Source organism: Salmo salar, unplaced genomic scaffold (genome assembly GCF_965601325.2).
Source record: "Salmo salar unplaced genomic scaffold, fSalSal1 ptg000177l, whole genome shotgun sequence".
NCBI lineage: Eukaryota > Metazoa > Chordata > Actinopteri > Salmoniformes > Salmonidae > Salmo > Salmo salar.
Window position 1 is genome coordinate 1101101 of NW_027675325.1, and position 72089 is coordinate 1173189.

Consider the following 72089-nt stretch of genomic DNA (forward strand, 5'->3'; position numbering starts at 1 on the left):
GTCAAATGATTTGTTCTGTTTGTCAATACAAGACAGGGTCTGTGGAGGCTTGGCCTATTAGTGTTAGATTTGGGGGAGAATTTGAGTTGGAATAGTGATAGATTTTTGGAAGGACCCTTGTCACTACAGCCAATCAGTGAGCAGCGTCCCTTCCCCCACACCGTAGGCAGTTCTGTTACTCACAACACTTCCCCTGCTTTCCTGAACAATGGAAAAACCCACTGAACTAAAGCCTTGCCATTTCAGATCTTTTTTTTAAATATTGGGGAATTTTTTACAATTAGGAAATAATATGTCATGTTTTACTCGTACCTCAGCCAGCATTGTGAATGGTTAGGAAATAATATGTCATGTTTTACTCGTACCTCAGCCAGCATTGTGAATGGTTAGGAAATAATATGTCATGTTTTACTCGTACCTCAGCCAGCATTGTGAATGGTTAGGAAATAATATGTCATGTTTTACTAGTACCTCAGCCAGCATTGTGAACGGTTAGGAAATAATATGTCATGTTTTACTAGTACCTCAGCCAGTATTGTGAATGGTTAGGAAATAATATGTCATGTTTTACTAGTACCTCAGCCAGCATTGTGAATGGTTAGGAAATAATATGTCATGTTTTACTCGTACCTCAGCCAGCATTGTGAATGGTTAGGAAATAATATGTCATGTTTTACTAGTACCTCAGCCAGCATTGTGAATGGTTAGGAAATAATATGTCATGTTTTACTCGTACCTCAGCCAGCATTGTGAATGGTTAGGAAATAATATGTCATGTTTTACTCGTACCTCAGCCAGCATTGTGAATGGTGTCTAATGCAGTGACATACTAGACCATGGCAGTAAATCTAATACTTAGGTGTTTTTAGTCAGGCATGAAAGGTCTGGGGTGGTTCTGTGGTTATAAGTTACTGACCTTGGAATACATTTCTGGCCATGCTGGCAGGGTCTGAATCAAACCCAATGTCCACCTGGTACACTAGCATGGTCTGAATCAAACCCAATGTCCACCTGGTACAATGACAGGGTCTGAATCAACCCAATGTCCACCTGGTACACTGGCAGGGTCTGAATCAACCCAATGTCCACCTGGTACACTGGCAGGGTCTGAATCAAACCCAATGTCCACCTGGTACACTGACAGGGTCTGAATCAAACCCAATGTCCACCTGGTACACTGACAGGGTCTGAATCAACCCAATGTCCAACTGGTACACTGACAGGGTCTGAATCAAACCCAATGTCCACCTGGTACACTGACAGGGTCTGAATCAAACCCAATGTCCACCTGGTACACTGGCAGGGTCTGAATCAAACCCAATGTCCACCTGGTACACTGACAGGGTCTGAATCAACCCAATGTCCACCTGGTACACTGACAGGGTCTGAATCAACCCAATGTCCACCTGGTACACTGACAGGGTCTGAATCAACCCAATGTCCACCTGGTACACTGACAGGGTCTGAATCAACCCAATGTCCACCTGGTACACTGACAGGGTCTGAATCAACCCAATGTCCACCTGGTACACTGGCAGGGTCTGAATCAACCCAATGTCCACCTGGTACACTGACAGGGTCTGAATCAACCCAATGTCCACCTGGTACACTGACAGGGTCTGAATCAACCCAATGTCCACCTGGTACACTGACAGGGTCTGAATCAACCCAATGTCCACCTGGTACACTGGCAGGGTCTGAATCAATCTACTGCCTGATTGTTATGCAACAACACTGTTTACAAAAGCTTTGTTAAATCAGCACAACAGTTTTCAGCTGTGCTAACATAATTCCAAAAGGGTTTTCTAATGATCAATTAGCCTTTTAAAATGATAAACTTGGATTAGCTAACACAACGTGGCATTGGAACACAGGAGTGATGGTTGCTGATAATGGGCCTCTGTACGCCTATGTAGATGTTCCATAAACAATCAGCTGTTTCCAGCTACAATAGTCATTTACAACATTAACAATGTCTACACTGTATTTCAGATCAATTTGATGTTATTTTAATGGACAAAAAAAGTGTTTTTCTTTCAAAAACAAGAACATTTCTAAGTGACTCCAACCTTTTGAACGGTAGTGTTAATCATTTTAGAATAAGGCTGTAATGTAACAAAATGTGGAAAAAGTGAAGGGGTCTGAATACTTTCCGAATGCACTGTATTGTTACACCATGTAGGAGCAGTATAGACCTAGTCTGTTCATTATATACATCTGCATGATGTATTGTTACACCATGTAGCAGCAGTATGGAGGTACAGTGGGGGACAAAATTGTTGACACCCTTGATATAGATGAGCAAAAACAACTCTATAAAATAAAGAATTCAAATACTTCTATGTAAAAAAAAGGGTGAATTATATTATTGTATGCTGAAACAATTGCTCAGAGAAAGAGATTTAGTTGAACATGTTATTCTCAAAAGGTAAGGGTCTGAATTACTGCCACCCATGTTTTCAATACTCCAGCACCCTCCCCTTGGGAGGAAAACGACACTGAAATGTTTTATGAGATTAGAGTACACATTGGGTGGGATCTTAGACCCTTCCTCCATACAGAATCTCTCCATGTCCTTGATTTATTTTGTCTGCGCTTGTGGACTGCCCTGTTCAATTCAAACCACAGGTTTTCAATGGAGTTCAAGTCCAAAGACTGAGATGGCCATTGAAAATGTTGATTTTTGTGCCCAATTAACCATTTCTTCGTGGATGTTGATGTGTCTTGCTGAAAGATCCTCTTATGGCCAAGTTTCAGCCTCCTAGCAGAGAGGTAACCAGGTTTTGGGCTAAAATATCCTGGTAGTGGGTAAAGTTTATTTATTTATTTCATACAGTAATTTTTGCTCATCATTATCAAGGGTACCAATAACTAGGTGCTTATTTTGATATCTAGTTATTTGACTGAATTAGAAATACAGATGTGGAGTAGATGTAGAGTTTGCTTTAAATTCTCATAAAAAATCTGAACTAATCAAACACTTGTTGCTCTTTGTACGTGTTGATATAATATTCATATTTAATGGAGAGGAAAAAAACGTTTCCCTAAACTGCTTTATAATATTATAATTCAATGAAGAATAAAAATAGTTTTCCCTCCTCAACTGCGTTTCCTCCCTCCAGACAGCAGATGGCGATATGTGTCTTTCAGGCGATGTTTCTAGTGTGACGTATAATCTAGTGGACGGAACACTTCTTCAACAACTGCAGCCACCTCGGTAGCTCGCTAGCCGACAAAGTCTGAACATTCAAGCTGTTTGGACAATTTCGTGGTTTAATTGCCACTGTGATTTAAACATACTTATGTGGAAACAACTAACTACCGCATTTAATTTAATATTTACGTTGTAAGTCAACTAGCTGGCTGGTTAAGTTAGCACTAGTCTAGTCGCTAATGCTAACTAGCTATTATCTCTAGCTAACATCTCCGACCATGAGTTCACTAAGCTACTCTCCTCCTGTTAAAGAAGCGGTCTGCTGGACGGAGAAAGAAACTCTGGTGAAAGAGGAGGAGGAGGAGGAAGAGGAGGCTGTTACAATACAAAAACAAGTAGAGGGTGAGGCTGTTACCGTGAAAGAAGAAGAAGAGAAAGACGTTTCAGTGAAAGAAGAGGAGGAAGATGCAGTTTTTGGAGTGGAGGATGAAGTGAAAGAAGATGAAGACGTTTTTGGAATGAAAGATGAAGAGGGGGAGATTACTGTCACATTAGAGGAGGACGAAGAAGAGAAGACTGGAGAACTGATTAACACCAGTAAATACAGTGAGTACTATCTTATAAAACAGGGACATTGATCTGATTAACACCAGTAAATACAGTGAGTACTATCTAATAAAACAGGGACATTGATCTGATTAACACCAGTAAATACAGTGAGTACTATCTAATAAAACAGGGACATTGATCTTTTATTTTATTTATTTTTTATTTCACCTTTATTTAACCAGGTAGGCAAGTTGAGAACAAGTCCTTTAATTAACCAGGTATGCTAGTTGAGTAGAAGTCCTTTATTTAACCCGGTAGGCTAGTTGAGAACAAGTCCTTTATTAAACCAGGTAGGCTAGTTGAGAACAAGTCATTTATTTAACCAGGTAGGCTAGTTGAGAACAAGTCATTTATTTAACCAGGTAGACTAGTTGAGAACAAGTCCTTTATTTTAACCAGGTAGGCAAGTTGAGAACAAGTTCTCATTTACAATTGCGACCTGGCCAAGATAAAGCAAAGCAGTTCGACAACATACAACAACACAGAGTTACACATGGAGTAAAACAAACATACTGTAGAAAAAGAAGTCTAAATACAATGTGAGCAAATGAGGTGAGATAAGGGAGGTAAGGCAAAAAATGCCATGGTGGTGAAGTAAATACAATATAGCAAGTAAAAAACTGGAATGGTAGATTTGTAGTGGAAGAAAGTGCAAAGTAGAAATAGAAATAATGGGGTGCAAAGGAGCAAAATAAATAAATTAATACAGTAGGGGAAGCGGTAGTTGTTTGGGCTAAATTATAGATGGGCTATGTACAGGTGCAGTGATCTGTGAGCTGCTCTGACAGCTGGTGCTTAACCTGTTGGGGATAGGGGGCAGTATTTGCACGGCCGGATAAAAAACGTACCCGATTTAATCTGGTTACTACTCCTGCCTAGTAACTAGAATATGCATATAATTGTTTAATTTGGATAGAAAACACCCTAAAGTTTCTAAAACTGTTTGAATGGTGTCTGTGAGTATAACAGAACTCATTTGGCAGGCCAAAACCTGAGAAGATTCTGTACAGGAAGTACCCTGTCTGATCATTTCTTGGCCTTCTTGATCATCTCTATCCAAAACAGGGGATCTCTGCTGTTACGTGACACTTCCTACGGCTCCCATAGGCACTCAGAAGGCGGCAAAAAGCTGAATGGTGGCTTTGCAGGCCCTGGCTGTAAAACATTAGCGCATTTTGATAGTGGTCGATCAGAGAACAGAGACTGGAGGCGCGTGCACGAGGCGACCCCATGTTTTTATTATTTCGTCTTTGAACGAAAACAACGACTCCCGGTCGGAATATTATCGCTTTTTTACGAGAAAAATAGCATAAAAATTGATTTTAAACAGCGGTTGACATGCTTCGAAGTACGGTAATGGAATATTTAGAATTTTTTTGTCACGAAACGCGTCGGGCGTGTAACCCTTCGTCACCCTTGGATAGTGTCTTGAACGCACGAACAAAACGCCGCTATTTGGATATAACTATGGATTATTTTGAACCAAACCAACATTTGTTATTGAAGTAGAAGTCCTGGTAGTGCATTCTGACGAAGAACAGCAAAGGTAATCACATTTTTCTAATAGTAAATCTGAGTTTGGTGAGGGCCAAACTTGGTGGGTGTCAAAATAGCTAGCCCGTGGCGGCGAGCTATCTACTCAGAATATTGCAAAATGTGCTTTCACCGAAAAGCTATTTTAAAATCGGACATATCGAGTGCATAAAGGAGTTTTGTATCTATAATTCTTAAAATAATTGTTATGTTTTTTGTGAACGTTTATCGTGAGTAATTTAGTAAATTCACCGGAAGTTTGCGGTGGGTATGCTAGTTCTGAACGTCACATGCTAATGTAAAAAGCTGGTTTTTGATATAAATATGAACTTGATTGAAGAAAACATGCATGTATTGTATAACATCATGTCCTAGGAGTGTCACCTGATGAAGATCATCAAAGGTTAGTGCTGCATTTAGCTGTGGTTTGGGTTTATGTGACATTATATGCTAGCTTGAAAAATGGGTGTCTAATTATTTCTGGCTGGGTACTCTGCTGACATAATCTAATGTTTTGCTTTCGTTGTAAAGCCTTTTTGAAATCGGACAGTGTGGTTAGATTAACGAGAGTCTTGTCTTTAAATTGGTGTAAAATAGTCATATGTTTGAGAAATTGAAGTAATAGCATTTCTAAGGTATTTGAATAACGCGCCACGGGATTCCACTGGCTGTTGAGTAGGTGGGACGATTTCGTCCCACATACCCTAGAGAGGTTAACGGGATTGGTTGGACAACAACCAGTGAGATAGCACGGCGCGAAATTCCCCCCCAAAAATTCTCAAAATTTTCATTCAAGTATTATACGGCATTTTAAAGATACTCTACTCGTTAATCCAACCACATTGTCCGATTTCAAAAAGGCTTTACGGTGAAAGCAAAACATTAGATTATTGTAGGATAGCACCTTAGCAACAAAAAAAAGCCATTTTCCAAGCACGGATAGCCATCACAAAACCAGATATACAGCTAAAATTAAGCACTAACCTTTGACAATCTTCATCAGATGACACTCCTAGGACATCATGTTACACAATACATGCATTTTTTGTTCGATCAAGTTCATATTTATATCCAAAAACCCAATTTTTACATTTGCGCATGACGTTCAGAAAATGTTTTCTCCCCATAACTATCGGTGAATGGGCACATTAATTTACAGAAGAACTCATAAACGTTGACAAAATGTATAACAATTTTGTGGGGGTGCTTTGCTGCAGGAGGGACTGGTGCACTTCACAAAATAGATGGCATCATGAGGGAGGAAAATCATGTGGATATATTGAAGCAACATCTCAAGACATCAGTCAGGAAGTTAAATCTTGGTCGAAAATGATTCATCCAGATGGACAATGACCCCAAGCATACTTCCAAAGTTGAGGCAAAATGGCTTAAGGACAACAAAGTCAAGGTATTGGAGTGACCATCACAAAGTCCTGACCTCAACCCTATAGAAAATTTGTGGGCAGAACTGAAAAAGTGTATGCGAGCTATAAGGCCTACATTCTGACTCAGTTACACCAGCTCTGTCAGGAGGAATGGGCCAAAATTCACCCAACTTATTGTGGGAAGCTTGTGGAAGGCTACCCAAAACGTTTGACCCAAGTTAAACAATTTAAAGGCAATGCTACCAAATACTAATTGAATGTATTTCCTACTTCTCACCCACTGGGAATGTGATGAAAGAAATAAAACCTGAAATAAATAATTCTCTACTATTATTCTGACATTACACATTCTTAAAATAAAGTGGTGAACCTAACTGAGCTAAGACAGGGAATATTTACTAGGATTAAATGTCAGGAATTGTGAAAGATGTAGTTTAAATGTATTTGGCTAAGGTTTATGAAAACTTCCGACTTCAAATGTATATTGCAATATATTTCAATCTCTTTTTCCATTTTTAAATTAAATATTACTTCTGGCAACCCGCCTCACCCAATGTGATACGGATCTGCTATTTTTTTAGACCTTATAGCTAGAACCTCCATCAGAAGCTAGCCATCAGAAGCTAACCAGCTAATTAGCTACTAGCTATTTAGTCCTTGTTAGCCACTGCTAGCGGACCATTACACCGGATAATCGCAGCTAGCTAGCTGCTACCGAGTGGCCCAGCCCATCTCCCGGCCTGCTCAGTGGACTCTATGATCACTCGGCTACACAGCTGATGCCTCCTGGACTCTTCACTAACACAACTAGAAGCCACTACATCACCGGATTCCTGCCGTAAGCTCTGGACCTTTGCACCGGAGTGGCTATAGTGGCTAACACCCTTGTCCCGAAGCTATCACCAGTTAGCCTTGAGCCAGGTGCATCTCCCGGCTAGCAAACAAAATTACTCCAGCTACAATACCTCTTTTGCCAATTGGCCTGGACCCTTTGTTGACATGGAGCCCCGACGATCCATCACGACTGGTCTGCCAACGTAATTCCGTCCGATGTGCCCTCAACTGGCCTTTGCCAGACGTCGGTGTCCCGAAGCTAGCACCAGTTAGCCTCAAGCCAGGCGCGTCTCCCGGCTAGCATAGTAACGACTACCTAACGGCTTCCCTGGTTCATATATTGCTGTTCACTGGACCCTATGATCACTTGGCTACATAGCTGATCCCTGCTGGACTGTTCATTAATCACGGTACTCTGTTTTGTTTATCTGTCGGCCCCAGCCTCGAACTCAGGCCCTGTGTGTAGTTAACTGACCCTCTCTGCCCATTCATCGACACTTTACCTGTTGTTGTTGTCTTAGCTGATTAACTGTTGTCTTACCCGTTGTTGTCTTAGCTAGCTATCCCAATCAACACCTGTGATTGCTTTATGCCTTGCTTTGTCTCTCTAATGTCAATATGCCTTGTATACTGTTGTTTAGGGTAGTTATCATTGTTTTATTTTACTGCGGAGCCCCTAGTCCCACTCAACATGCCTCAGAGAGCTCTTTTGTCCGACCTCCCACACATGCGGTGACCTCACCTAGCGTAACTGGTGCCTCCAGAGATGCAACCTCTCTTATCATCACTCAACGCCTAGGTTTACCTCCACTGTACCCGCACCCTACCATACCCCTGTCTGTACATTATGCCTTGAATCTATCCTACCACGCCCAGAATTCTGCTCCTTTTATTCTCTGTTCACAACGCATTAGACGACCAGTTCAGATAGCCTTTAGCCGTACCCTCATCCTACTCCTCTGTTCCTCGGGTGATGAAGAGGTTAACCCAGGCCCTGTGTGCCCCCAGGCGCTCTCATTTGTTGACTTCTGTAACCGTAGAAGCCTTGTTTTCATGCATGTTAACATAAGAAGCCTCCTTCCTAAGTTTGTTTTACTCACTGCTTTAGCACACTCCACCAACCTTGATGTCTTTGCCGTGTCTGAATCCTGGCTTTGGAAGGCCACCAAAAATTCTGAAATTTCCATCCCCAGCTACAACATTTTCCGTCAAGATAGAACTGCCAAAGGGGGAGGAGTTGCAATCTACTGCAGAGATGGCCTGCAGAGTTCTATCATACTTTCCAGGTCTATGCCCAAACAGTTCGAGCTTCTAATTAAAAAAAATTAGCTCCCAGCTGTACCCAGCTGTACCCTGGACACCATATGTGAATTGATTGCCCCCCATCTATCTTCAGCATTCGTTCTGTTAGGTGACCTAAACTGGCATATCCTTAACACCCCTGGCCATCCTACAATCCAAGCTAGATGCCCTCAATCTCACACAGATAATCAAAGAACCTACCAGGTACAACCCTAAATCCATAAACATGGGCACCCTCATAGATATTATCCTGACGAACTTCCCTCCAAATACACCTCTGCTGTTTTCAGTCAGGATCTCAGCGATTACTGCCTCATTGGCTGCATCCGTTATGGGTTTGCAGTCAAACGACCACCCCTCATCACTGTCAAACGCTCCCTAAAACACTTCTGCAAGCAGGCCTTCCTAATCAACCTGGCCCTGGTCTCCTGGAAGGATATTGACCTCATCCCGTCAGTAGAGGATGCCTGCTTGTTCTTTAATTATAATTTCCTCACCACCTTAAATAAGCATGCCCCTTTCAAAAAATGTAGAACTAAGAACAGATATAGCCCTTGGTTCACTCCAGACCTGACTGCCACTCGACCAGCACAAAAACATCCTGTGGCGTACTGCACTAACAGCTCCCCACCCACCGCAGCTACTTCCCCAAGCCTCCCCAGCTTCTCCTTCACCGAAATTCAGATAGCTGATGTTCTGAAAGAGTTGCAAAACTTGGACCCGTACAAATCAGCTGGGCTTGATAATCTGGACCCTCTCTTTCTAAAATTATCCGCCGCCATTGTGGCAACCCCTATTACTAGTCTTTTCAACCTCTCTTTCGTATCGTCCGAGATTCCTAAAGATTGGAACGCTTCCGCGGTCGTCCCCCTCTTCAAAGGGGGTGACACTCTAGACCCAAACTGTTACTGACCTATATCCATCCTGCCCTGCCTTTCTAAAGTCTTCGAAAGTCAAGTTAACCTCTTACATCTAGACGTTCCGCTAGCGGAACACCTGCTCCAATATCCAATGATGGGCGTGGCGCGAAATACAAATTCCTCTAAAATCCGAAAACTTCCATTTTTCAAACATATGACTATTTTACACCTTTTTAAAGACAAGACTCTCGTTAATCTAACCACACTGTCCGATTTCAAAAAGGCTTTACAGCGAAAGCAAAACATTAGATTATGTCAGCAGAGTACCCAGCCAGAAATAATCAGACACCCATTTTTCAAGCTAGCATATAATGTCACAAAAACCCAGAAGACAGCTAAATGCAGCACTAACCTTTGATGATCTTCATCAGATGACACACCTAGGACATTATGTTATACAATACATGCATGTTTTGTTCAATCAAGTTCATATTTATATCAAAAACCAGCTTTTTACATTAGCATGTGACGTTCAGAACTAGCAAACTAGCAAACTTCCGGGGAATTTACTAACAATTTACTAAATTACTCACAATAAACGTTCACAAAAAGCATTACAATTATTTTAAGAATTATAGATACAGAACTCCTCTATGCACTCGATATGTCCGATTTTAAAATAGCTTTTTGGTGAAAGCACATTTTGCAATATTCTAAGTACATAGCCCGGCCATCACAGGGCTAGCTATTTAGACACCCGGCAAGTTTAGCCTTCACCAAAATCAGATTTACTATAATAAAAATGGTCTTACCTTTCCTGTTCTTCGTCAGAATGCACTCCCAGGACTTCTACTTCAATAACAAATGTTGGTTTGGTCCCAAATAATCCATCGGTATGTCCAACAGCGGCGTTTTGTTCGTGCGTTCTAGACACTATCCGAATGGTAAATCAGGGTCGCGCGCATGGCGCATTTCGTGACAAAAGAATTCTAAATATTCCATTACCGTACTTCGAAGCATGTCAACCGCTGTTTAAAATCAATTTTTATGCAATTTATCTCATAGAAAAGCGATAATATTCCGACCGGGAATCTGCGTGACTGTAAACGGAGGGAAAAACAGAAAGGCGGGGGCGGCCAGTGCTCGCGCCTAAGCCCTTTGTCCTCTGATAGACCACTTAGCAAAAGCGCTCGTGTGTTTCAGCCAGGGCTTTGAATTACGTCATTCAGCTTTTTGCCGCCTTCTGAGAGACCATGTGAGCCGTAGGAAGTGTCACGTTAGAGCAGAGATCATTTGTAATGGATAGAGATGGCAAACAAGTTCAAGAAATGGTCAGACAGGGTACTTCCTGTACAGAATCTTCTCACGTTTTGGCCTGCCAAATGAGTTCTGTTATACTCACAGACACCATTCAAACAGTTTTAGAAACTTTGGAGTGTTTTCTATCCAAAGCTAATAATTATACGCATATTCTAGTTTCTGGGCAGGACTAATAATCAGATTAAATCGGGTACGTTTTTTATCCAGCCGTGAAAATACTGCCCCCTAGCCATAAGAGGTTAACAAACAGATCACTGACCATTTTGAATCCCATCGTACCTTCTCCGCTGTGCAATCCAGTTTCCGAGCTAGTCACAGGTGCACCTCAGCCACGCTCAAGGTACTAAATGATATCATAACCGCCATCGATAAAAGACAGTACTGTGCAGCCGTCTTCATCAACCTGGCCAAGGCTTTCGACTCTGTCAATCACCGTATTCTTATCGGCAGACTCAATAGCCTTGGTTTCTCAAATGACTGACTCCCCTGGTTCACCAGCTACTTCTCAGACAGAGTTCAGTGTGTCAAATCGGAGGGCCTGTTGTCCGGACCTCTGGCAGTCTCTATGGGAGTACCACAGGGTTCAATTCTCGGACCGACTCTTTTCTCTGTATATACCAATGATGTTGCTCTTGCTGCGGGTGATTCTTTGATCAACCTCTACGCAGAAGACACCATTCTGTTTACATCTGGCCCATTCTGTTTACACTGTGTTTGCAAACCTCCAAACGAGCTTCAATGCCATACAACACTCCTTCCATGGCCTCCAACTGCTCTTAAACGCTAGTAGAACTAAATGTATGCTCTTCAACCGATCGCTGCCTGCACCCGCCCATCCAGCATCACTACTCTGGACGTTTCTGACTTAGAATATGTGGACAACTATAAATACCTAGTTGTCTTGCTAGACTGTAAACTCTCCTTCCAGGCTAATATTAAGCATTTCCAATCCAAAATGTAATCTAGAATCGGCTTCCTATTTCGCAACAAAGCCTCTTTCACTCACGCTGCCAAACATACCCTCGTAAAACTGACTATCCTACCGATCCTTGACTTTGGCGATGTCATTTTCAAAATAGCCTCCAACACTCTACTCAGCAAACTGGATGCAGTCTATCACAGTGCCATCCGTTTTGTCACCAAAGCCCCATATACCACCCACCACTGGGACCTGTATGCTCTCGTCGGCTGGCCCTCGCTACATATTCTCGCCAAACCCACTGGCTCCAGGTCATCTATAAGTCTTTGCTAGGCCGCCTTAACTCAGCTCACTGGTCACCATAGCAACACCCACCCATAGCACGCGGTCCAGCAGGTATATCTCACTGGTCATCCCCAAAGCCAACACCTACTTTGGACACATTTCTTTCCAGTTCTCTGCTGCCAATCACTGGAACGAATTGCAAAAATTTCTGAAGTTGGAGACTTATATCTCCCTCACTAACTTTAAGCATCAGCTATCTGAGCAGCTTACCGATCGCTGCAGCTGTACACAGCCCATCTGTAAATAGCCCATCCAACTGCCTACCTCATCCCCATGTTTTTATTTACTTTCTCTGCTCTTTTGCACACCAGTATTTCTACTTGCACATCATCATCTGCACATCCATCACTTCAGTGTTAAATTGTAATTACTTCGCTACTATGGCCTATTTATTGCTTTTCCTCCGTACTCCAGATTTTTCTATTGTGTTATTGACTGTTCGTTTGTTTATCCCATGTGTAACTCTGTTGTGTTTTTGTCGCACTGCTTTGCTTTATCTTGGCCAGGTCGCAGTTGTAAATGAGAACTTGTTCTCGACTGGCCTACCTGGTTAAATAAAAAATAAAATCTGAACTTTATTGACAACACCCAAATGGATACTGTCATTAACACGGTTCTTTAATAATTACACATAATTCATAATACTGTAGCAAATATTATATTAAACATTACATTCAAACGAGCCTTACAATTATAATCCAAAGTAGTGTGAAATGTACTCATAAGCAACCTGGAAATGGAGGTTACTCCCCTGAGTCTCCCCCATTCACATTCAGAATACATTGTGAAAAACTAAAATCTTTGCTCACCATTTTTGCTCCTGGCAGATATAGTACATCCATAACTATCGGTTTCTTCATTAGCAGGGAGGAGTTTCTGCAATCAAATTGCCCTCGTGCTGCAATTTTAGCAAACACAGAAAGGGGCCTATATTGGAGACCAATTAGTCGTCTGGCACACTGCTTAGAGGTTCAACAACATGAATAACTTATTTCTAGCCTACAATCATCTATGTTACTACGAATGTGAAAACAAGACAAAATATGACTATTCTTGCTCATTTTAAGACAATTGTCAAATAATTTTAACATTCATGACAGACGTCAATTGTTGTATAACATCATGGCTACGATGTTGGCATCACCTTTTACAGTGGATTACCGCTGTTGTGGGCCTTTAATCATCTGTCTGACTTTGTTGTTCACACAGGAGAGAAACTTCACTATCGTGGATCCTCTGGGGAGCCTCAACAACCTCATGATGCTGAAGAGGCAGAGAAGAGTCTCTCCAGATCAGAACACCTCAATAAACACCTGCAAAGACCCACAGGGAAGAGAACTCACTGCTGCTCTGATTGTGGGAAGAGATTCACCTCATCAGGCATTAAAATTCATCAGAGAACACACACAGGAGAGAAACCTTACAGCTGTGATCAATGTGGGAAGAGTTTTACTACATATGGCTCTCTGAATCTACACCAGAGAACACACACGGAGAGAAATCTTATATCTGTGATCAATGTGGGAAGAGTTTTGGTCGATCTTGCCATCTGACTCAACACCAGAGAATACACACAGGAGAGAAACCTTACAGCTGTGATCAGTGTGGGAATAGTTTTACTACATCTAGCCAGCTGACTTTACACCAGAGAATACACACAGGAGAGAAACCTTATATCTGTGGTCAATGTGGGAAGAGTTTTGGTCAATCTAGCCAGCTGACATTACACCGGAGAACACACACAGGAGAGAAACCTTATAGCTGTGGTCAATGTGGGAAGAGTTTTTGTCAATCTGGCAGTGCACCAGAGAACACACACAGGGGAGTAATCTTATAGCTGTGATCAATGTGGGAAGAGTTTTTGTCAATCTGGCAATCTGACAGTGCACCAGAGAACACACACAGGGGAGTAATCTTATAGCTGTGATCAATGTGGGAAGAGTTTTGGTCAATCTAGCCAGCTGACATTACACCAGAGAACACACTGTATTGTGTATATATACAATAAATGTATTGGAGATGAGTTTTGTTTGGGCTCGTTCCAAGGGGACGAGAGTTCTAGAAGCTAAGGAAGGATTGTATAGAACGAAAGATGAAGGAGAAAAGATACTGTATATTATTTAGACATTTTTTCTTAGAGAGTTCTAGAAGCTAGTGAGTTTTAGGAAGAGGAGAGTTCTAGAAGCTAGTGAGTTTTAGGATTCTATAGAAAGAAAAAGGAGAAACAAATAATCCTATTGTATATTATTATTTAGAAATACGTGTTTTTTCTTGTTTTTAATTGTTGACAGCCAGTAGACACCATGTTTATATTGGTGAAGGTGAAGCATTGTAGATGATTATGTGAAATGGAAGTTGTAGAGATACTCTGAATGATCGGCTATGAAAAGCCAACTGACATTTACTCCTGAGGTGCTGACCTGTTGCACCCTCGACAACCACTGTGATTATTATTATTTGACCCTGCTGGTCATCTATGAACATTTGAACATCTTGGCCATGTTCAGTTATAATCTCCATCCGGCACAGCCAGAAGAGGACTGGCCACCCCTCATAGCCTGGTTTCTTCCTTGGTTTTGGCCTTTCTAGGGAGTTTTTCCTAGCCACCGTGCTTAGACGCCTGCATTGCTTGCTGTTTGGGGTTTTAGGCTGGGTTTCTGTACAGCACTTTGAGATATCAGCTGATGTAAGAAGGGCTTTATATAGACCTACTGTAGGACCCATAACAACAACATAGACCTACTGTAGGACCCATAACATCACCTAACAACAACATAGACCTACTGTAGGACCCATAACTTCACCTAACAACAACATAGACCTACTGTAGGACCCATAACTTCACCTAACAACAACATAGACCTACTGTAGGACCCATAACTTCACCTAACAATAACATAGACCTACTGTAGGACCCATAACTTCACCTAATAACATAAACCTACTGTAGGACCCATAACTTCACCTAACAACAACATAGAATCCCACTAGGCTACTCTGTAATGTGTTGTCATTCTAAATGTCCTGAATAAAGGAAAATAGCTCTGTGTGTTGTACAGTAGCCTATCCATCAAGGAACAGTTCTCTACACATTATGAGGTAAGTATCTCTGTGTCAAACAGACTAACGAGACCCTACTGGAAATCAAGCAGACAATAACACTTTATAAACATCAATTTGTTAGGGATGTTGGATCCAATGTGGAGCACGGCATAACTGTCTTTACCAGAGTAATGAATGAAAAAGCACTTTGGTTGTTGTTGCATGCCGTGTGTCCCGTGTGGCTCAGATGGTAGAGCATGGTGTTTGCAACGCCAGGGTTGTGGGTTCGATTCCCACGGGGGACCAGTACGGAAGAAAAAAAAAATGTATGAAATGTATGCATTCACTACTGTAAGTCGCTCTGGATAAGAGCGTCTGCTAAATGACTAAAATGTAAATGCGATGTTTGTCATGTGACTGTCATTCAGAAAATGATTTCCTGTATCAGCTGATGATAGTTTAACATGTGACTGTAACTAAACAGCTACAGTATTAAGTATTATGTGTAATTATTGAAGAACCGCGTTAATGACAGTATCCATTTGGGTGTTGTCAATAAAGTTACGTTGTTTTCATTTATTATTATATCACTTTTCAACGGGAAAAGTTTTTTACAAAATCACTGGAGGACGTCATGGACAATTCATACAGTACAAAAACATATTCAAGTGTAGAATGCTCTTTTAAAAATCACACATTAGTTCAACAACTGCAGAGTTTGTGTCCCTGTTTTATTAGATAGTACTCACTGTATTTACTGGTGTTAATCAGATCAATGTCCCTGTTTTATTAGATAGTACTCACTGTATTTACTGGTGTTAATCAGATCAATGTCCCTGTTTTATTAGATAGTACTCACTGTATTTACTGGTGTTAATCAGATCAATGTCCCTGTTTTATTAGATAGTACTCACTGTATTTACTGGTGTTAATCAGATCAATGTCCCTGTTTTATAAGATAGTACTCACTGTATTTACTGGTGTTAATCAGATCAATGTCCCTGTTTTATTAGATAGTACTCACTGTATTTACTGGTGTTAATCAGATCAATGTCCCTGTTTTATTAGATAGTACTCACTGTATTTACTGGTGTTAATCAGATCAATGTCCCTGTTTTATTAGATAGTACTCACTGTATTTACTGGTGTTAATCAGATCAATGTCCATGTTTTATAAGATAGTACTCACTGTATTTACTGGTGTTAATCAGATCAATGTCCCTGTTTTATTAGATAGTACTCACTGTATTTACTGGTGTTAATCAGTTCTCCAGTCTTCTCTTCTTCGTCCTCCTCTAATGTGACAGTCATCTCCCCCTCTTCATCCTCCACTCCAAAGACTGCATCTTCCTACTCTTCTTTAACTGTAACATCCTCCTCCTCTTTCACTCTGAACGCGTCTTCCTCTTCTTTAACTGAAACGTCTTTCTCTTCTTCTTTCACGGTAACAGCTTCACCCTGTACTTGTCTTTGTAGTGTGACATCCTCCTCTTCCTCTTTCACGACAACGTTCAGCCACAGTCCTTCTTTCTCCGTCCAGCAGACCTCATCTTTAGCAGGAGAAGAGTAGCTTAGTGAACTCATGGTCGGGGATAACAGCTAGTTAGCATTAGCGACTAGACTAGTGCTAACTTAACCAGCCAGCTAGTTGACTTACAGCGTAAATATTAAATTAAATGGGGTAGCTGGTTGTTTCCACATAAGTATGTTTAAATCATAGTAGCAAATAAACCACGAAATTGTCTAAAGAACTTGAATGTTCCGACTTTGTTGGCTAGCGAGCTACCGAGGTGGCTGCAGTTGTTGAAGAAGCGTTCCGTCCACTAGATTATACGTCACACTAGAAACATCGCCTGAAAGACACATATCGCCATCTGCTGTCTGGAGGGAGGAAACGCAGTTGAGGAGGGAAAACTATTTTTATTCTTCATTGAATTATAATATTATAAAGCAGTTTAGGGAAACGTTTTTTTCCTCTCCATTAAATATTAATATTATATCAACACGTACAAAGAGCAACAAGTGTTGTTTGATTAGTTCATTTTTTTTATGAGAATTTAAAACAAACTACATCTACTCCACATCTGTATTTCTGATTCAGTCAAATAACTAGATATCAAAATAAGCACCTAGTTATTGGTACCCTTGATAATGATGAGCAAAAATGACTGTATGAAATAAATAAATAAACTTTACCCACTACCAGGATATTTTAGCCCAAAACCTGGTTACCTCTCTGCTAGGAGGCTGAAACTTGGCCATAAGTGGATCTTCCAGCAAGACACATCAACATCCACAAAGAAATGGTTAATTGAGCACAAAAATCAACATTTTCAATGGCCATCTCAGTCTTCGGACTTGAACTCCATTGAAAATCTGTGGTTTGAATTGAACAGGGCAGTCCATAAGACAGACTAAATAAATCAAAGACCTGGAGAGATTCTGTATGGAGGAATGGTCTAAGGTCCCACCCAATGTGTTCTCTAATCTCATTAAACATTTCAGTGTCGTTATCCTCCCAAGGGGAGGGTGCTGGAGTACTGAAAACATGGGTGGCAATAATTCAGACCCCAACCTTTTGAGAATTACATTTTAAACTAAATCTCTTTCTCTGAGCAATTGTATTAGTATAAAATAATATAATTTCCTTTTTTTGTGTTGGTGTAACAATACATCATGTAGATGTATATAATGAACAGACTAGGTCTATACTGCTCCTACATGGTGTAACAATACATCATGTAGATGTATATAATGAACAGACTAGGTCTATACTGCTCCTACATGGTGTAACAATACATCATGTAGATGTATATAATGAACAGACTTGGTCTATACTGCTCCTACATGGTGTAACAATACATCATGTAGAAGTATATAATGAACAGACTAGGTTCTATCCTATTCTACTGTATCTGTCTATGTATTACTCATCTCATATGTATATACTGTATTCTATCCTATTCTACTGTATCTGTCTATGTATTACTCATCTCATATGTATATACTGTATTCTATACTATTCTACTGTATTTTAGTCTATGCCACTCTGACATTGCTCGTCCAAATATTTATATATTCTTAATTCCATTCCTTTACTTTAGATGTGTGTATTTGTTGTGAAGTTGTTACATATTATTGCACTGTTGTCCTTGAGTGGTCCAGCCAGAGCCCGGACTTGAACCCGATCAAACATCTCTGGAGAGACCTGAAAATAGTTGTGCAGCGATGCTCCCCATCCAACCTGACAGAGCTTGAGAGGATCTGCAGAGAAGAATGGGAGAAACTCCCCAAATACAGTTGTGCCAAGCTTCTAGCGTCATACCCAAGAAGACTCAAGGCTGTAATCGCTGCCAAAGGTGTTTCAACAAAGTACTGAGTTAAGGGTCTGAACACTTATGTAAATGTAGGATTGGGCCGTTGTCATCAAACTTCCATGATTAGTAAGAATTAGGGTAGATTTATAGGACTATTGTTTTTATGATTCATACATACTTTCCTAACCCTAAAATGTACCTAAATAATCTACAAGATCAGAGTATTTTTAAATCTACCAGTTGGTGTTGAAACAGAGACGAATGATGACTTTCTTGAATTGATCCCTAGTTTCTGACTCCGTGTATTCTATTGAGTCCGTCAACAAAATGAGAATTAAAAGGTATTTAAAGGTACAACATTCTAATTAAAGGTATTACCGTATTTAAAAGAATGGCTTAAGATGAAATGTACTCTAAACCCTATTGAATGAAAACTCCATGACAAAATCTGTTGGCCAACAACTGTGAGGGTTTTCAGCCAGGTATCAACACATGCAGAGTGTGAGTAAGCAAGACATACATTCCTAAATGGGGATCGGCCCCAGTCTCCTGGTAAAACACCAGAACCCTCCCCCTACAGCATTTATGTTCATTTTGAGAAAGTAGCACTACAGTCTCCAGGTAAAAAACTACTTTTGGGTAAAAATAGACGCGACACCTGTCTATGAATTTGAGAGGTTACATTGATGCTCCAGATACTCAACTAGTCTAAAGCAGACCCGTTTTATTGCTTCTTTAATCATAACAACAGTTTTCAGCTGTGCTAACATAATTGCAAAAGGGTTTTCTAATGATCAATTAGCCTTTTAAAATGATAAACTTGGATTAACTAACACAACGTGCCATAGGAACACAGGAGTGATGGTTGCTGATAATGGGCCTCTGTACGCCTATGTAGATATTCCATTAATAATCATCTGTTTCCAGCTACAATAGTCATTTACAACATTAACAATGTCTACACTGTATTTCAGATCAATTTGATGTTATTTTAATGGACAAAAAATGGCTTTCTTTTAAAAACAAGGTTATTTCTAAGTGACCCCAAACTGTTGAACGGTAGTGTACATCTACATCCTCCCATGTTGCTGAACCACTGATCAATAACTCCCTATTACAGGAAAAAACACTATTTCCATTGGTTGTTAGTACTGTACTGACCTCTCGTCCTCTGTCTCTCTCGTACTCTGCCTTGTGTATTTATCTTCAAAATATTCTTATAGTCCCAACATAGAACCAAATAGACTTCCCAAAAATAATATGGCATTTACTTTATTTCACATTTATTTAATCAGATATGTCAATTGAGAACCAATACGCATTTACAATGACAATCTGAATGAAGAAATACTAATATCAATATATTTAATAATTAACATGTTTGAAATATCCCAATGATATAGTGAACAACATTTAGGGGTTTACACTTGCATTCAATCAATCTTAAGTTCATAATCAAAACATTTTTTTTTACTCTTTTAATCCGATTTTCGACATGATCATGTCTTGAGCTGGGAAAAACATGTAGACCTATTTTTCAGTATGATTTCATTCATACAATATTATTTAATGTAGAATGAACAAAAACACAATTTCTCAATCAAAAACATAAGTCAGAACACAGCCTCTCTATTCTCTCATGTGATTTCAGGTCCTCTGACTGGGAAAATGTCTTTTCACAATGAGAGCAGTGGTATGTCTTCTCCTCCTGTGTATTAGTATGTTGGAAAGGCTTTTCTCCTGTGTGTGTTCTCTCATGCTTTTTCAAGCTCCCTAACCGGGTAAAACTCTTTTCACATCGGGAACATTTGTAAGGCTTTTCTCCTGAGTGTATTCTCTCATGCGCTTTCAGGCTCCCTCGATGGGTAAAACTATTTTCACTATTGGAACAGTGGTAAGGCTTTTCTCCTGTGTGTATTCTCTCATGCTCCTTCAGGCTCGCATACCACCTAAAATTCCTTCCACAGTGGGAACAGTGATAAGGCTTCTCTCCACTGTGTCCCCTCTCATGTGGTTTCAGGCTCCCTAACTGAGTAAAACTCTTTACACCGTGGGAACAGTGGTACGGCTTCTCTCCAGAGTAGGGAAAGGGGGATACCTAGTCAACTGAATGGATTCAACTGAAATGTGTGTCCCGTATTTAACCCAACCCCTCTGAATCAGAGAGGTGTGGGGGGCTGCCTTAATAGACATCCACGTCATCGGCAGCCAGGGAACAGTGGGTTAACTTCCTTGCTCAGGGGCAGAATGACAGCGTTTTTACCTTGTCAGCTCGGGGATTTCGGTTACTGGCTCCTACCTGCCAGGCTACATAATGTCGTATTTTAGGCTGAGCAGAGCTCTATAATAATAGATAATGTCATGTTTATAGGCTGAGCAGAGCTGTATAATAATAGATCATGTTTATAGGCTGAGCAGAGCTGTATAATAATAGATAATGTCATGTCTATAGGCTGAGCAGAGCTCTATAATAATAGATAATGTCATGTTTATAGGCTGAACAGAGCTCTATAATAATAAATAATGTCATGTTTACAGGCTGAGCACAGCTCTATAATAATAGATAATGTCATGTTTACAGGCTGAGCAGAGCTCTATAATAATAGATAATGTCATGTTTATAGGCTGAGCAGAGCTCTATAATAATAGATCATGTTTATAGGCTGAGCAGAGCTCTATAATAATAGATCATGTTTATAGGCTGAGCACAGCGCTATAATAATAGATAATGTCATGTTTATAGGCTGAACAGAGCTCTATAATAATAGATAATGTTTATAGGCTGATCAGAGCTCTATAATAATAGATAATGTCATGTTTATAGGCTGAACAGAGCTCTATAATAATAGATAATGTCATGTTTATAGGCTGAGCAGAGCTCTATAATAATAGATAATGTCATGTTTATAGGCTGAACAGAGCTCTATAATAATAGATAATGTCATGTTTATAGGCTGATCAGAGCTCTATAATAATAGATAATGTCATGTCTTCAGGCTGATCAGAGCTCTATAATAATAGATAATGTCATGTTTATAGGCTGAGCAGAGCTCTATAATAATAGATAATGTCATGTTTATAGGCTGATCAGAGCTCTATAATAATAGATAATGTCAAGTTTATAGGCTGATCAGAGCTCTATAATAATAGATAATGTCATGTTTGTAGGCTGATCAGAGCTCTATAATAATAGATAATGTCATGTTTATAGGCTGATCAGAGCTCTATAATAATAGATCATGTTTATAGGCTGATCAGAGCTCTATAATAATAGATAATGTCATGTTTGTAGGCTGATCAGAGCTCTATAATAATAGATAATGTCATGTTTATAGGCTGATCAGAGCTCTATAATAATAGATCATGTTTATAGGCTGAGCAGAGCTCTATAATAATAGATAATGTCATGTTTATAGGCTGATCAGAGCTCTATAATAATAGATAATGTCATGTTTATAGGCTGAGCAGAACTCTATAATAATAGATAATGTCATGTTTATAGGCTGATCAGAGCTCTATAATAATAGATAATGTCATGTTATAGGCTGAACAGAGCTCTTTAATAATAGATAATGTCATGTTATAGGCTGAACAGAGCTCTATAATAATAGATAATATCATGTTATAGGCTGAACAGAGCTCTATAATAATAGATAATGTCATGTTATAGGCTGAACAGAGCTCTTTAATAATAGATAATGTCATGTTTATAGGCTGAACAGAGCTCTATAATAATAGATAATGTCATGTTATAGGCTGAACAGAGCTCTATAATAATAGATAATGTCATGTTATAGGCTGAACAGAGCTCTTTAATAATAGATAATGTCATGTTTATAGGCTGAACAGAGCTCTATAATAATAGATAATGTCATGTTTACAGGCTGATCAGAGCTCTATAATAATAGATAATGTCATGTTATAGGCTGAACAGAGCTCTTTAATAATAGATAATGTCATGTTATAGGCTGAGCAGAGCTCTATAATAATAGATCATGTTTATAGGCTGAGCAGAGCTCTATAATAATAGATCATGTTTATAGGCTGATCAGAGCTCTATAATAATAGATAATGTCATGTTTATAGGCTGATCAGAGCTCTATAATAATAGATAATGTCATGTTATAGGCTGATCAGAGCTCTATAATAATAGATAATGTCATGTTATAGGCTGATCAGAGCTCTATAATAATAGATAATGTCATGTTATAGGCTGATCAGAGCTCTATAATAATAGATAATGTCATGTTTATAGGCTGAGCAGAGCTCTATAATAATAGATAATGTCATGTTTATAGGCTGATCAGAGCTCTATAATAATAGATAATGTCATGTTATAGGCTGATCAGAGCTCTATAATAATAGATAATGTCATGTTATAGACTGAGCAGAGCTCTATAATAATAGATAATGTCATGTTTATAGGCTGAACAGAGCTCTATAATAATAGATAATGTCATGTTTATAGGCTGAGCAGAGCTCTATAATAATAGATAATGTCATGTTTATAGGCTGATCAGAGCTCTATAATAATAGATAATGTTATAGGCTGATCAGAGCTCTATAATAATAGATAATGTCATGTTACAGGCTGAGCAGAGCTCTATAATAATAGATAATGTCATGTTTATAGGCTGATCAGAGCTCTTTAATAATAGATAATGTCATGTTATAGGCTGATCAGAGCTCTATAATAATAGATAATGTCATGTTATAGGCTGAACAGAGCTCTATAATAATAGATAATGTCATGTTTATAGGCTGATCAGAGCTCTTTAATAATAGATAATGTCATGTTATAGGCTGATCAGAGCTCTATAATAATAGATAATGTCATGTTATAGGCTGAACAGAGCTCTATAATAATAGATAATGTCATGTTTATAGGCTGATCAGAGCTCTATAATAATAGATCATGTGTATAGGCTGAACAGAGCTCTATAATAATAGATAATGTCATGTTTATAGGCTGATCAGAGCTCTATAATAATAGATAATGTCATGTTATAGGCTGATCAGAGCTCTATAATAATAGATAATGTCATGTTATAGGCTGATCAGAGCTCTATAATAATAGATAATGTCATGTTATAGGCTGAACAGAGCTCTATAATAATAGATAATGTCATGTTATAGGCTGAACAGAGCTCTATAATAATAGATAATGTCATGTTTATAGGCTGATCAGAGCTCTATAATAATAGATCATGTGTATAGGCTGAACAGAGCTCTATAATAATAGATAATGTCATGTTTATAGGCTGATCAGAGCTCTATAATAATAGATAATGTCATGTTATAGGCTGATCAGAGCTCTATAATAATAGATAATGTCATGTTATAGGCTGATCAGAGCTCTATAATAATAGATAATGTCATGTTATAGGCTGAACAGAGCTCTATAATAATAGATAATGTCATGTTATAGGCTGATCAGAGCTCTATAATAATAGATAATGTCATGTTATAGGCTGAACAGAGCTCTATAATAATAGATAATGTCATGTTATAGGCTGATCAGAGCTCTATAATAATAGATAATGTCATGTTATAGGCTGATCAGAGCTCTATAATAATAGATAATGTCATGTTATAGGCTGATCAGAGCTCTATAATAATAGATAATGTCATGTTATAGGCTGATCAGAGCTCTATAATAATAGATAATGTCATGTTATAGGCTGTATTTGATCCAATGTAAATAACATTTTGTTGGTGTCCCACTTCATCTCTAAAGTAATAATTACCATACTTTCTAAATGATAATTCTTTAGTTCAGCCTTTCCTTGAAATGGCTATTTTATTTTATGTTTTTTTGTAGACTTACAAACGTTTGCTAATATGTTCAGTCTCCCCAAAACGCTTGTCCTTTTGCTAATATGTTCAGTCTCCCCATAACACATGTCCATTTCATGTCAATAATGCATCTTATTTTATGTATTTCTCCAACATTATTTAGAAATCTGCTTTTTGTTGGTATACACACTCTACGCAAGGCCTACGATAGATACACGTCAAAAGTTTCATTTATAACTTGTTTGCCATTCTGTGAGACAATTAAGTTGTGATTTTGTGGTGGGAGGGACTCTGATGGTATACACATGTTACAGTTAAGCAATAAGACCAGAGGAAGTGTGGTATATGGCCAATATAGCACGGTTAAAGACTGTCCTTATGCACGACGCAACACAGAGTACCTGGATACAGCCCTTAGCCGTGGTATATTGGCCATCTATCACTGAGGTGTCTTATTGCTATTATAAACTGGTTACCAACGTAATCAGAACAGTAAAAATACATGTTGTCATACCCATGGTATACGGCCTGATATACCACGGCTGTCAGCCAATCAGCATTCAGGGATTTAATCACCCATTTTAAAATGTAGCTTCAACATTATATTATAACATAAATTCCTAGAGTACAGAACAACATTTTCAAGTATAGAATTTCAGTAGCATGCTGCTTTAAAACAACACATTCGTTCAAAACCTTTGCAGTTAGAGCTCGTTTTTAAGACAGTACTTACTGGTGGTAATCAGATCTCCTGACTCCTCTGTCAATATGACCGTAATCTCTCCCTCTTTCTCCTCCTTCACTCCAAAAACAGCATCCTCCTCTTCTTTTACAGTAACATCCTCCTCCTCTTTCACTCTGAACGCATCTTCCTCTTCTTTCACTGAAACGTCTTTCTCTTCATCTTTCACTGTAACACCCTCACCATCTACTTCTTGTTTTACTGTAACATCCTCCTCTTCCTTCTCCTCTTTCACGACAATGTTCAGCCCCAGAGCTTCTTTCTCCGTCCAGCAGACCTCCTCTTCTTTAACAGGAGGGGAGTAGTTTAGGGAGCTCATGTTCGGGGATGTTAGCTAGCTAGCTAGTTAGCATGAGCGACTAGTTTAGTGCTAGGCTAATTTATCAAGCCAGCTAGTTGACTAACAATGTACCTATAACATTTAAATGGGGGAAATTAACTAGATGTCAGAAGTATATTTAAAAAACAGAGGCAAATATGCACAGAAACAGTCTAAATGTTTCGGCTGTTGGCTACCGAGGTGGCTGACTAGATGTTGTTGAAGAAGTGTTCCGTCCACTAGATTTTACGTCACGCTGCAGCATCGCCTGAAAGACGCACATCGCCGTCTGCTGACTGGAGGGAAACGCAGTTGTTGTTGCACACAAATGTATTTTTCATTCCTTTCATTAAATAATAATATTATATTGAGACGTTCAAAAAGAGCAGTGCATATTTTGAGTGAGAATTTAAAACATACTGTCCTTCACATCTGTATTTAAGGCAGTTTCATATTCATTCATTTAAAGAAACCCACTGGTCACACTGGTTGAATTATCTGTCAAACTAGGAACTCTGCAGCCTAGTTGAACAGTGATCTATGTTCTATGAACGCTGCTGGGAGCAAACTGGAGAGTAGCTAGAGGAAAACAAACCTAACTGCATGTCCAGGCCCTGGTATATCACCAGACTGTACAAACCTAACTACATCCCCAGTCCCTGGTATATCACCAGACTGCATACAAACCTAACTGCATCCCCAGTCCCTGGTATATCACCAGACTGTACAAACCTAACTGCATCCCCAGGCCCTGGTATATCACCAGACTGTACAAACCTAACTGCATCCCCAGTCCCTGGTATATCACCAGACTACATACAAACCTAACTACATCCCCAGTCCCTGGTATATCATCAGACTGTACAAACCTAACTGCATCCCCAGTCCCTGGTATATCACCAGACTGTACAAACCTAACTGCATCCCCAGTCCCTGGTATATCATCAGACTGTACAAACCTAACTACATCCCCAGTCCCTGGTATATCACCAGACTGTACAAACCTAACTACATCCCCAGTCCCTGGTATATCATCAGACTGTATACAAACCTAACTACATCCCCAGTCCCTGGTATATCATCAGACTGTATACAAACCTAACTACATCCCCAGGCCCTGGTATATCATCAGACTACATACAAACCTAACTACATCCCCAGTCCCTGGTATATCACCAGACTGTACAAACCTAACTACATCCCCAGTCCCTGGTATATCACCAGACTGTACAAACCTAACTACATCCCCAGTCCCTGGTATATCATCAGACTGTACAAACCTAACTGCATCCCCAGGCCCTGGTATATCATCAGACTACATACAAACCTAACTACATCCCCAGTCCCTGGTATATCACCAGACTGTACAAACCTAACTACATCCCCAGTCCCTGGTATATCACCAGACTGTACAAACCTAACTACATCCCCAGTCCCTGGTATATCATCAGACTGTACAAACCTAACTACATCCCCAGTCCCTGGTATATCATCAGACTGTATACAAACCTAACTACATCCCCAGTCCCTGGTATATCACCAGACTGTACAAACCTAACTGCATCCCCAGTCCCTGGTATATCACCAGACTGTACAAACCTAACTACATCCCCAGTCCCTGGTATATCACCAGACTGTACAAAACCTAACTGCATCCCCAGTCCCTGGTATATCACCAGACTGCATACAAACCTAACTGCATCCCCAGTCCCTGGTATATCACCAGACTGTACAAACCTAACTACATCCCCAGTCCCTGGTATATCACCAGACTCTACAAACCTAACTACATCCCCAGTCCCTGGTATATCACCAGACTGCATACAAACCTAACTGCATCCCCAGTCCCTGGTATATCATCAGACTGTACAAACCTAACTGCATCCCCAGTCCCTGGTATATCACCAGACTATACAAACCTAACTGCATCCCCAGTCCCTGGTATATCATCAGACTGTATACAAACCTAACTACATCCCCAGTCCCTGGTATATCACCAGACTGTACAAACCTAACTACATCCCCAGTCCCTGGTATATCATCAGACTGTACAAACCTAACTGCATCCCCAGTCCCTGGTATATCATCAGACTGTACAAACCTAACTACATCCCCAGTCCCTGGTATATCACCAGACTGTACAAACCTAACTGCATCCCCAGTCCCTGGTATATCATCAGACTGTACAAACCTAACTGCATCCCCAGGCCCTGGTATATCATCAGACTGTACAAACCTAACTGCATCCCCAGTCCCTGGTATATCACCAGACTGTACAAACCTAACTGCATCCCCAGTCCCTGGTATATCATCAGACTGTACAAACCTAACTGCATCCCCAGTCCCTGGTATATCACCAGACTATACAAACCTAACTACATCCCCAGTCCCTGGTATATCACCAGACTGTACAAACCTAACTACATCCCCAGTCCCTGGTATATCACCAGACTGCATACAAACCTAACTGCATCCCCAGTCCCTGGTATATCATCAGACTGTACAAACCTAACTGCATCCCCAGTCCCTGGTATATCACCAGACTGCATACAAACCTAACTGCATCCCCAGTCCCTGGTATATCATCAGACTGTACAAACCTAACTGCATCCCCAGTCCCTGGTATATCATCAATCTGTATACAAACCTAACTACATCCCCAGTCCCTGGTATATCACCAGACTGCATACAAACCTAACTGCATCCCCAGTCCCTGGTATATCATCAGACTGTACAAACCTAACTGCATCCCCAGTCCCTGGTATATCATCAGACTGTATACAAACCTAACTACATCCCCAGTCCCTGGTATATCATCAGACTGTATACAAACCTAACTACATCCCCAGTCCCTGGTATATCACCAGACTGTATACAAACCTAACTACATCCCCAGTCCCTGGTATATCATCAGACTGTACAAACCTAACTGCATCCCCAGTCCCTGGTATATCACCAGACTGTACAAACCTAACTACATCCCCAGTCCCTGGTATATCACCAGACTGTACAAACCTAACTGCATCCCCAGTCCCTGGTATATCACCAGACTGTATACAAACCTAACTACATCCCCAGTCCCTGGTATATCATCAGACTGTATACAAACCTAACTACATCCCCAGTCCCTGGTATATCATCAGACTGTATACAAACCTAACTACATCCCCAGTCCCTGGTATATCATCAGACTGTATCCAAACCTAACTACATCCCCAGTCCCTGGTATATCATCAGACTGTATACAAACCTAACTACATCCCCAGTCCCTGGTATATCATCAGACTGTACAAACCTAACTACATCCCCAGTCCCTGGTATATCATCAGACTGTACAAACCTAACTGCATCCCCAGTCCCTGGTATATCACCAGACTGTACAAACCTAACTACATCCCCAGTCCCTGGTATATCATCAGACTGTACAAACCTAACTGCATCCCCAGTCCCTGGTATATCAACAGACTGTACAAACCTAACTGCATCCCCAGTCCCTGGTATATCACCAGATTGTACAAACCTAACTGCATCCCCAGTCCCTGGTATATCACCAGACTGTACAAACCTAACTACATCCCCAGTCCCTGGTATATCATCAGACTGTATACAAACCTAACTGCATCCCCAGTCCCTGGTATATCACCAGACTATACAAACCTAACTGCATCCCCAGTCCCTGGTATATCACCATACTGCATACAAACCTAACTACATCCCCAGTCCCTGGTATATCATCAGACTGTATACAAACCTAACTACATCCCCAGTCCCTGGTATATCATCAGACTGTACAAACCTAACTACATCCCCAGTCCCTGGTATATCATCAGACTGTACAAACCTAACTACATCCCCAGTCCCTGGTATATCATCAGACTGTACAAACCTAACTACATCCCCAGTCCCTGGTATATCATCAGACTGTACAAACCTAACTGCATCCCCAGTCCCTGGTATATCACCAGACTATACAAACCTAACTACATCCCCAGTCCCTGGTATATCATCAGACTGCATACAAACCTAACTGCATCCCCAGTCCCTGGTATATCACCAGACTGCATACAAACCTAACTGCATCCCCAGGCCCTGGTATATCATCAGACTGCATACAAACCTAACTGCATCCCCAGTCCCTGGTATATCACCAGACTGTACAAACCTAACTGCATCCCCAGTCCCTGGTATATCATCAGACTGTATACAAACCTAACTGCATCCCCAGTCCCTGGTATATCACCAGACTGTATACAAACCTAACTGCATCCCCAGTCCCTGGTATATCATCAGACTGCATACAAACCTAACTGCATCCCCAGTCCCTGGTATATCATCAGACTGTATACAAACCTAACTGCATCCCCAGTCCCTGGTATATCATCAGACTGTATACAAACCTAACTGCATCCCCAGTCCCTGGTATATCATCAGACTGTATACAAACCTAACTGCATCCCCAGTCCCTGGTATATCACCAGACTGTATACAAACCTAACTACATCCCCAGACCCTGGTATATCACCAGACTGTACAAACCTAACTACATCCCCAGACCCTGGTATATCACCAGACTGTACAAACCTAACTACATCCCCAGTCCCTGGTATATCACCAGACTGTACAAACCTAACTACATCCCCAGTCCCTGGTATATCACCAGACTGTACAAACCTAACTACATCCCCAGTCCCTGGTATATCATCAGACTGTACAAACCTAACTACATCCCCAGTCCCTGGTATATCATCAGACTGTACAAACCTAACTACATCCCCAGTCCCTGGTATATCACCAGACTGTACAAACCTAACTACATCCCCAGTCCCTGGTATATCACCAGACTGTACAAACCTAACTACATCCCCAGTCCCTGGTATATCACCAGACTGTACAAACCTAACTACATCCCCAGTCCCTGGTATATCACCAGACTGTACAAACCTAACTACATCCCCAGTCCCTGGTATATCACCAGACTGTACAAACCTAACTACATCCCCAGTCCCTGGTATATCACCAGACTGTACAAACCTAACTACATCCCCAGTCCCTGGTATATCATCAGACTGTATACAAACCTAACTGCATCCCCAGTCCCTGGTATATCACCAGACTGTACAAACCTAACTACATCCCCAGGAGGCCGGGAGGGTCGTCAGTGAAATGGGACACACCTGGGCTGGGTGTGTCCCAGGATAAATGCACCTCTTCCCCGTTCATTGAGGAGACTCTCTCCATGCAGACACAGACAGATTTTGGTTGTTTGCGTTGGAACCTTTCAACACCCCTCATTATCACATGTATACACGCGACCACTCACTTACACTACTGACTAAACACACACCATTGTTCATTGTATTTACTTTACTTAAGTTAATAAATATATTTAGTTATTCTTTATCTCCACGTTGTCTCACTTTTTGTTACGGTCTTCGAGCCGGTTCGTGACACTATGGTCAGTGAGCTGGAGCTATTAGCCTAACCAGCGCAGCCAATCAGCACGGCTATGGTCAGCGAGCTGGAGCCCAACTAATGGAGACCAGTTAGAACCCAACTAACAAAACCCAACTAAAACATGACTGCAGATCAGAAGAGACATACAGAATGATGGCTGGGAAAATCACAGCATTTAGAACAGACACATTTTATACGTAGCAGCATAGCCTTTATGTCATTATTATAGATGGTATCCCACACCGTAGCAGCATAGCCTTTATGTCATTATTATAGATGGTATCCCACACCGTAGCAGCATAGCCTTTATGTCATTATTATAGATGACATCCCACACCGTAGCAGCATAGCCTTTATGTCATTATTATAGATGGTATCCCACACCGTAGCAGCATAGCCTTTATGTCATTATTATAGATGGTATCCCACACCGTAGCAGCATAGCCTTTATGTCATTATTATAGATGACATCCCACACCGTAGCAGCATAGCCTTTATGTCATTATTATAGATGACATCCCACACCGTAGCAGCATAGCCTTTATGTCATTATTATAGATGGTGTCCCACACCGTAGCAGCATAGCCTTTATGTCATTATTATAGATGACATCCCACACCGTAGCAGCATAGCCTTTATGTCATTATTATAGATGGTATCCCACACCGTAGCAGCATAGCCTTTATGTCATTATTATAGATGACATCCCACACCGTAGCAGCATAGCCTTTATGTCATTATTATAGATGGTATCCCACACCGTAGCAGCATAGCCTTTATGTCATTATTATAGATGGTATCCCACACCGTAGCAGCATAGCCTTTATGTCATTATTATAGATGACATCCCACACCGTAGCAGCATAGCCTTTATGTCATTATTATAGATGGTATCCCACACCGTAGCAGCATAGCCTTTATGTCATTATTATAGATGGTATCCCACACCGTAGCAGCATAGCCTTTATGTCATTATTATAGATGGTATCCCACACCGTAGCAGCATAGCCTTTATGTCATTATTATAGATGGTATCCCACACCGTAGCAGCACAGCCTTTATGTCATTATTATAGATGGTATCCCCCACCGTAGCAGCATAGCCTTTATGTCATTATTATAGATGACATCCCACACCGTAGCAGCATAGCCTTTATGTCATTATTATAGATGGTATCCCACACCGTAGCAGCATAGCCTTTATGTCATTATTATAGATGACATCCCACACCGTAGCAGCATAGCCTTTATGTCATTATTATAGATGACATCCCACACCGTAGCAGCATAGCCTTTATGTCATTATTATAGATGGTATCCCACACCGTAGCAGCATAGCCTTTATGTCATTATTATAGATGGTATCACACACCGTAGCAGCATAGCCTTTATGTCATTATTATAGATGACATCCCACACCGTAGCAGCATAGCCTTTATGTCATTATTATAGATGGTATCCCACACCGTAGCAGCATAGCCTTTATGTCATTATTATAGATGACATCCCACACCGTAGCAGCATAGCCTTTATGTCATTATTATAGATGGTATCCCACACCGTAGCAGCATAGCCTTTATGTCATTATTATAGATGACATCCCACACCGTAGCAGCATAGCCTTTATGTCATTATTATAGATGACATCCCACACCGTAGCAGCATAGCCTTTATGTCATTATTATAGATGGTATCCCACACCGTAGCAGCATAGCCTTTATGTCATTATTATAGATGACATCCCACACCGTAGCAGCATAGCCTTTATGTCATTATTATAGATGGTATCCCACACCGTAGCAGCACAGCCTTTATGTCATTATTATAGATGGTATCCCACACCGTAGCAGCATAGCCTTTATGTCATTATTATAGATGGTATCCCACACCGTAGCAGCATAGCCTTTATGTCATTATTATAGATGGTATCCCACACCGTAGCAGCATAGCCTTTATGTCATTATTATAGATGGTATCCCACACCGTAGCAGCATAGCCTTTATGTCATTATTATAGATGGTATCCCACACCGTAGCAGCATAGCCTTTATGTCATTATTATAGATGACATCCCACACCGTAGCAGCATAGCCTTTATGTCATTATTATAGATGACATCCCACACCGTAGCAGCATAGCCTTTATGTCATTATTATAGATGGTATCCCACACCGTAGCAGCATAGCCTTTATGTCATTATTATAGATGGTATCCCACACCGTAGCAGCATAGCCTTTATGTCATTATTATAGATGACATCCCACACCGTAGCAGCATAGCCTTTATGTCATTATTATAGATGACATCCCACACCGTAGCAGCATAGCCTTTATGTCATTATTATAGATGGTGTCCCACACCGTAGCAGCATAGCCTTTATGTCATTATTATAGATGACATCCCACACCGTAGCAGCATAGCCTTTATGTCATTATTATAGATGGTATCCCACACCGTAGCAGCATAGCCTTTATGTCATTATTATAGATGACATCCCACACCGTAGCAGCATAGCCTTTATGTCATTATTATAGATGACATCCCACACCGTAGCAGCATAGCCTTTATGTCATTATTATAGATGGTATCCCACACCGTAGCAGCATAGCCTTTATGTCATTATTATAGATGGTATCCCACACCGTAGCAGCATAGCCTTTATGTCATTATTATAGATGACATCCCACACCGTAGCAGCATAGCCTTTATGTCATTATTATAGATGACATCCCACACCGTAGCAGCATAGCCTTTATGTCATTATTATAGATGGTATCCCACACCGTAGCAGCATAGCCTTTATGTCATTATTATAGATGGTATCCCACACCGTAGCAGCATAGCCTTTATGTCATTATTATAGATGGTATCCCACACCGTAGCAGCATAGCCTTTATGTCATTATTATAGATGGTATCCCACATCGTAGCAGCATAGCCTTTATGTCATTATTATAGATGACATCCCACACCGTAGCAGCATAGCCTTTATGTCATTATTATAGATGGTATCCCACACCGTAGCAGCATAGCCTTTATGTCATTATTATAGATGACGTCCCACACCGTAGCAGCATAGCCTTTATGTCATTATTATAGATGGTATCCCACACCGTAGCAGCACAGCCTTTATGTCATTATTATAGATGGTATCCCACACCGTAGCAGCATAGCCTTTATGTCATTATTATAGATGGTATCCCACACCGTAGCAGCACAGCCTTTATGTCATTATTATAGATGGTATACCACACCGTAGCAGCATAGCCTTTATGTCATTATTATAGATGGTATCCCACACCGTAGCAGCATAGCCTTTATGTCATTATTATAGATGATGTCCCACACCGTAGCAGCATAGCCTTTATGTCATTATTATAGATGGTATCCCACACCGTAGCAGCATAGCCTTTATGTCATTATTATAGATGGTATCCCACACCGTAGCAGCATAGCCTTTATGTCATTATTATAGATGACATCCCACACCGTAGCAGCATAGCCTTTATGTCATTATTATAGATGGTATCCCACACCGTAGCAGCATAGCCTTTATATCATTATTATAGATGGTATCCCACACCGTAGCAGCATAGCCTTTATGTCATTATTATAGATGACATCCCACACCGTAGCAGCATAGCCTTTATGTCATTATTATAGATGGTATCCCACACCGTAGCAGCATAGCCTTTATGTCATTATTATAGATGACGTCCCACACCGTAGCAGCATAGCCTTTATGTCATTATTATAGATGACATCCCACACCGTAGCAGCATAGCCTTTATGTCATTATTATAGATGACATCCCACACCGTAGCAGCATAGCCTTTATGTCATTATTATAGATGGTATCCCACACCGTAGCAGCATAGCCTTTATGTCATTATTATAGATGACATCCCACACCGTAGCAGCATAGCCTTTATGTCATTATTATAGATGACATCCCACACCGTAGCAGCATAGCCTTTATGTCATTATTATAGATGGTATCCCACACCGTAGCAGCATAGCCTTTATGTCATTATTATAGATGACATCCCACACCGTAGCAGCATAGCCTTTATGTCATTATTATAGATGGTATCCCACACCGTAGCAGCATAGCCTTTATGTCATTATTATAGATGGTATCCCACACCGTAGCAGCATAGCCTTTATGTCATTATTATAGATGGTATCCCCCACCGTAGCAGCATAGCCTTTATGTCATTATTATAGATGGTATCCCACACCGTAGCAGCATAGCCTTTATGTCATTATTATAGATGACATCCCACACCGTAGCAGCATAGCCTTTATGTCATTATTATAGATGGTATCCCACACCGTAGCAGCATAGCCTTTATGTCATTATTATAGATGGTATCCCACACCGTAGCAGCATAGCCTTTATGTCATTATTATAGATGGTATCCCACACCGTAGCAGCATAGCCTTTATGTCATTATTATAGATGACGTCCCACACCGTAGCAGCATAGCCTTTATGTCATTATTATAGATGGTATCCCACACCGTAGCAGCATAGCCTTTATGTCATTATTATAGATGACGTCCCACACCGTAGCAGCATAGCCTTTATGTCATTATTATAGATGACATCCCACACCGTAGCAGCATAGCCTTTATGTCATTATTATAGATGGTATCCCACACCGTAGCAGCATAGCCTTTATGTCATTATTATAGATGACATCCCACACCGTAGCAGCATAGCCTTTATGTCATTATTATAGATGGTATCCCACACCGTAGCAGCATAGCCTTTATGTCATTATTATAGATGGTATCCCACACCGTAGCAGCATAGCCTTTATGTCATTATTATAGATGGTATCCCACACCGTAGCAGCATAGCCTTTATGTCATTATTATAGATGGTATCCCACACCGTAGCAGCATAGCCTTTATGTCATTATTATAGATGACATCCCACACCGTAGCAGCATAGCCTTTATGTCATTATTATAGATGGTATCCCACACCGTAGCAGCATAGCCTTTATGTCATTATTATAGATGACATCCCACACCGTAGCAGCATAGCCTTTATGTCATTATTATAGATGGTATCCCACACCGTAGCAGCATAGCCTTTATGTCATTATTATAGATGACATCCCACACCGTAGCAGCATAGCCTTTATGTCATTATTATAGATGGTATCCCACACCGTAGCAGCATAGCCTTTATGTCATTATTATAGATGGTATCCCACACCGTAGCAGCATAGCCTTTATGTCATTATTATAGATGGTATCCCACACCGTAGCAGCATAGCCTTTATGTCATTATTATAGATGGTATCCCACACCGTAGCAGCATAGCCTTTATGTCATTATTATAGATGACATCCCACACCGTAGCAGCATAGCCTTTATGTCATTATTATAGATGACATCCCACATCGTAGCAGCATAGCCTTTATGTCATTATTATAGATGACATCCCACATCGTAGCAGCATAGCCTTTATGTCATTATTATAGATGGTATCCCACACCGTAGCAGCATAGCCTTTATGTCATTATTATAGATGGTATCCTACACCGTAGCAGCATAGCCTTTATGTCATTATTATAGATGGTATCCCACACCGTAGCAGCATAGCCTTTATGTCATTATTATAGATGGTATCCCACACCGTAGCAGCATAGCCTTTATGTCATTATTATAGATGGTATCCCACACCGTAGCAGCATAGCCTTTATGTCATTATTATAGATGGTATCCCACACCGTAGCAGCATAGCCTTTATGTCATTATTATAGATGGTATCCCACACCGTAGCAGCACAGCCTTTATGTCATTATTATAGATGGTATCCCACACCGTAGCAGCATAGCCTTTATGTCATTATTATAGATGGTATCCCACACCGTAGCAGCATAGCCTTTATGTCATTATTATAGATGACATCCCACACCGTAGCAGCATAGCCTTTATGTCATTATTATAGATGACATCCCACACCGTAGCAGCATAGCCTTTATGTCATTATTATAGATGGTATCCCACACCGTAGCAGCATAGCCTTTATGTCATTATTATAGATGGTATCCCACACCGTAGCAGCATAGCCTTTATGTCATTATTATAGATGGTATCCCACACCGTAGCAGCATAGCCTTTATGTCATTATTATAGATGACATCCCACACCGTAGCAGCATAGCCTTTATGTCATTATTATAGATGACATCCCACACCGTAGCAGCATAGCCTTTATGTCATTATTATAGATGACATCCCACACCGTAGCAGCACAGCCTTTATGTCATTATTATAGATGACATCCCACACCGTAGCCTTTATGTCATCTACTAAACCACTGGCCGTGTTCGAGAGCATGAAATCCATGCTGAATTGTGGGTAAATGGACTGGCTGACTGATTTATAAATAATAATGAGTAGTTATTTATGATGTATAGTGATTTGTAGATCAGTCAGTCTGCAGTCGCCTGCAATGTCGAACAAGCCCAATACCAAACCAATCAGGTGGTTGCTTGATCAAATGAAGCTTCAGACGTCATTGATGACGTGCTGCTGATAAAGTGATACAGGCATCGATACACTGCTTTGAAGTTTACTGCTTAGCGATTTGGACGCAGGCCTCGTAGCTCCGGTATCAAACATAACATCCCTAATGAAAAGTTGACAAAACAAAAAGTAGCAAGCAGGTTGATTTCCTCTGTCGATTTGAGCCCACAGCAAGAAGGCACCAGAGCCTACCGTGCTAACGGCTTCCCTCTAGATAACACAACCACACAGTACATGAAAGGTATGAGGTGAAGCTTGAGCTAGATATCGACCTTCCTGTTCCCGTCCCTCAAGTCAGTGAGTCAACACAGGAAGGAGCAATGAATGGATAGTTCATTTATTTCCAAAGCTGCAATGATGGGACACACACAGTATGGATGAATGATCAGTAGTGACGGGATATAAATAGCACTCCGATAGTAATTCTCAACAAATCTGCCGTATAATATACTAACTTTGTTGTTGTTGAAATGTCTATCAAAGTTTTTGTGATCGCATGGTGGATTTAACAATTCCTACTAATTCCTAATGTACTCTAATAAAATAAATACAACATCAGAATAAACTGTCATCCAATTTAGTATCAAAATATATCAAATTAACCTGGAATATTACTCAACGTCCCCCTCTGGTGGTGAAGAAGTATAATCCACCTAAACTAACAGAACCGGGCTGATAAACTGGCTGGTGTTCATGAGTTTATAAAACACATACTTTATACATGTCATAAATTACCTGCATTGATGAGACACACAGTGTGGATGAATGATCAGGATATAAATAGCACTCCTAAAGAAGATGCAGTGTGGATGAATGATCAGGATATAAATAGCACTCCTAAAGAAGATGCAGTGTGGATGAATGATCAGGATATAAATAGCACTCCTAAAGAAGATGCAGTGTGGATGAATGATCAGGATATAAATAGCACTCCTAAAGAAGATGCAGTGTGGATGAATGATCAGGATATAAATAGCACTCCTAAAGAAGATGCAGTGTGGATGAATGATCAGGATATATATAGCACTCCTAAAGAAGATGCAGTGTGGATGAATGATCAGGATATAAATAGCACTCCTAAAGAAGATGCAGTGTGGATGAATGATCAGTAGTGACAGGATATAAATAGCTCTCCTAAAGAAGATGCAGTGAGGATGAATGATCAGGATATAAATAGCACTCCTAAAGAAGATGCAGTGTGGATGAATGATCAGGATATAAATAGCACTCCTAAAGAAGATGCAGTGTGGATGAATGATCAGGATATAAATAGCACTCCTAAAGAAGATGCAGTGTGGATGAATGATCAGGATATAAATAGCACTCCTAAAGAAGATGCAGTGTGGATGAATGATCAGGATATAAATAGCACTCCTAAAGAAGATGCAGTGTGGATGAATGATCAGAATATAAATAGCACTCCTATAGAAGATGCAGTGTGGATGAATGATCAGGATATAAATAGCACTCCTAAAGAAGATGCAGTGTGGATGAATGATCAGGATATAAATAGCACTCCTAAAGAAGATGCAGTGTGGATGAATGATCAGGATATAAATAGCACTCCTAAAGAAGATGCAGTGAGGATGAATGATCAGGATATAAATAGCACTCCTAAAGAAGATGCAGTGTGGATGAATGATCAGGATATAAATAGCACTCCTAAAGAAGATGCAGTGTGGATGAATGATCAGGATATAAATAGCACTGCTAAAGAAGATGCAGTGTGGATGAATGATCAGTAGTGACAGGATATAAATAGCACTCCTAAAGAAGATGCAGTGAGGATGAATGATCAGGATATAAATAGCACTCCTAAAGAAGATGCAGTGTGGATGAATGATCAGGATATAAATAGCACTCCTAAAGAAGATGCAGTGTGGATGAATGATCAGGATATAAATAGCACTGCTAAAGAAGATGCAGTGTGGATGAATGATCAGTAGTGACAGGATATAAATAGCACTCCTAAAGAAGATGCAGTGTGGATGAATGATCAGGATATAAATAGCACTCCTAAAGAAGATGCAGTGTGGATGAATGATCAGGATATAAATAGCACTCCTAAAGAAGATGCAGTGTGGATGAATGATCAGGATATAAATAGCAATCCTAAAGAAGATGCAGTGTGGATGAATGATCAGTAGTGACAGGATATAAATAGCACTCCTAAAGAAGATGCAGTGTGGATGAATGATCAGAATATAAATAGCACTCCTAAAGAAGATGCAGTGTGGATGAATGATCAGGATATAAATAGCACTCCTAAAGAAGATGCAGTGTGGATGAATGATCAGGATATAAATAGCACTCCTAAAGAAGATGCAGTGAGGATGAATGATCAGGATATAAATAGCACTCCTAAAGAAGATGCAGTGTGGATGAATGATCAGGATATAAATAGCACTCCTATAGAAGATGCAGTGTGGATGAATCATCAGGATATAAATAGCACTCCTAAAGAAGATGCAGTGTGGATGAATGATCAGGATATAAATAGCACTCCTAAAGAAGATGCAGTGTGGATGAATGATCAGGATATAAATAGCACTCCTATAGAAGATGCAGTGTGGATGAATGATCAGGATATACATAGCACTCCTAAAGAAGATGCAGTGTGGATGAATGATCAGGATATAAATAGCACTCCTAAAGAAGATGCAGTGTGGATGAATGATCAGGATATAAATAGCACTCCTATAGAAGATGCAGTGTGGATGAATGATCAGGATATAAATAGCACTCCTAAAGAAGATGCAGTGTGGATGAATGATCAGTAGTGACAGGATATAAATAGCACTCCTAAAGAAGATGCAGTGTGGATGAATGATCAGGATATAAATAGCACTCCTAAAGAAGATGCAGTGTGGATGAATGATCAGGATATAAATAGCACTCCTAAAGAAGATGCAGTGTGGATGAATGATCAGGATATAAATAGCACTCCTAAAGAAGATGCAGTGTGGATGAATGATCAGGATATAAATAGCACTCCTAAAGAAGATGCAGTGTGGATGAATGATCAGTAGTGACAGGATATAAATAGCACTCCTATAGAAGATGCAGTGTGGATGAATGATCAGGATATAAATAGCACTCCTAAAGAAGATGCAGTGTGGATGAATGATCAGGATATAAATAACACTCCTAAAGAAGATGCAGTGTGGATGAATGATCAGGATATAAATAGCAATCCTATAGAAGATGCAGTGTGGATGAATGATCAGGATATAAATAGCACTCCTATAGATGAGGCATTTTCCAGTTTGCTACCAACTTGATAGAGGGAACTTCAGCATAAAACCCACATGGAAAACTGAGATTCGGCAAATAACATATAAAGAGAGGCCAAACCAACAACAGAAGTTACTAAAACATAAATTGCTAATTTATGATTTAAAAGGTGGATTTTATGATCTAATGTCAACTTTATACATTTCTATCCCAGGACCACCCAATTTTCAAATTCTCCATAAATCTGCTGTGGATTACCCAGAATCCCATACCTTTATCACTGAATGTAATGTAAACACACGAGCAGCAGTCTAAGGTCCTGCATCTCAGTGGTAGAGGCATCACTACAGACCCGGGATCAAAACTACAGACACGGGTCCGTTATTGTAAATAAGAATTTGTCCTTAGCTGGTTTGCCTTGTTAAATAAAGGTTAAATAAATGTTTTAAATGTAACTTCATTACACCGTTACACTGGCATACAAACCCGGTAGCATAGAGTTGATAATACATATGACGTTGGAAAATAGTGCATTGTGGGTAGTTTAGAAGATTTCCCTAAATAAGTTAATACTGTAACGACCCTGGGTTTATAAGCACGGATATTGACTCTGCCGTTCGAGCTTTTGCGGCACAGTCGATAGCGCGCTGGACTTCGGGCTTGAAGGTCGAGGGTTCGAGACCTGCTCCCTGCTGTTTCATTACAATACATTTGTAATAACGCAAAAAACATAACTGTTTGTCCTTATAGGGAACCAGATCGTGACTACAACTAGCTTACTAAGTCTTTAACCACACTGTGTTGTTACACTGGTGAGTAAAAAAATCTTACTACAATCAAACTTGTCTGAAAATAAAATATACGTTTTACTCAACTGCGTTACCCACTCCAGTCAGCAGATGGCGGTCTGGGAATTTAAGGTAATGCTGTTGGTGTGACGTATAATCTAGTGGACGGAACGCTTTTTTCAACAGCAACAACAGTTATTCAGCCACCTCGGTAGCTTGCTAGACAAAATAGCCGAACCAATAAAGCTCTTTAGATGCTTTAGTGTATATTAGCCACTGTGTTTTAAACCCACTTCTGTCGTCTAGTTAGTTATCCGTTTTAATTTCATATTTACGGTGTTTTTGTTATTGATCAGCTAGCGGGCTGGTTAAGTTAGCATTAGCTTAGCTAACATCCCCGACCATGAGCTCACCAAGCTACTCTCCTCCTGCTAAAGAAGAGGTCTGCTGGACGGAGAAAGAGGGACTGGGGCTGAACGTTTTCGTGAAAGAGGAGAAGGAAGAGGAGGCTGTTTCAATACAAAAACAAGTAGAGGGTGAGGCTGTAACTGTGAAAGAAGAAGAGAAAGACGTTTCAGTGAAAGAAGAGGAAGACCCGTTCAGAGTGAAAGAGGAGGAGGATGTTACAGTAAAAGAAGAGGAGGAAGAGGAAGAGGAGGATGCAGTTTATGGGGTGAAAGAGGAGGAGGGGGAGATGACTGTCACATTGGAAGAAGATGAAGAGGAGGAAACTGGACATCTGGGCCCGGTTTCCCAAACGCATCTTAAGGCGTCCAATGGTTCTAACGGTGAACTTAGCCATAAGATGGTTTTGAGAAACCGTTCCCTGATTAACACTAGTAAGTACTGTCTTAAAAACAGAGGCACAAACTCTGCAGTTGTTGAACTGATGTTTGGTGTTAAAGGGGAAATATGCAATAGCTACATCCATATTTAGACTTTTTAATGATTTTTTTATAGCCATGTATTCTTGAAGAATATAACACACGTCTCATGAGCTTAGTTCAACTGTTGTACCCCATCAGAACCCCAAATAAGCTTTTTTTACTCCAATGTTTAGAAACAATGTAAACCAACACTGTATAGCCTCAACATGGTTAAAACTATAATGTTGATATCATGGATGGTCAGTCCTTGCATCCGCAGGTCTGTCTATGAATTTGAGATTAGTTACATTTCTCCAGCCCCATAATCATCTTATTACCAAAACAGTGGTGGAATGACAGCTTTGTTGTTGTATGAACGGCAGATTGCTGGGTTGTGTGAGTTTTTTCAACAGTAACAAAATGGCTGCCCAGAGGCTTGGTTTGGTAAACAGCTGAGGGATGGGGGAAGGAGGAGTGTAACCACTCAAATTTATTCATCCAGGATGTCATAATGATAGTTTAACCAGGTTTCTAGGATATATAGTATATTCTAGAATTCATCCATGATGTCATAATGATAGTTTAACCGGTGCGGGCAGTGATCGATTGAATAGCATGCATTTAGTTTTACCTGCGTTTAAGAGCAGTTGGAGGCCACGGAAGGAGAGTTGTATGTCATTGAAGCTCGTTTGGAGGTTAGTTAACTTCTCTAGGGCCAGTGGGACGATTTCGTCCCACCTACGTAACAGCCAGTGGCGCGTTATTCAAATACCTTAGAAATGCTATTACTTCAATTTCTCAAACATATGACTATTTTACACCATTTTAAAGACAAGACTCTCGTTAATCTAACCACACTGTCCGATTTCAAAAAGGCTTTACAACGAAAGCAAAACATTAGATTATGTCAGCAGAGTACCCAGCCAGAAATAATCAGACACCCATTTTTCAAGCTAGCATATAATGTCACATAAACCCAAAAGACAGCTAAATGCAGCACTAACCTTTGATGATCTTCATCAGATGACAACCCTAGGACATTATGTTATACAATACATGCATGTTTTGTTCAATCAAGTTCATATTTATATCAAAAACCAGCTTTTTACATTAGCATGTGACGTTCAGAACTAGCATACCCCCCGCAAACTTCCGGTGAATTTACTAAAAATGTACTAAATTACTCACGATAAACGTTCACAAAAAGCATAACAATTATTTTAAGAATTATAGATACAGAACTCCTCTATGCACTCGATATGTCCGATTTTAAAATAGCTTTTCGGTGAAAGCACATTTTGCAATATTCTAAGTAGATAGCCCGGCATCACAGGGCTAGCTATTTAGACACCCAGCAAGTTTAGCACTCACCAAACTCAGATTTACTATAAGAAAAATGTTATTACCTTTGCTGTTCTTCGTCAGAATGCACTCCCAGGACTTCTACTTCAATAACAAATGTTGGTTTGGTCCCAAATAATCCATAGTTATATCCAAATAGCGGCGTTTTGTTCGTGCGTTCAAGACACTATCTGAAAGGGTAAATAAGGGTTACGCGCCCGACGCGTTTTGTGACAAAAAAATTCTAAATATTCCATTACCGTACTTCGAAGCATGTCAACCGCTGTTTAAAATCAATTTTTATGCAATTTTTCTCGTAAAAAAGCGATAATATTCCGACAGGGAAAGCGTGTTTACGTTCAAAGAGAGAGAAAGTAAAAGCATGGGATCCCCTCGTGCACGAGCCTCAGTCTGATGGCCCTCTGATCGACTTCCATCCAAACGCGCTAAAGTTTTTCAGCCAGCGGCTGGAATTACATCATTCAGCTTTTTCCCGGGTTCTGAGAGCCTATGGGAGCCGTAGGAAGTGTCACGTTACAGCAAATATCCTAAATTTTCTTTAAACAGAGCCAAGAAGCCCAAGGAATGGTCAGAGAGGGTACTTCCTGTTTGGAATCTTCTCAGGTTTTTGCCTGCTATATGAGTTCTGTTATACTCACAGACACCATTCAAACAGTTTTAGAAACTGTAGGGTGTTTTCTATCCAAAGCCAATAATTATATGCATATTCTAGTTTCTGGGCAGTAGTAATAACCAGATTAAATCGGGTACGTTTTTTATCCGGCCGTGTAAATACTGCCCCCTAGCCCTAACAGGTTAATACAGTGTCCAAAGAGGGGCCAGAAGTATACAGAATGGTGTCATCTGCGTAGAGGTGGATCAGAGACTCACCAGCAGCAAGAGCGACATCATTGATGTATACAGAGAAGAGAGTCGGCCTGAGAATTGAACCCTGTGGCACCCCCATAGACTGCCAGAGGCCCGGACAACAGGCCCTCCGATTTGACACACTGAACTCTATCAGAGAAGTAGTAGGTAAACCAGGCGAGGCAATCATTTGAGAAACCAAGGCTGTCGAGTTTGCCAATAAGAATGTGGTGATTGACAGAGTCGAAAGCCTTGGCCAGGTCGATGAATACGGCTGCACAGTAATGTCTCTTATCGATGGCGGTTATGATGTCGTTGATGTAGTTAGTATGCCAAAAGTTCCCGGATGTCGTACTAAATTCGCCAAAATATGACGTATACACGCAGTACTTTAGGGCCCATAATGCAATTCTTCAGGAAATGGACGTAGCTTCACATCATTTTCAGATTTGAAGAAAATGGCGGAAAATATGCAGCCGAAGTCCAACGAGAGCCGATACAAATTCATTGCTTTAACTAATTATGACAAATGTTAAGAACATGTTAAGCAATGTAATAAAGACATTTCTTTTCAAGTAAGTTACCTTACACGATATTTTGGCTGACAATTTGCTTGCATGTTATTACAGCAGTATGTACCGGCATGTTAAAACCTCTCTGGGGTAGGTGGGACGCTACCGTCACACCTCGCCAACAGCCATTGAAATAGCAGGGCGCCAAATTCAAAACAACAAAAATCTCATAATTCAAATTTCTCACACATACAAGTATTATACACCATTGTAAAGGTACACTTCTCATTAATCCAACCACAGTGTCCGATTTCAAAAACACTTTACGGCGAAAGATTATGTTAGGACACCACCTAGACAAGAAAAACCACACAGCCATTTTCCAAGCAAGGAGAGGCGTCACAAAAACCAGAAATATAGCTAAAATTAATCACTAACCTTTGATGATCTTCATCAGGTGGCACTCATAGGACTTCATGTTACACAATATATGTATGTTTTGCTCGATAAAGTTCATATTTATATCCAAAAACCCCATTTTACATTGGTATGTAATGTTCAGAAATGTTTTGCCTCCAAAACCCCCGATGAATGAGCACATCAATTTACAGAAATACTCATCATAAACGTTGATAAAATATACAACTGTTATGCATAGAATTAAAGATATACTTCTCCTTAATGCAACCGCTGTGTCAGATTTCAAAAAACTTTACGGCGAAAGCACACTTTGCAATAATCTGAGTACAGCGCTCAGACACCAAAACAAGCCATACAGATACCCGCCATGTTGTGGAGTCAACAGAAGTCAGAAATACCATTATAAATATTCACTTACCTTTGATGATTTTCATCGGAATGCACTCCCAGGAATCCCAGTTCCACAATACATGTACGTTTTGTTCGATAAAGTTCATGTTTATGTCCAAATACCTCCATTTTGTTCGCGCGTTAGGTTCACTATTCCAAATGCAGAAGGCGCGCGCACTAAAGTCCAGACGAAAAGTCAAAAAAGTTATATTACAGTTTGTAGAAACACGTCAAACGATGTGTAGAATCAATCTTTAGGATGTTTTTATCATAAATCTTCAAAAATATTCCAACCGGATAATTCCTTTGTCTTCATAAAGGAAAGAGAACTGAGCTTGTGCTCATGGCTGCGTGCGTAACTAAAATAATGGCTGACGGCCAGACACCTGACTCAATCAGCTCTTATTCTCTCCCCATTCACAGTAGAAGCCTGAAACAACATTCTAAAGACTGTTGACATCTAGTGGAAGCCTTAGGAAGTGCAATATGACCCCATAGACACTGTATATTGGATGTATATTGTGTGTTAGATAGGCAATCACTTGAAAAACTACAAACCTCAGATTTCCACACTTCCTGGTTGGATTTTTCTAAGGTTTTGCCTGACATATGAGTTCTGTTATACTCACAGACATTATTCAAACCGTTTTAGACACTTCAGTGTTTTCTATCCAAATCTACTAATTATATGCATATTCTAGCTTTTGGGCCTGAGTAGCAGGCAGTTTACTCTGGGCATGCTTTTCATCCGGACATGAAAATACTGCCCCCTACCCCGATGAAGTTAAGCATTTCCAATCCAAAATGAAATCTAGAATCAGCTTCATATTTCGCAACAAAGCCTCCTTCACTCACGCTGCCAAACATACCCTCGTTAAACTGACTTTCTTGCCGATCCTTGACTTCGGCGATGTCATTTTCAAAATAGCCTCCAACACTCTACTCAGCAAACTGGATGCAGTCTATCACAGTGCCATCCGTTTTGTCACCAAATCCCCATATACCACCCACCACTGCGACCTGTATGCTCTCGTTGGCTGGCCTTCTCTACATATTCGTCGCCAAACCCACTGGCTCCAGGTCATCTATAGGTCTTTGCTAGGCCACCTTCACTCAGCTCACAGGTCACCATAGCAACACCCACCCATAGCACGCACTCAAAGAGGTATATCTCACTGGTCATCACCAAAGCCAACACCTACTTTGGACACATTTCTTTCCAGTTCTCTGCTGCCAATGACTTGAACGAATTGCAAAAATCGCTGAAGTTGGAGACATATATCTCCCTCACTAACTTTAAGCATCAGCTATCTGAGCAGCTTACCGATCGCTGCAGCTGTACACAGTCCATCTGTAAATAGTCCATCCAACTGCCTACCTCATCCCCATGTTTTTATTTACTTTTTTGCTCTTTTGCACACCAGTATTTCTACTTGCACATCATCATCTGCACATCTATCACTCCAGTGTTCATTTGTTAAATTGTAATTACTTCGCTACTATGGCCTATTTATTGCCTTACCTCCGTACTCCATTTGCACACACTGTATATAGATATTTGCACACACTGTATATAGATTTTTCTATTGTGTTATTGACTGTACGTTTGTTTATTCCATGTGTAACTCTGTGTTGTTTGTGTCGCACTGCTTTGCTTTATCTTGGCCAGGTCGCAGTTGTAAATGAGAACTTGTTCTCAACTGGCCTACCTGCTTAAATAAAGGTGAAAAACAAAATGTAATTAAAAATACATTTAAAAAATCATAACTTTATTGACAACACCCAAATGGATACGGTCATTAACTCGGTTCTTAATACTGTAGCAAACATTATATTAAGCAGGACATTCAAGCGAGCTTTACAATTATAATCCAAAGTAGCGTGAAATGCACTCATAAGCAACCTGGAAATGGAAGTTACTTCCCTGAGTTTTTCCCCGTTCACATTCAGAATACATTGTGAAAAACTAAAATCTTTGCTCACCATTTTTGCTCCAGGCAGATATACTACATCCATAACTATCGGTTTCCTCATTAGCAGATATACTACATCCATAACTAGTGGTTTCCTCATTAGCAGATACACTACATCCATAACTATCGGTTTCCTCATTAGCAGGGAGGAGTTTCTACAACCAAATTGCATGTGCATCGCCCTCGTGCCGCAATTTTAGCAAACACAGAAAGGGGCCTATATTGGAGACCAAAAGTCGTCTGGCACACTGCTTAGAGTTTCAACAACATGAATAACTTATTTCTAGCCTACAATCATCTATGTTACTACTAATGTGAAAACAAGACAAAATATGACTGTTCTTGCTCATTTTAAGACAATTGTTAAATCATTTTAACATTCATTACAGACGTCAATTGTTGTATAACATCATGGCTACGCTGTTGGCATCACCTTTTACAGTGGATTTCTGCTGTTGTGGGCCTTTAATCATCTGTCTGACTTTGTTGTTCACACAGGAGAGAGACGTGACTATCGTGGATCCTTTGGGGAGCCTCAACAACATCATGATGCTGACGAGGCAGAGAAGAGTCTCTCCAGATCAGAACACCTCAAGAAACACCTGCAGAGATCCACAGGGAAGAGAACTCACTGCTGCTCTGACTGTGGGAAGAGATTCACCTCATCAGGCATTAAAATTCATCAGAGAATCCACACAGGAGAGACATCTTATAGCTGTGGTCAATGTGGGAAGAGTTTTGTTCAATCTGGCCAGCTGACATTACACCAGAGAACACACACAGGAGAGAAATCTTATATCTGTGATCAATGTGGGAAGAGTTTTAGTAAGTCTGGCTCTCTGACTTTACACCAGAGAACACACACAGGAGAGAAACCATATAGCTGTGGTCAATGTGGGAAGAGTTTTGCTGCACCTAGCACTCTCACTCGACACCAGAGAACGCACACAGGAGAGAAACCTTATAGCTGTGATCAGTGTGGGAAGCGTTTTGGTCGATCTGGAGATCTGACAGTGCACCAGAGAACACACACAGGAGAGAAACCTTATAGCTGTGATCAATGTGGGAAGAGTTTTAGTAAGTCTGGCTCTCTGACTTTACACCAGAGAACCCACACAGGAGAGAAATCTTATAGCTGTGGTCAATGTGGGAAGAGGTTTACTCAGTCAACCAGCCTGATATCACACCAGAGAACACACACAGGAGAGAAACCTTATAGCTGTGATCAATGTGGGAAGGGTTTTAGTATGTCTGGCTCTCTGACTTTACACCAGAGAACACACACAGGAGAGAAACCTTATAGCTGTGGTCAATGTGGGAAGAGTTTTGCTGCATCTAGCACGCTGACTCTACACCAGAGAATACACACAGGAGAGAAACCTTATAGCTGTGATCAGTGTGGGAAGAGTTATGGTCGATCTGGAGAGCTGACAGTGCACCAGAGAATACACACAGGAGAGAAACCTTATAGCTGTGATCAATGTGGGAAGAGTTTTAGTAAGTCTGGCTCTCTGACTTTACACCAGAGAACACACACAGGAGAGAAACCTTTTAGCTGTGATCAGTGTGGGAAGAGTTATGGTCGATCTGGAGAGCTGACAGTGCACCAGAGAATACACACAGGAGAGAAACCTTATAGCTGTGATCAATGTGGGAAGAGTTTTAGTAAGTCTGGCTCTCTGACTTTACACCAGAGAACACACACAGGAGAGAAACCTTTTAGCTGTGATCAGTGTGGGAAGAGTTTTGGTCGATCTGGAGAGCTGACAGTGCACCAGAGAATACACACAGGAGAGAAACCTTATAGCTGTGATCAATGTGGGAAGAGTTTTGGTCGATCTGGAGAGCTGACAGTGCACCAGAGAATACACACAGGAGAGAAACCTTTTAGCTGTAATCATTGTGGGAAGAGTTTTGGTCGATCTGGAGAGCTGACAGTACACAAGAGAACACACACAGCCTTATAGCTGTGACCAGAGATAATCTGATAAAAGACCTCTGATCAAATATCAGAAAATACATGAAGGAGTTGTTAAATGATATCAATATATTTTAATGATGTCACAATGTAGAATGTTTTAACATTGTAGTAGGAGTATTTTAATGATGTCACAATGTAGAACCCTAAACGTTTGTCCCCTGTTCTATTGATTTCAACATGATATGGATATTAGCCTCAGGGGGAAAATCCAGGCTCTGAAATGGAAGAGTTACTATTTATGTGATTTAACAAAAAGTGACTAACAAAAAAAGAGCTGTGTTACATTTACAGCATTGGTGACCCACTTGAATCAAAATGTAGCCAGCTGTTTTCTACCAGTTGTCCTCTAACCAGGGATGTACACATTATTCCCAGATTCCGTGTGGTTTTTGAGCTGTTAGTTTTAACAGGACGTGCAACCTCATCTCCCTCCTCTCGCACAATTGATTTCAACATGATATCGATGAGTGATGACAAATAAGTGTTATGTTCCTTTGTTTAGTGACCCCTACATTTAAATGCATCACTCCAAAATGTAGCTGACTGTCTTCTGCAGGTTGTCCTCTAACCAGTGAGGTAAAATATATCTCCATTTCCATGTGTTTTGTTGTGTTAGTTTCAGGAGCAGGTTCAACCTGATTTCCCCCCAAATGGATATAAGATTTGTGTTTTGTGTTTAGCTAGTGCGTTGCCATGGATCAGAATTTATTTTGACTGCACGTTTTTCCGTATTGGAGATGAGTTTTGTTTGGGCTCGTTCCAAGGGGACGAGAGTTCTAGAAGCTAGTGGGTTTTAGGAAGATGAGAGTTCTAGAATCTAGTGAGTTTTAGGAAGAGGAGAGTTCTAGAATCTAGTGAGTTTTAGGAAGACGAGTGTTCTAGAAGCTAGTGGGATTTAGGATTCTATAGAAAGAAAAAGGAGAAACAAATAATCCTATTGTATATTATTATTTAGAAATACGTGTTTTTTTCTTGTTTTTAATTGTTGACAGCCAGTAGACACCATGTTTATATTGGTGAAGGTGAATCATTGTAGTTGATTATATTGGGAAAGTAAGTTGTTTTCTGTTGGTGGTGAGCAAACTTGTCCAAAAAAAATATAGGATATATTTGTTGTCTTAAGGTGTTACAGGCTTTGGTTTTTACATTTATGTTTTGAGGTTGGACTTTAGCACGTCTAGTTCGTTAGCATGTCTAGCCCGTTAGCCCGTCTAGCTCGTTAGCACGTCTAGCACGTCTAGCCCGTTAGCCCGTCTAGCTCGTTAGCACGTCTAGCACGTCTAGCTCGTTGGGCGCACTGATTGGTGTCACCTCGTTAGTCAGTATGTGTTACACCTGTGCTGGCTTGTCCATCTCGTTGGTAGGAAGGTGTTTCACCTGAGCTGGTCCAGGTTTTATTTAAGAGTGTCTGGCCCAGTGCTCCAGTTGTCTTGATACATGTGGAGAGTCAACACCTTTAGTTGCTCCACCTTTTTGGTTTGCTTCCTGTTTTTAAGTTTGGTGTGGGTTTTTCTTTTGTTTTCCTCTTCTTGGGCAGATTTAGTGGGTCTCATGGTGGGTGTCTTTTAGGTCCCAGTTGTTGTTACTAGTCAACTTTCAGTGGACACTGAGAGAGCAAAACTGCAACATTGTTATAATACTTTTATTGCATCAAATGGTGGTTTTATGCAACTGAATAGAGGGTTCTTAGAACTATTGTGTCTGTGTGTTCTACTGAGGATGGGCCTCTGGGAGAAAACACTGACAGGAGATTTACAATGTCTTTTGGGTGATAAAACCTAAAGAGACTGCATTCCAGAACATGAGTTAATGTTTCTGTTCTATATGGTACCAGGGAGAGATGACCTCAGGGCCAGACCCTGGTCTCTACATAAAGAGTACTGTTTTTACAGCAGATACTGTCTGCTGAGAATTATAAGTATCTTTCATACAAATCTTAACCTTGTGACCCGTTCTATACATCTGTTGTTGGTCATGTAGGTTGAAAGGGGTGTATCTTGGCTGTAAAAGACCTTTGTACTTTTGTATCGTGGCTCTCAACGAATCATCTGGGGGTGATTCATCTCTCAACGAATCATCTGGGGGTGATTCATCTCTCAACGAATCATCTGGGGGTGATTTGTCGACCAGCCATCATTTTCGTAGAACACTCAATTGATTCACTTTATATGTGTGTTGTATTGACCTGCTCCCGTATTAATAAGTGAATAAAGATTTAGTTTTAGAATAACGCTGACTTGTGTGATAAGTTTGTTTCCTCAATTGATATTAAAGAAATTAACCTCCACATTTGGCGATGGGGATGTGAATCTTGACCTGACTCCTGACGACCTGGGTAAATGACCTGGCTCCTGATGACCTGGGTAAATGACCTGATGACCTGGGTAAATGACCTGGCTCCTGATGACCTGGGTAAATGACCTGATGACCTGGGTAAATGACCTGGCTCCTGATGACCTGGGTAAATGACCTGATGACCTGGGTAAATGACCTGACTCCTGATGACCTGGGTAAATGACCTGACTCCTGACGACCTGGGTAAATGACCTGACTCCTGATGACCTGGGTAAATGACCTGGCTCCTGACGACCTGGGTAAATTACCTGGCTCCTGATGACCTGGATAAATGACCTGACTCCTGACAACCTGGGTAAATGACCTGACTCCTGATGACTTGGTTAAATGGTGCACGAGGGATCCCTCTAACTTGGGATCTCAGGGAGACTTCGGGAACGGAGCAAATGAACCCACCTTTGATCTGAGTGGATACCACAACTCAAACCTAATTTTTAAAAAAGAGGTGAGCGAAACACGCAAAGTGGAGATTTTAGAAAATCCTCGTAGGCTCTGAGTGTGTATTCCTGTGTGGAGGTGTGAACTGGATGAAAACTAGAATCTGTGTTTACTAGTTAAGACCATTTATGATATAGTATAAGATAGTAAGGTGCACCTGTAATTGTTTTAAACCTGGACCCCATTTTAGAAGTATTGAGAGATGTAAATGTATGACTTACATTATCCTAGGAACTAACCATGAGATAGAAATGTGAAAATATTCCTGCAGGTTAAAATATTGTTGAAAAACAACTAATTGATTAGGTATGTTTGGGAATAGCATTGTGTGACTGTGATATGAGAGTTGTGTGACTGTGATAGAGTTGTGTGACTGGTATGAGAGTTGTGTGACTGTGATATGAGAGTTGTGACTGTGATATGAGAGTTGTGTGACTGTGATATGAGAGTTGTGTGACTGTGATATGGGAGTTGTGTGACTGATATGAGAGTTGTGTGACTGTGATATGAGTCTTAATCTGACGTTTGGATAGTAACATATAGAAATATGCTTAATCAGATGATTGAAATGTGGATAATAAGCGGGATGATATTTTAGAAAGCAGCGGAAGGTCTATAGTTCCTGGGAGGCTTGATTTTGCCGTGGTCTCTGGGAGGTTAGAGAACCGTTGAGGATCCCATGGTCATTGTTCGGGAAACAAAAGTTAATTTTTTGTTCTGCTGGGAGTATGTTTGGAGAGTCCTTGAAAAAGCAAATGGAATGGTTGTTGTGAGTACCTGAGAATTTCTTACGTTTTATATGGATTCTGTGAATATATGAAAATATGATGAATTGTATGCGTGTATAATGATTACTAGAGATTTGATGAAGTAATACTGGGAATATAATTAGATTCAATTTAAACAATCCATATGTAGACGAACGTAGGTTTTGAGTTGGTATCTTTAATGGATCATTTGATAAAGATGAGTTTTAAGCATTATTAAACTGTCTACAAAGTCTGGGCAGTTGTCTCAGAAACTGATGGGAGTGTGTCCACTTTAGGTTAAGTTACCCTAACGATGTAACTATAAAACGCTAATTGGATTTTCTCCATCCAGGTACTACATTTGAAATAAAACTGCCCTTAAGGCCTGTGGGGGGGGGGGGGGGTTCTTCCCAGTATGAGAGGAGTTGCTAGATTTATTGAATAAACCTTTTTCCATAAAGTTAGAGTGAACCAAGGTGGCTGACTAGCTGTTGATGCTGAACAAGCGTCCTGTCCACTAGATTATACGTCACAGTGGCAGAATCACCTGAAAGACGCACATCGCCATCTGCTGACTGGAGTTGGTATCGCAGTTGAGAAAATACTTTCAGACAAAAAGCTCAAAAGCGACTGCCACTAAAAACCAACGACTCCCTTTGAAAACGGATGATGTGGCATCATAAACATTTATTATAGTGTAAAAATGTACTACAAGTGTAGACAAATAGAATAACTTTGGTCATACCTACTCAGCACGTGACGTCCAAGGATGTTGAATTATGGTCGATATCAGGTCTGTCTGTTGTGGCCGCTATTTCGCCCTAAAATAATCATCCCAATTTGGGCTGTGTATAACTATGTAAATGTCTCTCGGACAAGGTGACTTTTATCAATATACACTCTAAAAAGTAAAGGTTCCTGGAGTATCCTGTAGGGGTTCTTCAAATTGAAACTGTGGGGGAACCCCTAAAAGTTATTTGAAGAACCTTTTGTGGGAACCTCTAAGTTCTTTGAAGAACCCCTTATCATGGTTCCTCAAAGAACCTTTTGGGGTTCATTTTTTAAACTCCCTGTCCACCCTCCCTCCATTATAAAAACATATTTTAATATTAATAATAGCAATATTGACAGTATTGATTTAAATAATTCATTGTTTATTTAGTGGCACCACAAATGTAAATTCATATTAACAAAACAATTTACCAAACAAAACACATTACAAAATTGCAACATTTCTGCAGGCATGTCAGACCATAATACATAATACATTTACTTTGTATAGTGCTTTTCATGACATTTTTTTTACATTTTACATTTGAGTTATTTAGCAGACGCTCTTATCCAGAGCGACTTACAGTAGTGAATGCATACATTTCATTTCATGCATTTTTGTTGTTGTTGTACTGGCCCCCCGTGGGAATCAAACCCACAACCCTGGCGTTGCAAACACCATCCTCTACCAACTGAGCCACAGGGGAATACATGACATGACATTTAAAAAATACAACTAATGATGTACAATAAAAACAACATTAAAGATGAATCATAGGTAAACTAACAATATTGTAGACTTGATGCTAAATACAGATTTCTTCAGCTTTAGTGTGTATTGTCACGTCCTGACCAGTAAAAGGGGTTATTTGTTATTGTAGTTTGGTCAGGGCGTGGCAGGGGGTGTTTGTTTTGTGTGTTTTGGGGGTTTTGGGTGATGTTCTATGTTATTCTATTTCTATGTTTAATCTAGGTTGTCTATGTTGGAACTATTTGGGGTTGGTCTCTAATTGGAGGCAGCTGAATCTCGTTGCCTCTGATTAGAGACCATATTTAAGTAGGGGGTTTTCTCATTGTGTTTTGTGGGTGGTTATTTTCTGTTTAGTGTTTAGTGTACCTGACAGTACTGTTTGGCTGTCGTTTTTCTTGTTTTGTTTAAATGTTCGAATAAAAATTGAAATATGAGCACTCAACCCGCTGCGCCTTGGTCTACTCCCTTCGACGGCCGTTACAGAACCACCCACCACAAGAAGACCAAGCAGCGTGGACTGGAGCACCGGGGAGAAGGATCGACATGGAAGGAGGAACGATGATTCTGGGAGGACAAATTAAGGGAGCTACAGGAGCCTGAGAGGCAGCCCCCCCAAAAAATGGGGGGGGGGGGGGGGGGGCACACAGGGAGTTGGGGTAAGTCAGGTTGGAGACCTGAGCCAACTCCTCGTGCTTATTATGGGAGCGACGGATCAAGCAGGCACCCTGTTATGCTGAGTTACGCACTGTGTCGCCAGTGCGCAGCTATAGCCCGGTGCGGTCGATACGGGCTCCTCAGCATTGCCGTGCTAGAGTTGGCACTCAGCCAGGGAGAAGTGCGCCGGCACAGCACATCTGGCCACCAGTGCGTCTCCTAGGTCCAGCCTACCCTGCGCCTGCTCTACGCACGGCAGCCATCATTCCCCAGCACAGCCCAGTTCGCCCTGTGCCAGCGCTCTGCCCGTGCCGGGCTATAGTGACCATCCAGCCAGGACGGTGTGTGCCAGCCCTGAGCTCCAGATCTCCGGTACGCCTCCATAGCCCAGTACGTCCTGTTCCTGCTCCTCGCACTAGCCCTGAGGTGCGTGTCACTAGTCTGGCGCCTCCAAAGCCAGTCCCACGCATCAGGCCTCCAGTGCGCCTGCCCAGTCCAGTATGTCCTGTTCCTGCTCCTGGCCTACAGTCCGGAGCCTGCAGAGACGGCCTACAGTCCGGAGCCTGCAGAGACGGCCTACAGTCCGGAGCCTGCAGAGACGGCCTACAGTCCGGAGCCTGCAGAGACGGCCTACAGTCCGGAGCCTGCAGAGACGGCCTACAGTCCGGAGCCTGCAGAGACGGCCTACAGTCCGGAGCCTGCAGAGACGGCCTACAGTCCGGAGCCGGCAGAGACGGCCTACAGTCCTGAGCCGGCAGAGACGGCCTACAGTCCGGAGCCGGCAGAGACGGCCTAGAGTCCGGAGCCGGCAGAGACGGCCTACAGTCCGGAGCCGGCAGAGATGCTCCCCAGCCAGGTGTCTGCAGCGACGCTCCCCAGCCAGGAGTCTCCAGCGACGCTCCCCAGCCTAGAGTCTACGGAACGGGAGCTACGCCCAGAGCCACCTCCGTGGGGGGAGGATTGGGAAGGGGGGGGTGTATCACAGGACCCGTCCTTGTCGGTGGCCACCCTCCCTTTAAGTTTGGGGTTGTTTTTGTGGGTTTTTTTTGTTTGAGGTGCATTTCGGGGTCTGCACCTTTGGGGGGGAGGGTGCTGTCACGTCCTGACCAGTAAAAGGGGTTATTTGTTATTGTAGTTTGGTCAGGGCGTGGCAGGGAGTGTTTGTTTTGTGTTTTGGGTGATGTTCTATGTTTGTATTGACTGCTATGTAGGTTAAATGTACACTTTAAATGCAGCTGTCCTACAACATATCTGTACCTTCTTCTTGATCCCAATTGCATTGTGTCCATGTTCTGTCCTATAACAATTTCAAAGGAAGAGAAAATGTGTCAAAGAATAGTCTTACAAGCATTAATATATATATATATATATATTAAATAAATATTGAAAGATAAATGGCATCGACAAATAATATAATGTAAAATGGAATAACATATTGGAGAAAGCACTAGCCAATACAGTACTGCCATACAGTAACAGTACTGCCATACAGCCCTAACAATTCCAAAATGGGATAGTATTGTACATGTAATGTTTCCAAAATGGGATAGTATTGTACATGTAATGTTACCAAAATGGGATAGTATTGTACATGTAATGTTACCAAAATGGGATAGTATTGTACATGTAATGTTACCAAAATGGGATAGTATTGTACATGTAATGTTTCCAAAATGGGATAGTATTGTACATGTAATGTTACCAAAATGGGATAGTATTGTACATGTAATGTTACCAAAATGGGATAGTATTGTACATGTAATGTTACCAAAATGGGATAGTATTGTACATGTAATGTTTCCAAAATGGGATAGTATTGTACATGTAATGTTTCCAAAATGGGATAGTATTGTATATGTAATGTTACCAAAATGGGATAGTATTGTACATGTAACGTTTCCAAAATGGGATAGTATTGTACATGTAACGTTTCCAAAATGGGATAGTATTATACATGTAACGTTTCCAAAATGGCATAGTATTGTCCATGTAACGTTTCCTAAATGGGATAGTATTGTACATGTAACGTTATGCCCCCTTGTGAGTTAATAGTATTGCATGCTGTAGCAGGCTATATAAAGAGGAAGACCTCCATTGACGATTCAGTACGTTGTAACATCTGGTCTGGACAGGTCACCGTCCTTAGTTAGTTAGTTAGTTAGTTAGTTAGTTAGTTAGTTAGTTAGTTAGTTAGTTAGTTAGTTAACGAAGCTAACGTTAGCTAGTTCATTATCACAAAAGTGAGAACTGCTCTAGATTGGAAACTTACGTTAATGAGTGTAAAGCCATGTTGGCTTTGTAGAAACGATATACAATATATGGGAAAGAATATAGTTGAGGAAATAATCCAAACCTAGTTGTGCCTAGTTAGGACATAACGTTAGCTAGCTAGCTAACGGTACTGTACTGTAGCTCATACAACGCCGATGGTCAAACCCGGCTTTCTAATATTTACGTTCATTAACTATAGTAACGTTATGGAAGATATTCACAGAAAACCATCATTGTCTTCGTTATTCATTATTAGTATGTTATATTATTATAATAAATTATTTCGAGACATATTCAGAGCCAAACATCAACCCAACTTAACCTTTTTAACTGTTGTCGCATCCAAACTTGTCACCATCGTTTTCAGTTGTAATTGCGAAGTTCCCGGAAGAAGTCCAGCAACAATGGAGGTTCCTCGATGAACCCACCTTCTAACAAGTTCTTTGAAGAACCTTTTGGGGCTGTTTTTCATTGACCAAGAACCCTACGGTTCTTAGGGGATCTGAGAACAACTCCAGTTGAACCCTTCATTTTTAGAGTGTAGTCGACTCTATTTACTCTCAGATTCAAACATGATGATTAGTATCAACGATCAAGTCAGCTGCTGCTGCTAAAATACAGTATGAGGTGAGACGGTGAACTGATGTTGAACCGGGCAGTCAGCTGCTGCTGCTCCAATACAGTATGAGGTGAGACGGTGAACTGATGGTGAACCGGGCAGTCAGCTGCTGCTGCTCCAATACAGTATGAGGTGAGACGGTGAACTGATGGTGAACCGGGCAGTCAGCTGCTGCTGCTCCAATACAGTATGAGGTGAGACGGTGAACTGATGGTGAACCGGGCAGTCAGCTGCTGCTGCTCCAATACAGTATGAGGTGAGACGGTGAACTGATGTTGAACTGGGCAGTCAGCTGCTGCTGCTCCAATACAGTATGAGGTGAGACGGGGAACTGATGTTGAACTGGGCAGTCAGTCATTTATTCTGTACTATGAGTCTGGTCTAACATTGTGGTGGAAATTCTAACCAATCAGGAGAGACTGTCATTTCTTCAAACAATCAACCTTTATTTGATAAGAATTGCAATAATGTAGCTGGTCAGCCCTACACTCTGAGGTGGAAGGCCGAGAGCTCGATGACACAAGGAGTTCAGAAGCCCACAGTTCCCCCAATAGCTGTCCCTCAACCCTCCAAGATCCCCCCACAGTTCCCCAATAGCTGTTCCTCAAACCCTCCAAGATCCCCCCACAGTTCCCCAATAGCTGTTCCTCAAATCCTCCAAGATCCCCCCACTTCTCCCCAATAGCTGTCCCTCAACCCTCCAAGATCCCCCCACAGTTCCCCAATAGCTGTCCCTCAACCCTCCAAGATCCCCCCACAGTTCCCCAATTGCTTTCTCTCAACCATTCGAGACCCCTCCCACAGTCCCCCCTAATAAAAGACAATTAATTCCATTCCCCACCTCCAAGAACCCCCCAATGCACCAACAACCAAGAGAATGAACTAAAGAGACAAAAGGAAAAGACAGAAGAAAACAGCAAACAACAATGCAAAAAAAAAATATATAAAACAAAATAATACATTTAAAACAAAGGACATCAAGGACAACCAAAATCATAACAGCAATGCCAACTGTATATGTTTGTGTGCATGTCTGGCACTAGTACATGTATGTGTGTGTTCTTGTATGTGTTTATTTGAATGAGAGTGTGTGAATATGCATGTGTTCCAACACCTGCACGGCATCAGCCTCAGGCAAACCGGCATTAGTTGTAAAAACACTGCCACTTAGTGTCATTCAAATGTACTTTTTATTATGTTTGATTTTGACTTTAAAAAAAAACGTTTATCTTTTGACCATCTCCTATCATCTACCATGAGGTAGTCACCTGGAATGCATTTCCATTTACAGGTGTGCCTTGTTAAATGTTCATTTACGGAATTTCTTTCTTTCTTAATGCATTTGAGCCAATCAGTTGTGTTGTGACAATGTAGGGGTGGTATACAGAAGAGAGCCCTATTTGTCTATATTATGGCAAGAACAGCTCAAATAAGCAAAAAGAAATGACAGTCCGTCATTACTTTAACACATGAAGGTCAGTCAATACGGAAACTTTCAAAAACTTTGAATGAATCTTCAAGTGCAGTCACAAAAACCATCCATCGCTATGATGAAGCTGGCTCTCATGAGGATTGCCACAGGAAAGGAAGACCCAGAGTTACTTCTGCTGCAGAAGATAAGTTCATTAGAGTTAACTGTGAAGACAACAACTATGCCTATGAGATGGTTTGGGATGAATCGGACCGCAGAGTGAAGGAAATGCAGCCAACAATTGCTCAGCATATGTGGGAACTCCTTCAAGACTGTTGGAAAAGCATTCCAGGTGAAGCTGGTTGAGAGAATGCAAAGAGTGTGCAAAGCTGTCATCAAGGCAAAGGGTGGCTACTTTGAAGAATTTCAAATATAAAATATATTTTGATTTGTTTAACACTTTTTTGGTTACTACATGATTCCATATGAGTTACTTCATAGTTGTGTTGTCTTCACTATTATTGTACATTTTTTACATTTACCTTTTAGTTATTTAGCAGAAGCTCTTATCCAGAGCAACTTACAGTAGTGAATGCATACATTTCATGCATTTTTTTTTTTTTGTACTGGCCCCCCGTGGGAATCTAACCCACAACCCTGGGGTTGCAAACACCATGCTCTACCAACTGAGCCACAGGGAAGGCCAACTTAGACAACAGTTAAAATAAAGAAAAAACATTGAATTTGTAGGTGTGTCCAAACAATTGACCGGTACTGAATATGCATTGTGGAGGAGAACTGATCTTAGATCTGTACAAAGGCATAACATCTACAGCAGGAACAACTGTCTGTGTTAAAAATTAGATTTGGGGGAGAATTTGAGTTGGAATAGTGATAGATTTTTGGAAGGACCCTTGTCACTACAGCCAATCAGTGAGCAGCGTCCCTTCCCCACACCGTAGGCAGTTCTGTTACTCACAACACTTCCCCTGCTTTCCTCAACAATGGAAAAACCCACTGAACTAAAGCCTTGACATTTCAGATCTTTTTTTAAATATTGGGGAATTTTTTACAATTAGGAAATAATATGTCATGTTTTACTCGTACCTCAGCCAGCATTGTGAATGGTTAGGAAATAATATGTCATGTTTTACTCGTACCTCAGCCAGCATTGTGAATGGTTAGGAAATAATATGTCATGTTTTACTCGTACCTCAGCCAGCATTGTGAATGGTTAGGAAATAATATGTCATGTTTTACTCGTACCTCAGCCAGCATTGTGAATGGTTAGGAAATAATATGTCATGTTTTACTCGTACCTCAGCCAGCATTGTGAATGGTTAGGAAATAATATGTCATGTTTTACTCGTACCTCAGCCAGCATTGTGAATGGTTAGGAAATAATACGTCATGTTTTACTTGTACCTCAGCCAGCATTGTGAATGGTTAGGAAATAATATGTCATGTTTTACTCGTACCTCAGCCAGCATTGTGAATGGTTAGGAAATAATATGTCATGTTTTACTAGTACCTCAGCCAGCATTGTGAATGGTGTCTGATGCAGTGACATACTAGACCATGGCAGTAAATCTAATAGTTAGGTGTTTTTAGTCATGCATGAAAGGTCTGGGGTGGTTCTGTGGTTATAAGTTACTGACCTTGGAATACATTTCTGGCCATGCTGGCAGGGTCTGAATCAAACCCAATGTCCACCTGGTACACTGACAGGGTCTGAATCAAACCCAATGTCCACCTGGTACACTGACAGGGTCTGAATCAAACCCAATGTCCACCTGGTACACTGGCAGGGCCTGAATCAAACCCAATGTCCACCTGGTACACTGGCAGGGTCTGAATCAACCCAATGTCCACCTGGTACACTGACAGGGTCTGAATCAAACCCAATGTCCACCTGGTACACTGGCAGGGTCTGAATCAACCCAATGTCCACCTGGTACACTGACAGGGTCTGAATCAAACCCAATGTCCACCTGGTACACTGGCAGGGTCTGAATCAAACCCAATGTCCACCTGGTACACTGGCAGGGTCTGAATCAAACCCAATGTCCACCTGGTACACTGACAGGGTCTGAATCAAACCCAATGTCCACCTGGTACACTGGCAGGGTCTGAATCAAACCCAATGTCCACCTGGTACACTGACAGGGTCTGAATCAACCCAATGTTAAGGGGAGGGTAGATTGGTCAAGAGGGTGATGATTATTGTTGTTCTACTGCCTGATTGTTATGCAACAACACTGTTTACAAAAGCTTTGTTAAATCAGCACAACAGTTTTCAGCTGTGCTAACATAATTGCAAAAGGGTTTTCTAATGATCAATTAGCCTTTTAAAATTATAAACTTGGATTAGCTAACACAACGTGCCATTGGAACACAGGAGTGATGGTTGCTGATAATGGGCCTCTGTACGCCTATGTAGATATTCCATAAACAATCAGCTGTTTCCAGCTACAATAGTCATTTACAACATTAACAATGTCTACACTGTATTTCAGATCAATTTGATGTTATTTTAATGGACAAAAAAAGTGTTTTTCTTTCAAAAACAAGAACATTTCTAAGTGACTCCAACCTTTTGAACGGTAGCGTTAATTATTTTAGAATAAGGCTGTAATGTAACAAAATGTGGAAAAAGTGAAGGGGTCTGAATACTTTCCGAATGCACTGTATTGTTACACCATGTAGGAGCAGTATAGACCTAGTCTGTTCATTATATACATCTACATGATGTATTGTTACACCATGTAGGAGCAGTATAGACCTAGTCTGTTCATTATATACATCTGCATGATGTATTGTTACACCATGTAGCAGCAGTATGGAGGTACAGTGGGGGACAAAATTGTTGACACCCTTGATAAAGATGAGCAAAAACAACTCTATAAAATAAAGAATTCAAATACTTCTATGTAAAAAAAAGGGTGAATTATATTATTGTATGCTGAAACAATTGCTCAGAGAAAGAGATTTAGTTGAACATGTTATTCTCAAAAGGTAAGGGTCTGAATTACTGCCACCCATGTTTTCAATACTCCAGCACCCTCCCCTTGGGAGGAAAACGACACTGAAATGTTTTATGAGATTAGAGTACACATTGGGTGGGATCTTAGACCATTCCTCCATACAGAATCTCTCCAGGTCCTTGATTTCTTTTGTCTGCGCTTGTGGACTGCCCTGTTCAATTCAAACCACAGGTTTTCAAAGGAGTTCAAGTCCGAAGACTGAGATGGCCATTAAAAATGTTGATTTTTGTGCTCAATTAACCATTTCTTTGTGGATGTTGATGTGTCTTGCTGGAAGATCCACTTATGGCCAAGTTTCAGCCTCCTAGCAGAGAGGTAACCAGGTTTTGGGCTAAAATATCCTGGTAGTGGGTAAAGTTTATTTATTTTATACAGTAATTTTAGCTCATCTTTATCAAGGGTATCAATAACTAGGTGCTTATTTTGATATCTAGTTATTTGACTGAATCAGAAATACAGATGTGGAGTAGATGTAGAGTTTGTTTTAAATTCTCATAAAAAAATGAACTAATCAAACAACACTTGTTGCTCTTTGTACGTGTTGATATAATATTAATATTTAATGGAGAGAAAAAAAACGTTTCCCTAAACTGCTTTATAATATTATAATTCAATGAAGAATAAAAATAGTTTTCCCTCCTCAACTGCGTTTCCTCCCTCCAGACAGCAGATGGCGATATGTGTCTTTCAGGCGATGTTTCTAGTGTGACGTATAATCTAGTGGACGGAACGCTTCTTCAACAACTGCAGCCACCTCGGTAGCTCGCTAGCCGACAAAGTCGGAACATTCAAGTTCTTTAGACAATTTCGTGGTTTATTTGTCACTATGATTTAAACATACTTATGTGGGAACAACTAGCTACCCATTTAATGTAATATTTACGTTGTAAGTCAACTCTCTGGCTGGTTAAGTTAGCACTAGCCTAGCTAGCTAACATCCCCGACCATGAGTTCACTAAGCTACTCTCCTCCTGCTAAAGAAGAGGTCTGCTGGACGGAGAAAGAAGCTCTCGTGAAAGAGGAGGAGGAAGAGGAGGCTGTTACAATACAAAAACAAGTAGAGGGTGAGGCTGTTACCGTGAAAAAAGAAGAGAAAGACGTTTCAGTGAAAGAAGAGGAAGACGCCTTCAGAGTGAAAGAGGAGGAGGATGTTACTGTGAAAGAAAAGGAGGAAGATGCAGTTTTTGGAGTGGAGGATGAAGAGGGGGAGATTACTGTCACATTAGAGGAGGACGAAGAAGAGAAGACTGGAGAACTGATTAACACCAGTAAATACAGTGAGTACTATCTAATAAAACAGGGACATTGATCTGATTAACACCAGTAAATACAGTGAGTACTATCTAATAAAACAGGGACATTGATCTGATTAACACCAGTAAATACAGTGAGTACTATCTAATAAAACAGGGACATTGATCTGATTAACACCAGTAAATACAGTGAGTACTATCTAATAAAACAGGGACATTGATCTGATTAACACCAGTAAATACAGTGAGTACTATCTAATAAAACAGGGACATTGATCTGATTAACACCAGTAAATACAGTGAGTACTATCTAATAAAACAGGGACATTGATCTGATTAACACCAGTAAATACAGTGAGTACTATCTAATAAAACAGGGACATTGATCTGATTAACACCAGTAAATACAGTGAGTACTATCTAATAAAACAGGGACATTGATCTGATTAACACCAGTAAATACAGTGAGTACTATCTTATAAAACAGGGACACAAACTCTGCAGTTGTTGAACTAATGTGTGATTTTTAAAAGAGCATTCTACACTTGAATATGTTTTTGTACTGTATGAATTGTCCATGACGCCCTCCAGTGATTTTGTAAAAAACTTTTCCCGTTGAAAAGTGATATAATAATAAATGAAAACAACTTAACTTTATTGACAACACCCAAATGGATACTGTCATTAACGCGGTTCTTCAACAATTACACATAATACTTAATACTGTAGCTGTTTAGTTACAGTCACATGTTCAACTATCATCAGCTGATCCAGGAAATCATTTTCTGAATGACAGTCACATGACAAACATCACGACATGCAACAACAACCAAAGTGCTTCTTCATTCATTACTCTGGTAAAGACAGTTATGCCGTGCTCCACGTTGGAGCCAACATCCCTAACAAATTGATGTTTATAATGTGTTATTGTCTGGTTGATTTACAGTAGGGTCTCGTTAGTCTGTTTGGATACAGAGATACTTCGCTCATAATGTGTAGAGAACTATTCCTTGATGGATAGGCTATTGTACAACACACAGAGCTATTTTCCTTTATTCAGGACATTTAGAATGACAACACATTAAAGAGTAGCCTAGTGGGATTATTCACAAAATTATCTGGTGATCAGGTTATGAAATGTCATGACAAAGACATTTTAGTTTCCATGTTTCACTTGAAATATTAAATGATTTATAGTCCTAGGTCTATGTTATTGTTAGGTGAAGTTATGGGTCCTACAGTAGGTCTATGTTGTTGTTAGGTGAAGTTATGGGTCCTACAGTAGGTCTATGTTGTTATTAGGTGATGTTATGGGTCCTACAGCAGGTCTATGTTGTTGTTAGGTGAAGCTATGGGCCAATTTGTTAAACACTTGGTGTACAAACCCTTATTGTCAGCTTGATGGCAAAGCTAGCCAAAGAGCATTTTACTAGTTGAAGTGTTTTTTTTAAGTATAATAACACAATAACACAAACATATTAAGCAGGTGATTCAAGCGAGTCTTACAGTTATAATCCAAAAGTAGTGTGAAATGCACTCATAATCAACCTGTAAATGGAGGCTATATTTGCTGTCAGCCTATGAGAACTCCCCTGAGTTTCCCCCACGGTGGTGAATTAGTGAATAGACACAGAGCTTAATGTGAGTTTCCTTGAGTAGCACTCCTGATCTTGCGCTCTAATATTCAGAATGCTTTGTGAAAAACTAAAATCTTTGTTCACTATTTTTGCTCCATGCAGATATTCTACATCCATAACTAGTGGTTTCCTCATTACCAGATATACTACATCCATAACTAGTGGTTTCCTCAATTTCCAGATATACTACATCCATAACTAGTGGTTTCCTCGTTACCAGATATACTACATCCATAACTAGTGGTTTCCTCATTACCAGATATACTACATCCATAACTAGTGGTTTCCTCATTACCAGATATACTACATCCATAACTAGTGGTTTCCTCATTACCAGATATACTACATCCATAACTAGTGGTTTCCTCATTAGCAGGGAGGAGTTTCTGTAATCAAATTGTGTGCGCATTGCCCTCGTGCTGAAAGGACCTATATTGGAGACCAAAAGTCATCTGGCACACTGCTTAGAGTTACAACAACTTTAATAACTTATTTGTAGTTACTACTAATGTGAAAACAAGACTAAATATGACTTGTTGCTAACTTGACTGTCTTAATTGTCAAATAATTTAACAGATATGAATTGTTGTACAACTTCACGGGTATGCTCTGGGCATCACCTCAAATAAACAGTCTCAGACCTGCAGACCTGCTGTTTTCAACTCTCTAGAGACAGCAGGAGCGGTAGATATACTCTCAATGATCAGCTATGAAAAGCCAACTGACATTTACTCCTGGGGTCCTGACCTGTTGCACCCTCGACAACTACTGTGATTATTGTTATTTGACCATGCTGGTCATTTATGAACAATTTAACATCTTGGCCATATTCTGTTATAATATCCACCCGGCACAGCCAGAAGAGGACTGGCCACCCCTCATAGCCTGGTTCCTCTCTAGGTTTCTTCCTAGGTTTTGGCCTTTCTAGGGAGTTTTTCCCAGCCACCGTGCTTCTACACCTGCATTGCTCGCTGTTTGGGGTTTTAGGCTGGGTTTCTATACAGCACTTTGTGACATCAGCTGATGTAAGAAGGGCTATATAAATACATTTGATTTGATTTCTGCTGTTGTGGGCCTTTAACCGTCTGTCTGACTTTGTCATTCACACAGGAGAGAGACGTGACTATCGGGGATCCTCCTGGGAGCCTCAACAACATCATGATGCTGAAGAGGCAGAGAAAAGTCTCTCCAGATCAGAACTCCTAAAGAAACACCAGCAGAGACCCACAGGGAAGAAATCTAACTGCTGCTCTGACTGTGGGAAGAGATTCAACACTTCATCAGACCTTAAAATACATCAAAGAATTCACACTGGAGAGAAACCTTACAGCTGTGATCAATGTGGGAAGAGATTTACCAGATCTAGCTATCTCACTATACATCAGAGAATACACACAGGAGAGAAACCATATAGCTGTGATCAATGTGGAAAGAGTTTCGGTGCATCTGGCTGTCTGACAAAACACCAGAGAACACACACAGGAGAGAAACCTTATAGCTGTAGTCAATGTGGAAAGAGTTTCTGTATATCTGGCTCTCTGACTGAACACCAGCGGACACACACAGGAGAGAAACCTTATAGCTGTGATCAATGTGGGAAGAGTTTTACTACATCTAGCTATCTAACTATACACCAGAGAACACACCCAGGAGAGAAACTTTATAGCTGTACTCAATGTGGGAAGAGTTTTACTCATTCAACCAGCCTGATATCACACCAGAGAACACACACAGGAGAGAAATCTTATAGCTGTACTCAACGTGGGAAGAGTTTTACTCATTCAACCAGCCTGATATCACACCAGAGAACACACACAGGAGAGAAACCTTATAGCTGTGGTCAATGTAGGAAGAGTTTTACTACAGCTAGCTATCTAACTATACACCAGAGAACACACACAGGAGAGAAATCTCATAGCTGTAATCAATGTGGGAAGAGATACTCTAATAAAAAATCTCTGACTAAACATCAGAAAATACATGGAGTTGTTTCATGATATCAATGAAATAATGTAAAATGTTTTTAATATTGTGGAAGTATTTTAGTAACGTCACAATATAGAATGTTTTAACAGCAGTATTTTAAGGAATGTCAGAATGTAGAACCCTAAACGTTTGGCTACTGTTCAGTTGATATTAGCCTCAGTGGAAAGAAAAATCCAGGCTCTGAATTGAAAGAGTTACTATTTATGAGATGTAACAAAAAGTGACTAACAAAAATAGAGTTGTGTTACACTTACCACGTTGGTCACCCACTTGAATCAAAATGCAACACTTCAAAATGTTTAGGTTTTCAATATATCCCAAACTGTTTCTGCATATTGGTTATTGATTTGGACACGTTAAAACTGTGTTTTGACATTGCGCTATTCTCATTTAGCAAAATGTCATTCAAAAGACGTTGAAAATAAGACTATATATATGTTCGCTTGTAGTTCAAAGTGAAAGTTGAAAATATGTATTTTCGGGTCGTTCTTTCAATGACTTGAAAACAACTTAATTTCAAGGTACTTGCAGCCTATACATAAGGACGCAGTATAATAAATTGGTCTATAATAAAAAAAAATGTAACAATCTTACATCACTCCAGTATTTATTTACAACATCCAAGTGCTATATGTCTTTATTCCACTTCTGAAGAAGCAGGACTCAAATCACCTCATATTTCAAACATTCAGCCTGACAAAAGATACGTGTTTTATTATTCCATGCCTCACCCTTAAGTTAATTATTGCCAATACATATTAACAAAGGGGTGTACATTTGCTTTTCATATTTACAATTCATGTAACTTAGAAATCATAATTATTTATGCAACCAACTGACAATTTTTGGGTACAATTATATTGACATCATTATCCTGCTTTTAGAATATCAGGGTTCATTCTCAGATGTGCCAACCCAAATGTACTAGAGCATGACATTGGGGACTGGGCCCTGATCCAACAACATGCCTATCGAGATATTGCAGGAGTTTGCTCTTGAAATCAGACATGACTAATACAATTTGATTTTTGTTTGGGCTCGTTCCAAGGGGACGAGAGTTCTAGAAGCTAGTGAGTTTTAGGATTATATAGAAAGAAAAAGGAGAAAAATTATATTGTAACGACCCGGTATTGTGTTCTGTGTTTGTGGGTGTGTTATGGTTCTCATGGCTACTAGCAGGGGTTAAATATGTCAGGACAGAGGGAAAGGTTGGGGGGGTATGATGGGTAATCCCGCGGGATTTGGAAATGATAAATAGGGATTACTGTCTCATCTTCTCTCTTTTTCTGTTCGGGGCCTTGATCTGTTCCTATGGGAGTAAACATTAATTAGACTTGGTATAGTTGTGTACATTCGGCATTTAGCGGCGTGGGCTGTGGCCTGAACAATAGCCCAGTTTAGGAATAAACCTGTGTTCTGACCTGCACACCTAGAGTCCGTCTCTTTTTCCTTTATGACCCAGTTGGGTCATTACATTGGCGTCAGAAGTGCTTTCGAACTACGGGATCAAGACTAGGCGAGTTAGCTGTTTAGTATAGGCTGGGTTAGCTTTAGCGTGACTCGCATCTACGGTCATGATGCTTGGGGCGAGGCGGAAAATTAAGGAAGAGTCGGACAATGTGTCCGTTGTGGGCTCGGGGGTACCCGGTCGGGAGGGTCGGGCGGCGTCTGCCGTGGAAGAACTGGAGGGCCACATGGCGGGAGTTAAATTGTCAGTCAGCAAGATGGCAGAACTGGCGGGTTTTCCTTCACGCGGCTCGAGAGCAGACGTCACGGCGTCGGAATGCCTGTTAACGCTAGCCCCGGACGAGAGGGGCGACTACGGTGCGCTAGTGGAGGCATTGGGGGGTCGTTTCGGCAGCGAGGCGCAGCCCAACATGCTGCGGATTGAACTGAGTAACAAAAAGAGACTTCAGGGGGAATCATTAAAGGCGTTGGCAAGTGGTATTCTGAGCCTGACCAGGCGGGCTTATGCAACTATGCCGATTGGGGTGCAAGACGAGCTGGCACGGGACAGTTTTATGAGAGCGCTCTCTTCCACCGAACTGGGTAAGCATGTTCAGATGGCGGACCCACCATCTCTGCGGGCTGCAGTGGAGATAGCCAGGAAGAGGGAACTGATCTGGGGTGAGGGAGTGAGAGTGGAAGTCGCCAGTCAACCAGAGGTGAGAGCAGCGGTGGCTGGGGTGCCAGGGGTCACGAAACCAGAGTGGGTCGACGAGTTGGGCGGGCTAGTCAAGACTGCTTCGCTTGTCATGGAGAGGGGCTCCAGGCAGCGTCGCAGTGTCAGCTCAACTCCTATTGTCTGCTGGGGTTGTGGCCAGCCTGGCCACATTCAGCGGGAATGTGGCAGATTCCCCCGTCACCAGGGAAACGACGGCGGGTTCTCGCGCAGGGGGCAGCGCGCACCCACCCCCCCCCGCCCCCAAACCCACTGTAAGCAAAAGAGGTACCCAGCAGCGCAGACAAGAGGGCGGGGACCTGCTCCCCCAGGGTGTAGCTGCCGCCGTGTTTCCTAGTCCGGTAGTTGTGGTGGGACGTACCACCGTTGGGGACTTCTGCAATGTCATCGTCAAGGTAGAGGGGGTGGAATGTTTGGCCCTGGTCGACACGGGCTCTACAGTAACCCTGGTGAGACCAGACATACTACCTGTTGGGGTGCGGGTGGAGCCGACCCTTGTCCAGCTACGGACTGTCACGGGGGAGCTAGCCCCCATGTTAGGGAAGTGTCAGCTATCTGTGACTGTGGGGGGGAGAACTGTGGGGTGTCTGGCGTGGGTAGCAGCGGTGCAGGACCCCTGTATACTGGGAATGGACTTTTTGAAAAACTGTGGGGCTCAGTTGGACTTAGCGTCGGGCACTTTGAGGCTGTCGGGGGGGCCCACAGTGGGAATGTCGCCTTCGGGAGAGCCAGCAGGGGGCAGGGCTGTCCCTCCGTCTTCCTCCAAGCTTGCAGAAACTCCACCGGTCATCCCGGCTGCTCCCTTGGTCGTTGTGCCATTCCAGCAGCTGTCTCCGGCGGCGACGGCCTTCACTCCCCATCATGGTGCAAGCACAGGCAGCTCAGTAGCCCAAAACACACTGGCTCCTTCACCCCATCAGCCCGACGGGGGGAAGGAGGAAGCTATCGACGCCGTCGAGGCTGTGTGGCTGAAGAACTGTCAGGGTCTGGATGACAGACAACAGAGACAGTTAAAGCAGCTGCTGTTGGACTTTAAAGATAGCTTCGCTTGGGGGGAAGATGAGGTAGGACAAACGCATCTAGTTCAGCACGAAATAGACACTGGGGACGCCCGACCCATTAAAATTCGGCCCCGTCGTATTCCCCTTGCCAGGAGGGAAGCAGCAGACACAGCTATTGTTGACATGTTGCGGGCTGATTTCATTGAGCCATCAGATAGCCCATGGTCCGCGCCGGTCGTCATGGTGCCTAAGAAAGGGGGTAAACTTAGGTTTTGTGTTGACTACAGGGGCCTAAATTCTGTCACCACTAAAGACTCTTATCCCCTACCGAGGATTGATGAGTCGCTAGACCACGTGAGAGGGTCCTCGTGGTTCTCCTCCCTTGATCTGCGCAGTGGCTACTGGCAGGTGCCCCTCTCGCCAGGGGCACGTGAAAAAACGGCCTTCTCCACAGATAGGGGCCATTGGCAGTTCAAGGTGCTGTGCTTCGGGCTCTGTAATGCTCCTGCCACCTTTGAGAGGCTCATGGACAGAGTGCTGGCGGGGGTTCCGAGAGACGAGTGTGTTGTGTACCTAGACGACATATTGGTGCACGGCACATCGTTTGAGGGGGCACTGGGGGCACTTAGGCGAGTGTTAGAGAGGATCTCGGGGGCGGGGCTAAAATTACATCCGGGAAAGTGCCATTTCATGCAAAGGGAGGTGGCGTTCCTGGGGCATCAGCTGGGTGGTGAGGGCATCAGCACGATGCCAGACAAAGTAGAGGCTGTGAGGGGGTGGCCAGTTCCAGGGGGGAAAAAAGAGGTTAAGAGCTTCCTGGGGCTGGCATCCTACTATCGTAGGTTTGTGAAGGGGTTTGCGGGGGTAGCGGCTCCGTTGAACCACCTTCTCAAGGAGGACACTGTTTTTCAGTGGACCGAAGAGCACCAGCGGGCGTTTGAGGCTCTCAAACGTGCCCTGATGGAGGCCCCTGTCCTGGCCTCACCAGACCCGAACCGTCCATTCATCCTGGACACCGACGCAAGCAATGAGGGTTTGGGGGCTGTGCTGGCTCAGCGTGGTCCTGATGGGGCTCACGTAGTAGCTTATTACAGCAGGACTTTTGATAAGGCTGAAAAACG

At 41.1% G+C, this 72089-nt stretch overlaps 2 protein-coding genes across 2 annotated transcripts; both read left to right on the top strand.

Moving 5' to 3' along the window:
* The first annotated feature begins 44940 nt into the window (after window positions 1-44940).
* LOC145867066 (uncharacterized) lies at window positions 44941-50473 on the top strand. The gene is made up of 2 exons (XM_082971110.1): window positions 44941-44956; window positions 48364-50473. The coding sequence occupies exons 1-2, from the start codon at window positions 44941-44943 to the stop codon at window positions 49830-49832; spliced, it is 1485 nt and encodes a 494-aa protein (XP_082827236.1). The 3' UTR covers window positions 49833-50473.
* A 13262-nt stretch (window positions 50474-63735) lies between these two features.
* On the top strand, window positions 63736-68325 carry LOC145867079 (uncharacterized). The gene is made up of 2 exons (XM_082971122.1): window positions 63736-64186; window positions 66910-68325. Exons 1-2 carry the CDS (start codon window positions 63856-63858, stop codon window positions 67794-67796), a joined length of 1218 nt encoding a protein of 405 aa, XP_082827248.1. The 5' UTR covers window positions 63736-63855; the 3' UTR covers window positions 67797-68325.
* The last annotated feature ends 3764 nt before the right edge of the window (window positions 68326-72089 follow it).

Coding starts and splice junctions, on each gene's coding strand:
- LOC145867079 (XM_082971122.1), top strand. CDS start 63,856: ATGAGTTCACTAAGCTACTCTCCTCCTGCTAAAGAAGAGGTCTGCTGG. Junction 64,187..66,909: donor GATTAACACCAGTAAATACA/GTGAGTACTATC, acceptor TCATTCACACAG/GAGAGAGACGTGACTATCGG.